At 51.2% G+C, this 51021-nt stretch overlaps 2 protein-coding genes across 2 annotated transcripts; one reads left to right on the top strand and one right to left on the bottom strand.

Moving 5' to 3' along the window:
- Window positions 1–672: 672 nt before the first annotated feature.
- Window positions 673–2029, top strand: LOC133251304 (histone H4-like). Its single transcript, XM_061423576.1, has one exon. The coding sequence runs from the start codon at window positions 684–686 to the stop codon at window positions 981–983; it is 300 nt and encodes a 99-aa protein (XP_061279560.1). The 5' UTR covers window positions 673–683; the 3' UTR covers window positions 984–2029.
- Window positions 2030–6018: 3989 nt separating this feature from the next.
- On the bottom strand, window positions 6019–39719 carry TGFBI (transforming growth factor beta induced). Its single transcript, XM_061423575.1, has 17 exons — window positions 39498–39719; window positions 34405–34503; window positions 24384–24448; window positions 23000–23160; window positions 22519–22683; window positions 22144–22290; window positions 19638–19779; window positions 16432–16644; window positions 15457–15594; window positions 14720–14865; window positions 13757–13893; window positions 12801–12931; window positions 10305–10429; window positions 8730–8832; window positions 8064–8143; window positions 7111–7135; window positions 6019–6656 (listed from the first exon to the last, which is right to left on the bottom strand). The coding sequence occupies exons 1-17, from the start codon at window positions 39629–39631 to the stop codon at window positions 6616–6618; spliced, it is 2052 nt and encodes a 683-aa protein (XP_061279559.1). The 5' UTR covers window positions 39632–39719; the 3' UTR covers window positions 6019–6615.
- Window positions 39720–51021: the final 11302 nt, after the last annotated feature.

Here is a 51021-nt window from a genome sequence, read left to right as displayed (position 1 = left end):
GGCAGAGGACTTGCTTGCTGCCTCAAGAAATGTGCAGTGCTGTGGAACTCAGACCCGTATCAAGGCATTTAGACTAGGACTCAAGAGGGAGTGGTCCTCAGGCCTGTGCAGGAGGTCCCTGTGCATTTCTCTGAGGAGAGGGTCCCCAGCTTCTGTCAGGGGTCCCTGCTTTATGGGAATTAGGAGTCCTGGATCTTGACTGGAAGCGACTAGGGTCTGAATGAAGGTGTTCCCCCGCCCCCCCCCGGGTTGGGCTGGGCTTGGAAGTTGCACCTTGGCACTTCTGGGGCTGTTCTTCCTTTGTTCTCAGGCACGTTTGGAGGAGCTGCCCGAGCACGATGACGGAGGGACTGAGCTCACAGGGTGTTTACACCTGGCCCCAAGTTCCCTCCCCTTCCCCACTGGGGTGGGGCTCACCTCCTCCTCCTCTAGAACTGCTTCCCTCAACTGCTTCCCGCACTCCTGGCACTTGCAGGGTGTCTCACCAGTGCACATTTGTGCATTTGCACATCTGCCGAGCTGGGCTGCACCATGAGATCTCTCTGAAGGCCTCTCCACCTCACACCAGTTATGGTTACGAGTTCTCTCTCCTCTCCTGCTGTCAGGTTGCCATTGCTCCATGGAGGGACAGCCATGGGGCCGTGTTGCAGCCTCAGAAACTGGGCTTCACTTCTCGTGAAGCCATGTCTGGACGTGGCAAAAGCAGCAAGGGTCTGGGGAAAGGCGGCACTAAGCGCCACCACAAGGTTCTACACGACAACATCCAGGGCATCACTAAACCTGCTATCCGCCGCCTGGCTCATCGTGGTGGTGTGAAGCACGTCTCTGGGCTCATCTACGAAGAGACCCGCGAGGTCCTGAAAGTGTTTCTGGAGAACGTGATCTGGGACATGGGCACCTACACCAAGCATGCCCAACTGAGAGCTGGCATCAGGGAAGTGCCCTGCATGCAGGTGGCTTCGTTGAACTTGAGTTCTGTATGAGCCGTCATCAAGAAGCCATGGGGACTCCCCGGCCCTCCTGACAGGGGCGAAAGTGGCTTTCCATCTGTTCACTCAAAAACTCATATCTGCTCAAATGAGGATATTTAATCAGAAGTCTTTCTCCTCTCTTTCTCTCTCTCTGCTGCTCCCAATTCTCAGACCGTCTTCCTTTTAACAGAACTGGAGGAGGAAGATCCTGGAAGGAGGAGTAGCTCTCCAAGCATAACACTTCCTTCCCAAAGTTGGGAGAGGGTCAGGTCACCTGCTCAAGATGAAGTGATGGGCTCTGCAGTGTGATTAAGCAGCCATTTGTCTGTCCTCTGGACTCAGACGTTCCCACTGACCTGGGACTGCTGACACATGGGTGTGCTCTCTTCCCAGCCAAAGTGGGCTGATGCTGCCCCAGGGATGGTGATGCTCACAAGGCCACCACCTGCTTTTCTGGAAGAGACCCAAGGAGCATGCTATGCGGGCTTCCTTCAACACACACGCAGGAGAAACACCCAGGATCCCCCAAGGGTCTAGGAAGCCTCCTCTTCCTCTTCAGAGAGCAACCAGGGCCTGAGCCCAGTGTGCTGAGTGAAAGGACCATCTGAGCTCTGGGTCCAGGCTTTGGGGTAGCACCTTTTGAATGCTGTGTGCCAGGCCCCGTGCTAGGTGCTGGGACCCTGGGTAGGACAGAGGCCCTCCCTCACAGCAGCTCAGTCCCTAGCAGGGGAAGCCTAAAAGCAAGTTGGGGGTTATTCCAAATAAGTCCTTAGGGCTGTGATGGTGGGTGCACAGGGATGGAGGGAGGGGCTTCTGATGCAAGCATAAAGGATGAGGCTGAACAAATGGATTACTTCCAGTTTCTCTCCTTTTCCTACAGGCTTCTCAGTCATTGAAATTCAAATTCAAAATTCAGCATTCACTCAAAGCACTCAAGTCAGAAAATGCATCCTCCTCACCCCTCTTTACGTCTCCAGATTTAGGTCCTCCTGCTCAGGTTATTGATGACATGCATGTGGCCAGATCCCATGGACACACCAATGATTCAACGTGGCTGATGCTCCCTCCTTCTTGAAAAGCTCTCTGCTGGTGACTTCCAGTCCTCCTCACACAACTTCTCAGGCCCTTTTGTTGGTTGCTCTCCCTTTGATGAGCCAACCCCGGGCTCTGTCCCAGGCACCGTCTTTTCTCTATATTCCCTCACTAGGTGATTTCACCCAGTCAGTGTTTCTGAATAACACCTATAGGATTTGATGACACCCGACACCCCATCTCAGGTCTGACCTCTTCCCTGAGCCTGAGGCTTGAATACCTAAAAGCCTCCTTGACATCCCACTTGGATGTTTAACAACTTCTCCAATGTAAAATATACAAAGCAGAAACCTTACTTTCCTTCCAGTGGCAGCTTTTCTTCTATTCATTTCTTGGTATATACCAAAAAGAATTGAAATCAAGGCCAGACATTTGTACACCCACATTCATAGCAGTATTACTCACAGTAGCCAGAAGCAACCCAATTGTCCGCTGATGAATATAATTAATAAACAAAATGTGGTATATACACAATGGAATATTATCCAGCCTTAAAAATGTTGGAAACTCTGACACATGCTACCGTGAGGATGAAACTTGAAGACATCATGCTAAGTGAAAGAAGTTGGTCACAAAAAGAAAAATGCTGTACGATTCTATTTATATGAAGTCCCTAGAGTAGTCAAATTCATAAGACAAAAAGTCAAGCATTCGTTACCAGGGGCTGAGGGAAAAGGAGAATGAGGAGTTATTGTTGAATGGATATAGTTTCAGTTATGAAAGATGGAAAGAATCCTGGAAATCAGTTGCACAACCATGTGAATGTGTCTAATGCCACTGGATTATTCACTTAAAAACAGTTAAAATGGTAAACTCCATGCTATATGTATTTTACCACAATAAAAAAAAAAAAAAAAAACAATCTGATCATGACACACCTCTCACCATCTCTCTCCCTCAACTAAAACCCTCCATGGCTCCTCATGGTCTGAAGGATAATGTCTAAAATCCTTACCACAGCCCACAGGGTCAGGCATGGTCTGACTCCCAGATATCTATCTCAGCAGATGACTCTTCTCTACTCCCCTCCGGCCACATGTGCCAGAGACTTTATGCACACTGTTTTTTCAGCTCAAATGCTCTTCCCTAGCCCTTCACTCTTCAGGTCTCAGTGTCAATTCGGCCACCCCTGTGATGAATGGAGCTCTGATGGCAGGGCCCTTGCAGCTGCCTGGGGGTGCAGGTGGCTCTATGGAGCCCGCCTCCAACAGGCCAGAGCTGGAAGTTTCCCATGGGGCAACCGTACCTCAGTTGCTCCCTTCCTCCTCACCCAGTCCTCTGACCACCCAGGAGTAGATGTGAAGAGCGAGTTATCTGTGCCTGAGGCTCCGTTTTGGGCCTGTTGGTCCACTGGGTGTGTGTGTGTGGGTGTGTGTGTGTGTGTGTGTGTGTGTGTGTGTGTGTGTGTGTGTGTGTGGGTGCGTGTGTGTGTGGGGGGGTGCGAGTGTAGGGGGTTAGTCCAGACTCCCCCAACCCCTACACTTATTCTCTGAACTGGCTCAGTCTGGGATGTGAACAGAGGACCCCGTCAAGCGGATGTGTTCCTTTCCTTGCCAGGCAGGGACGCCAGGGAGGCGGCCCCATTTGGCTTTTCGGGGCAAGGCATCAGGCCCAACTGTCATTCTGAGGCCTTCTTTTCTGGCTTTAGAAAGCTTTCTGAGCGCAAGATTCCAGGCAGCTCCGCTCAGACCATGACACTGAGTTATGGTTTCAGGCACAGAGGTGCTCTCCTCCACAGGGGAACTCCCCCTTGTCCCCCTTCTTTGCTGACATCCACGTGGCCAGGGCATCCAGAGCTGGTACTGACTCACTCCTGGCCCCCCAGCAGCAGGTGAACAAGTGGTGGTCTAGGCTGTGAAGGAGCTCCCAGGCCCCAGGGCTTCTCAGGAGGCCCCCTAGCACCTGTGTCCCGCTTGTCCACGGCTGCCAGGGCTCCTCCTGAGTGGACTCTAGGGTGGGTGGGGCACAAGGGGTGATTAATTGTGCAGGGTCTGGTTTATGTTTCAGCCCCTACCTACACTGTGATCTGGCAAACTACTTCACCTCTTTGAGCTTCCTTTTCCACAGCAGTAAAATAGAGATTCTATGCGTCCTTGGCATTTTCAGGTGGCGCTAGCGGTAAAGAACCTGCCTGCCAATGCAGGAGAAGCAAGAGATGTGGGTTCGATCTCCCTGGGCCCAGAAGATCCCCTGGAGGAGGAAACGGGAACCCACTCCAGTATCCTTGCTTGGAGAATCCCGTGTACACAGGAGTCTGGTGGGCTACAGTCCATAAAGTCACAAAAGAGTCGGACATGACTGAAGCAACTTAGCACACACACGAGTCCTTACCTATTTCACAGGGCTGATGTAAGAAACAGAAACGATAATGCATTTAGGAGCAGAGCCACGCAGCGGCCCCTCCTTTGCCCCATCACTGAGCTGGCCTCCTGTGGGAAAGGCCTGGAAAGCCCTGGGGCTTCAATGCTGACGGTCTTTGTGGGCCTCTCCAGCTCAGAGGCCTGGGAGCCTCAGAGTGACAGTGGGGAGTGAAGGGAGCCAAGCGGAGCCCCTTTCCCTTCTCCTCTGCCTCTTTGCCTGGTTGGGGCTCAGCAGGCAGGGCTCGAGTGGCCTGAGCCCCCTCCTGGCTGCTCTTACCTTCTGACACAGTAAGGACAGTGCACACCTCTCTCCGGGGTTCACCCTCCCTGGGAACATCCAGTGGCTGACCCCTTGGCCCTGGGTGTCCATCCTCAGATGGCAGCACCTAAGCTTAGCCTGAGTCTCTGGGAAATGCAGGGATGGGGATGTTTAGGACCCAAAAAGGAAGTCAATCCTCTTTGGCTGGGAGGGTGGCGGAGGGCCACGGCTGCGCATGGTTCTGTCACAAGGAGGACTATCCAGCTGGTAGAATGGACAGAGCCCCCCCTTCTGGAGGAGGCTGAGATGGGGACAGGGCTGGGGTCACAGGGACAGATGGTGGGGTTTGGACATTTCTAAGGAATTGTGTGGTGATTTTTGTTTTCCATCAAAAGGATCTTTAGAAGTTGCGCTAATAGCCTCTTTGGGTTCTGATGGCATCTTGTGACATGCAGGTGTGTGGATGTGGAGTCTCAGCACCACAGCTGCAGCACCCCAGCATGAGCAGGGCATCAGAGGCAGCGAGGCTGCAGGAACCCCTGGGGGAGGGTAGCCGGACCAAACGTGCAGAAGCCCAACCCTCATTTCTTGGGACATCTCCCCAGCCTCCCGCAGCCTGACCTCCTCCCCCAGGTCAGCTCCTTCAATTCCTCCTACTTCCTCCCACTTCCTGGAGCCCCCGCTTGCTCAGATTCCTTTCTGCCTGTCACGGAGTCCTTGAGTCCATGTGGATGGGCAGGCGACAGGGAGTGCCATTAGCAGATCAATGAGTCTCTGCCCCATGAGAACAGGGCCTTGTCTGCTGACCAAACCTAACACTCATATCTAAGGAATGAAGCCATGGATGACTGTATTGGATGACGTGTAACGGCTGTCTTCCCCCAGACGTGGAGCCACACTGGGGAGGGGCTGTGTCTGCTCCTCCACAGCCCTATCCCTGGCAGCACTATCTCTGGGTTGTTGGGTCCCTTAAGTCAACCTTGGCCGAGTGAAAAGGGGGAGGGCAGGACTGTCCCAGTCTCCAGGAAAAGCAGGATGCCTTTGGGAAAGACACTACTTGGCTCCCAGCTGCCCCAATCCTGAGCAGTTCCAGACAGCACGGTAAGAATAAGGATACGTAATGCTATGCTGAGTATTTTATAAGAACTATGTCCTTTCATTCTCATGGTGGACCTATGAAGTCGATGCCATGGTCACCCCCATAAACCATCCCTCAGGGCTTCTCGCCTAGCTGCTCCTGGTGGAATTTCAGTGGGAGGAAGGTCACAGCCCCAAGAGACAGAATCCCAACCCTGTGGATACCCAGGCCGGCACACTGTTCCCATCCACGTACGCGTATGTTTCTGTGGTTTTATTATTACAAACACACCATGGCTCTGCCACACCTGGGGACTCCTGAGCTCCGCGTGCTCACCAGCCCTCTCTTTTCTAATTGGACAGGGTCACACAGAAGGGTCCAAGCCACATGGAGGCGCGAAAAACATTTGGCAGAGCCATTCAACTCATAGCTTATAAGGATGCCATTTCTCCAACTGTGAAAGAGCTTTACAAACACCGTGCCACGTCGCCCCTGTTACGCCGGATGGCCTGATTCATGTTTTGTGAGCTTCAGAAACTTTGGCTTCCTTTTCCAGTGTACGTGGCACAGGCAGGAGATTCCAACAGGTCCTTGCTGGAAGTCAACGCCAGGCAGTGACATCCAGGACTCTGCACTGCAGTGGGCTAACCGCCATGTTTAGGGGGCAAAAATGAAAAGTCTATTTCTCTCCCTCCTCCCCCCGCCCCCACCCTCCCAAGGCTCAGATCTCATTACGGTGTGACCCATGGGCATCAAAGTGTGATCATTTGGTTTCAAAAACATTCAGTCTCTTTGGCAAAATGAGAGAAAGCGGCAGGGAGCTGCTGAAATGCATTCCTCCTGCGGTCCTTCACACTAGTGCTTCATCCTCTCTAATAACCGCTGATAGACAGGGGCTGAAAGAGAGACATTGCAGAGGTGAGAAAGGTGCAGACTCCCCACGTGTCTAGGACACTGTCATGAGGACCAACGGCCTTCCTCTGCCACCCTCTCCTGCACAGAGCAGATGTTTCTGGTCTGTAAAACTTCCGATCTTACTCAGTGATGATCAGGACTGAGGTATTCTCCGTTTCCCAGCTTGGGACCATATCCTCACCACAGGCTCCTGCCAAGTCTCCGTGCAATATTCCCAGGTTCCCAAAGCCAAAAACTCACATAAACCCTAAAAGGCTGGTATTCATCATCTCCATCTTATGGAGAAGGAAACCAGGGGTTCCGCGTCTGACCCCAAAGGCCGTGTTTTATGGCACCATGATATTCTTTCTACAGACAGCAGATGGCAGGTTTAGGCCTGTTTCAGGATAAGACTTACATAAGTCTACGAGAACGTCAAACCCAGACCAGACTTACCTAGTTTCACAGAGCTCTGCGTGGCCTGAAAAGAAAACGCAAGGCGTCACGTTCTCTAGCGGCAGTTAGACCTACGCTTGCTCATGGCAATGGCTTTGCCCATGGCCATCCTTACTCAGAAAAAATGGGGGGCTGAGGAAGAGGACGGGGAACTGTGGAACTGCTGGGTCCTGTGGAGCCCCAGAGCCAGGCTTCCCCCTAGACTATCATCTGGCCCTTGGGGAGCTAGGCCCACACAGGGGGTGGCAATCACGAACAGGAACTCTGGGCCAAGAACCCTCCTCAGGGAGCACTAAGGAGACCCCCCTCTGTCCAAACGTAAAGTGACATATTCCAGCTCCAGACCTTTGGGTTAAGGACCACCTTCTGCAGCCTTGTGTTAAAATGCAAACTTCCTGCAACATACCCCATATTCCCACCTGACCCAAAGCAGCAAGGGAGCCTGCATGGGATCCCTGGACAAGCCGGGGAGCAGGAGAAGCAGCACAGAAAGTCAGAGCGGCTCTGAGAGGGAGGTGGGGCTGAGGGAAAGAAGACAGGTTCTTCGAGCTGGCCCAGAATCCAGAACCCACACCACTGCCCAGCAGAGCATGCTGGGCTGTGTCACAGAAGATGGAAGAGTAACCTGGAGGCCCAGGCTCAGAGCAGGCCAGCCCACTATCAGGAAAGTTCAGGATGGGCTGTCCTTGGTCAGATGGATTCTCACCAGCTGCGGCTTCCCCACAGACAGAGGCTTGAAGGCCTGGGCTGTCACCCACCAAGGAAACAGGCTGCCTGGGTTTTTATTCCAAACTCCCCAAAGGCCAGAGCTAAGGATACTCCAATGGGATTGGGAAGAAATGAAAGGAGAACCCTGGGTGGACAGCCAAAGGAGACAGGAGAGTCCCCTCCATGGGCCCGAGCACAGGACCCACAGCTATTCAGGCCAGGGGCCCACATAGCTGGCATCATACCTTGGAGAATGCAGATGCCTGTTTGAAGATTTCAAGTGCAGAATCTGCAAGTTCGTCGCCTCGTTCCTGAGGTCTGTTGGCTGCAGATAAAAGAAAAGGCAGCTTGGATGAGAGAGATATGATTAGCAGGTCATTTACAACTGCCAGGACTGAGGGGCACTGTTGGGTTTTCTGGCTTACATCCTCAGATGAAGTCTGCCTTCATAATGTTCCTTAACTCTCAGAGGAATTTAGCCCGTGGGGAAAGAGCTCAAAGAAAGGTGAATGCACAAGTGAGGGGAGAGGCCGGGCTCCACTGTAACTTAGTTGGCGGTTAAGATGAGCACAGCCGGGGCGGGGTGCTGTAGGAGGTGTGTGCTCTGCACCATGTTCACAGCACAAAGCATGTGAAAAACAACCGGGCTCTGTTTGCGTGGGGCTGGGACAGCGAGCCAATTCAGCAGAGAGACGTCTCTCCTTCAGCTACTGGTGTAGCGCATCTGAGCCGAGAGTTTCTAAGTCACTTTTCAACCAGCCCCAGCCATGCTGTTCACAGATGCTCAGTCTGCATGTTCCACATTCATTCTCATCTTTGCCGACAGCAGTGTTTCTACTGAGTGCTAATAGCCATGTGCAGACATAGGCCAGTGGTAGGCTGAATGGGGATGTGGTCCTTTAGGGCCTTACCTGGAGGCTGCAGGACACTGGAGATGGCGTGGACCACGCCATTGGTGGCCATAATGTCCACCTCAGCAACAGGTTCCTTATTGACACTCACCACGTTGTTTTTCTGGGAGAAACAGAGACAATGATTGTTGAACGTGGAGCCTGTTTATCCCATCCACTCTTCAACCGAGCAAACCTTAACTGAGCATTTCTGGATGCCAGATCCTATGTGAATTGCTGAGAACACTCTGCTAACTGGAATAGACCCTGCCAGTGAGAGACCACTGGTCTAGTGGGTTCAATGTAGTTATTTATTTTAAACTTTTAATTGGTGCCTGAGTATAGCTGATTAACAATGCTGCCGTAGTTTCAAGCGAACAGCAAAGGGACGTACCCATACACATACGTATCTATTCTCCTCCAAACTCCCCGCCCACCCAGGCTGCCACATAACACTGAGCAGAGTTCCCTGTGCCATACAGTAGGTCCTTGTTGTGGTGGGTTCAGTTTAATCCCTTATGTGGACTCAGCACGTTGCAATTCACAAATGCTCTTTTGTATGGCTCATTTAGTCCTCACAGCAGTGCATAGTGAAGAGGGAGCTATTAAGGCCCCACCTGAAAGAATGGGAACTCGAGAGAGGCCAAGTGCCACCTTTAAGCTGAGGAGGAGGGCAGCTGGGGACAGAAGCCAGGTGTCCAGCTCTGGGGGCAGGGCTCTTTCCACTTTTCCTCCATGTCTGACTTCAGATTTTCTCACAGGGTAAATCTGTCTCAGGCTTTCCTGAAAGACCCACAGATCAGACCCAAGGGGGACAGGGGAAGTGAAGCCAGAGACCGACAGGACCCCGACGCCCCAAACCAGGTGCTGAGAGACTCTCAGACAGCCTGCAGAAGTCACAGGTCAGGCCATCCCTGCCCCCACCTGCCTTCCCATGCTCCCGAGAGAAGCTGATGAGCACACGCACGGCTGGGGCGAGGCGAGAGGCAGGAGGAGCAGAGGCTAAGCTGGCCACGTGCTGCAAGGCGCTCTGACCATAGGGCGGGGCGGGGCGGGGCGGGGCGGTCAGTAGCCTTGGCCAGTGTAGGCAGGGAGGCCCAGCAGTTTCACTGTAAGGTAGGGACCTTCTGAGGCGGCTCCAAAGGGGAATGGGTATCATCAACGTGCAGAGTGAGGGAAGGGGCACAGATCAAGTATCAGAAGAAAAGCCTCTTTTTTTTTTCTTCTGGGCTGGTTAGGTTCATGGTACAGCTCAGTGAGGCCCTGGACTTGGGGGTGATGGAGTGGGAATGGATCTTTCAAGACATGTAAGTATTGCTTATCAGTTCCTTAAGAGGGGGTTATATTTAATAGCTTCTCTCAGATGCCAATCAGATGCTTTTTTCCCCTGCAAATCTGGAAGTGCTTATTCATGCCTAAGCACAATCTCCCTTAATTTCTTCGGAAGACTCTTTTTTCTTTTCTGATAAAATGCACTCAGAGATTCAAGATGCACCTTAAACACAGCGTGTGTCTAATGCCATCCTAGGGATGAGCTGTGTCCCAGAGCCCCAGTGGCAGGGCACTGCCAGCCCTTTAAATGTTACACACACTCACTGAGCTGACTTCCAGCTTGTCGCCTTGGAGAGACTTCAGCCGCACCAGGGCCCCAATGCCTCCGCTGACCAGGATTTCATCGCCAACATGGTATTTCAGGATGTTGGCAAGCTCCTTGGCATTGCCTGCAGGTGTGTGGGAAAAGAAAGCAGAGTTAATCCTAAGGCTGGTAACTGGTGTGGTCAAGGAGGGCCCAAAGGAGAAGATGCAGGTGGTCACCCCTGTAACTGAGAACCCCCTGCCCAGGTAATAAGCACTTATTGAGCACCTACTGTTTGCTCAGCCCTCTACTCCATCATTTGCATAATGATCAGGGGAACAAGTCATATGACAGTGGCCATGAAGCTACTCGTGCATTTGACGGGCTGCTAGGTTAAGTACACGCTTCTGCGATGTTGAGAAGGAGTTAATCCATACTCCTCTATGAGTGTGACTCATGTTTCCATGACTAAATAGTTGCTTGGAAAGCCAGGGGTCTTTCCAGCACCGGCATCTGAGACATTTCATCATCAGCCTGGCTCCCAACAGTTATAACACAGCAGTGAAATGTTTACACATTCTGCCCTCAAATGAATATTCTGAGACGGCTGTTTCCTGAAGGGAGAACTTAAAAAGAGTCGACAGCTGCAGTCTGGAGGAGCTATGGAGCCGACGAGGTCAGGGCCGAGGGGGGTATCCCTCCACGGCGTCCCTCCTCATCACGTCTCAGCATTCTTTCCAGCCCACATCAGCTTCTCCACCAACTGGGGAAAGCAGCCAATTGCTCATAAAGGTGCACAGGCATTTCCCCAATTAAGTGTGGGAGGCAATTCTTAAAGCCGCCAGCTGCCCTTGCAGCTTCGTCATGGCCTCCCCAATACTCATATTACCAGCCAAGTGGCTGGATACCCCCAGGGCTCATGGATGGCTATTTTCAGCATCTTGAAACTGAGAACAGAGGAAGCTTGAAAGCACTGTGGGGAGTTCACTTGGTTATTGACAAATTCACATGAGTGCCATGGGATGGAGCCATCAGGTACCAAGTGATTTCCAAACACCCACAGCTTCGAGCTGACAAGTTACTCTTCCACAAAAATACAGCCTGGAGGTGCCGAGCTGAGTTGGCTCCTGGGGTGGGAGGGGTCTCCTTCTTTAGAGATCTTTAACATCTGGGTCAACCTCGGACACCTGGATGGGCACCATCACCCCTCGGCATGCTGGGGTCTAATCCTGCCTGCAAGCCTGGGGGAGGGCACGTTGGGGAGCCTTGCCCAAGCCCTCCCTCAGCTCCTGCACAACTGAAAATGAAAGGCAAGCCGAGCAGGCTGGGCCTCCTGGGGAATATTCCACTCTTGCTGAACAGAGAGAGAATGGAAAGTTTACGTTCAGAATGAACTCCTGTCTCCTCTGGAACACATGTCAGCACTGTAGACACAGGCATTCATTTAGCAGTAAAGAAAATTGAACGGGACACAGACTCAGTTCACAGCTGCCAGAGCTTTCTATTCTCCACTCAGGAGTGGGGGCGGGGGGTGGTATAGATGATATGGGCCCCAAAGTTTGGCCAAGGTCCTTCCTCCTCCTCCTCAGGCTCACCTTTCTATGCTGGGGGGGAAGTCTGGTTCCCAGGCACGCATCAGCATACACACCGCAAGCCCACCCCACCTCCCATCATCATGGCCGTGATGCCGTTACTGATGGGGGACGCGTGCTCAACACCACAGGCAATGTTTATTGAATCCTCACAACACTCTAAGCAAGGTATTCTTACCACTCTTACTTTTCTAATGGGAAAACTGAGGCCCAGAGACACTAAGCAACTTGTTAGAGGTCACTTAGCTGGTAAATGCCAGAGCCAGGGTTTGACCTGCTTTTGGGTAATCCAGGAGCCCAAGCTCCTAACCACTAGGCTGTCTCTCAAACATCCCAACTCAACTGACTAGCTTCTTGGTAAAGCTTTCATCTCCAGGAGGGGTACGTGGTGGTGTAGGGCAATGGCTTCATGAGCAGCTCCTCACAGATCCTCAGGGGAAGACATGCCTGCTGATTGGGCTGGTTGTCACCTACCCTCCGTTCCTTTCCACTCTTCTCCATCTTGTTTGCTGCCCAGACAGGCTGACCACTGTGAAATGCATCATTCAGGCTCCCTTGTCCTCATGCAACCAGCTGCCAGGAGGTTGCTGAGGGAGGCTGTAGCACCTAGACGCCCCCTTGCCATGCCTCTGACCCCAGCAGCATGTGATTGTCCTGTGCCCCTCGTCCTAGGGTCTCCCGGGTCATGCCCTCCCCTAGTCACCCTCTTCCTCAAGCACCCCCAGGTCTGCAGTGATAAACATCAAAAGGTCTTATCACCCCTTTGTATCATCACCCTTTCCTGGTCCCTTAACCCTGCCCACACCTCTGCAAATAATCTTAAATTCCTTTCCGTCAAACCCTTTGCCAATGGTCTCCTGCTGGAATCCTGACCGATATGATTAATTTAGAAAAGTTGACAAATGTACTTAGGTGGGTCTTTACCCATGAGTTTGTTCAGTTCTCCACGGGGCAAGGCTTGGAAGGCTTCATTGGTAGGAGCGAAGACTGTGTAGACTCCTTCCCGGTTGAGGGTCTCGGTCAACCCTGCAGACTGGATGGCGGCCACCAGCATGCTGTGGATACACACACGGAACATGTCACCTGCCAGTGGGCGCAGGGGGTCATCATGTGCCCAAATCCCGCACCACTATGGGCAGGTGGAGCCCACAGCATTGGCATTCATACCCTTGTTGGGTTTTGTACAAACAGGGAGCAATCCCAGTCTGCATCTCCTCTCCATGAATGCAAAGCTCAGTGAAAAGCCATAAGTCATCAGCCAGAGGGGGAAGGAGGAAGGGAGAGGTCAGAGCAGGACTGACCTACAGACTGATCGAGCCACAAGGGCCCTGGGGGATGTGATTCTTGGGGCTGGGGGGTGTGGCAAAGGGTGGGTGGTCTCCCAGGTTCTTATGCAGGTGGCTGAACTCGGTGGCAGGAACCACTTGATGTCACGGCACCCAGTGGTGAGTCAACAGGTCAGAAATGGAGGGAGCAAGGCAAGGAAACAGAGCGCTGCAGGGAGTCTGGGAAGGAGAGGCCAGGAAACTGCCAGGGCCTGGAAGCTGACGCTTCACAGGGCAACTCCTTACGGGCACAGGGCCAGGCACGCTCGGCTTCCCTGGCAGAAGTGGGAAGCTTTCCTTGAACTTGGGAATAAAAGGGCAGCCCCTCCCTGTCCTCATGGACTTGAAGAATACCCTCCAGAAGCAACCCTTCTCAACCTAAGCTTTCAAGGTGACCCTCATCCTTTCTGAATCCCTGGCCAGGGAGGTCACATCAGTGCATGGCCAGTGTTCATTAAACCTCTGAGGGTGGGAAGCTTGACAGACAACTGGCACCCAGCGTCCTGCCCTAGCATGACCATGCGGCAGAAATCCCCTGGGGACAGGGCCAGTTACCTGAAACGATTGTCCCCCTTCAGGACGTCCATGACAGTCCCCATTGGAGGGGTCAGCATCCGGTCCATGGTGAACAGGGTCCCGTATCTCCCCCTTTTGTCATGGGCTGCGATGCAGCTGTTCTCAATGCACAGGCTCTGTAAAAGGGGCAGAGAAAGGCCAGGTTACCCGCTACCCAAAGCAGGGGCCTCCCGATTTGTTCAGGGCATATGGTGGTGGCTTCATCCACAGAGATCAGTGAATATATATGGGGTGCAGCCTTAAGACTAGGATAAAAGGATGTGCTTTCTCCAAGAAAGAAAAAAATAAAAATGGTGTTCCTTAAGGTAAGAAGAGCCATCGAGGCCCCAAGAAATTTACAGACAGGGTTAATCATGAGATTATTATGTGACACGAGAGGGCCATTGACAGTGATCAAATGAAGTGACAGTCTACTGATCTGAACAAATGACAACCATCTTTAGCCAAATGGTGCAGGCTGGTCCTGAGCAAGGGCTGTTGTATTGTACTTCCTGTTTGCTATGCCAGGGTAATAGGTGGGTTTGAAGAGAGAGAAGAAACAGTTGAAGAGAGAAGAGAAGCTTTTGGATCAAGGAGGGCTGTATGGTTAGTTCAGGTGACTTCTCTTCACAAAAGCTAAGAAGGATCCAAACCCTCCACACCTCCTCCCTTTGTTCATCACTCTGGGGTCAGGTGGACAGCTGCTTACCCAGCCAGGCCAGTCAGATGTGCAATTCATTCCCAAAGGCCTCCACAAAAGGGGGTAGACACATTTGGCAAAACCCCATTTTGATACTTTGATATCAGATAGTCTTTCTAAAATTCATTCCTTCCTTATTAGAAACTAGTTCTCAGGCAAGCTCCTACTTATTAAGCACTTTTTTGTTTTTTTAAACACTAATATAACTTCCATTGCTTGGAGCTGAGATAAAGAAACAGCGTGATTTAGGACCCAGAATTTACATTACGATAAACGAAAACTCTCAGTTTCCTGCCGCCCAGAGTGTCCAGGGTCTGTCCGTGGTACAGATACTTGGAGGCCAGCTGATCTTTAATCATGTGGTTCAGAAGCAAATTCTTTGTCCGGGCATTAATCGGAGGGGTTCCATCTGCAAGAGAAGGCGTGGTCAGGTCCAGAAACTAACTCTGGAAATGAAGAGAATCAGAGACCATGCAGCAGAAAGCCTGATCCCCCTTTTGGAAGTGGAGACTGAGAAATCCGGCAAGGCTGCCAATATTCCTTAACATCTGGCATCTTCTGAGAATTAAAAAAAAAAAAAGTTCGAGCTCATCAAGTGTGTTTGGAATTTTGCCCTAAGAGGGAAGGGAAGGTCTGGACACAACTTGGCCCTTCTCTGCCTTCCCCATGGCCATGGTTCAGCTGTATCCTCACTATGACCTCCCGACTGTCACAGTGGCAATCGACCTCGCAAAGAGAATGACAAGGGAGCACTCTGCTTTCCCGACAGACGCACACTTCAATTCCGAGGACCAGATCCCCACATGCATCCTCTGCTCTGCCAAATGAAACAGCAGCGCCTCTTCACTTTCTGGTGAAGTCACATCTGCTTTCGGCTGAGCTGATTGGAAGCACGAACGGTCCATGGGGAGCTATAACTCGGGCAGGGTGCCGCGGAGGTGACAGCAGAGGGGCAGCTGCCCCCAGGGACACATGTGCCAGGCTGCCTTCCCCATGATACCTTTGAAGACAGAATTCATGGGGGCCAGGAGGGTCAACCGCTCATTTCCGGAGAGATGAGAGCTGAGGCCAGCTTGTCGGAAAAGGTCAATGGCTGTGGAAACATCGGAGTCTGCAGCCAACTCAAATAGCGTCTTGGCTACAAGGAAGGAGAAAGTGGGTTCAAAAGTTAAAAGTACTGTTTTCATTTACCATTCATCCACCCCAGAGTATGACATACATCAGCAGGAATGTCATCTCTTGAGTCAACAACCCCTCTAAAACACTGCTGGGGCACAGAAGGTTTGTGACATCAGGGGAATGGTCCCCCAGAAAACCTTGCTTGATGGGGAAGTGCAATGAGGCTCGGGTGGGCAGGGGGCCTCTGTCCCAGCTCTTGGTCAGGGTCTTGTCTGCTGCTGGGGAGGAAGAAAGCACATGGTCTGTGCCATGGCTTCTGAAGAGCTGACAATGCCAGTGACCACACCCATGGAAAGCTTTCTTCTGGGTTGGTTTTTCCTCTGTGAAATCCTTTCATTTCTTAGGAGTAGAACTCCCTGGAAATCCAAGATGGCACAAAGATGCTGAATGGAACCCAAGCCAAAGTCCACTCATCCTTTTCTTCCTGGGCCAGTGACCCTAGGATGCTTGGGCACAACTGAGAAAGCAAACGCTCTGAGGTCAGCAAATGGCCTTCTGTGCCCAACCAGAACAGGCAGAGCTTCTGAAAGGCTCCTGTGGTTGAGCCTCCCTAGACACTTTCCATGGCTCTCCCCGGCTCACAAGATAAAGCCTGGACTCCCAAGCCTGCAGCTCTAGATTCTTCACAATCTGGCAAAACCTGCCAGGTACCCAGGCCATCTCTCCTGGGATGCTGTGAGCCAGGTGCAGACAGGGAAACAGCTCCCAAGATCCCTGAATTCCCCTAGGCACACCACCATGGGTGGCACAGGAGACAGAGGACCGGACAGGCCAAGGCCCCCGAGGCATGGCTCACCTGAGTCAGGGATGAGCAGCTCGTCGATGAAGTGGATCACCCCGTTGGTGGCCAGGACGTCTTTATTGGAGATGATGGGTTTCCCGTTGATTGTGAGCATGTCCCCGCTGCAGCCCACCTCCAGTGTGGTGCCCTCCAGGGTCTCCAAGGACAACCCTGCCACAATGGCTTCGGCACACATGGCCGATTTCAGGATGTGGTTGTTGAGCAGATCTGGGGGCCGAACAGGACACAGGTCAAGTCAGTACCAGCCAGGCTGACCTCAGATGTCACCTCGCTGCCTGCCCACAACTGGGAGGATTCCATCATCTCTGAGGCTAACAATCAGATGAGCCTGGGGCACCACACAGACTGGATCCTTCTCCTCCTCACTTCCTAGCCTAGCCTCTAAAACTAGCCAGGGCTCTGTGGTCAGACTGCCTGAGTTCGAATCTCACCTCAGCCACTTAGCAGCTGTGGGACCCGGGGCGAGTCACTGAGTCTCTCTGAGTCTCAACTTCCTCACTGGTCAACAGGAAGCATGCACAGCATTCATCTCTTTGGGCTGGTGTAAGGATGACATGAAGCTAAATCTAAGCACCCAGCACAGTGCCTGACGACAGAGTATATGCCCAACAAATGCTAGTGATTAGGTGGCGCTAGTGGTAAAGAACTCATCTCCAAAGGCAGGAGAGGTAAGAGACGTGGATTTGATCCCTGGGTCAGGAAGATCTGCTGAATGAGGGCATGGCAACCCACTCCAGTATTCTTGCCTGGAGAATTCTGTGGACAGAGGAGCCTGATGGGCTGCAGTCCACAGGGTCACAAGGGTCGGATGTGATGGAAGCAACTTAGCCCACAGCACGCACCTGAACTTCAGGGTGAATTCTCTTATGTGTATCTGAACCACCCGGATGGAAAACCTCAAATGTGTTTACCGTGGGATTTTTTTTATCTACTGATCTTTCATAAAAATGAAGTGTGGTAGGAAAAGATGAAAAACTGTAGCATGTGAAAGTTCTGAATCATCTGAAGATCTTGTTTGTGTTTATTTGAACCCAATTCCCTGGTGGCTCAGACAGTAAAGAGTCTGCCTGCAATGTGGAAGCCCCGGGTTTGATCCCTGGGTCACAAAGATCCCCAGGAAACGGGCATGGCAACCCACCACAGTATTTCTGCTTGGAAAATCCCATGGACAGAGGAGCCTAGCAGGCTACAGTCCATGGAGTTGCAAAGAGTCAGACACGACTGAATGACAATCACAAAAACAAGGGTCTGCTTAGTTGCTGTGGTCTGCGAGAGGTTGGGGGTGGTGATCAGCAAGCCATGGTCTCTGCTGCCCCACTCACCCCACCAGTAAATCAAAAATAGAATCGTGCTTGTTCAAGTGCCGCTTTGGCATTAGGGCAGGGGCTGGGGGTGCTGAGGCTACAAGGAACGGTGGAGGGAGATGTGGCCAGCCCCTGCCAGGCAGAGCTCGTTCCGGGACTGGGGGTCATGGGGGCCCTCTGTCTTGTGTTCTCAACACAGAGGCAAGTTTCAATGTGTCCTGAGGGTGGGAACCAAAACCACAGTGTCACACACAGGAGGAAGCTCTGAGACCCAGCACAAGTGCTGAAGGCCAAGAAGACCAGCACGGACCCGTTTCAGCCAGTGAGGAAGACAAAGGACTGCAAGACTGCCATGGGAACTAGGCCTTGGGGATTGAGTTTCTCCGGAAAGGAAGGGAAGGCTAGGGTGGGGTGGGGGCACATGACGAGAGGGTGAGCCAGGCCAAGGCTGGAAGCCAGTCTGCCAATGGGCACACCAGCCCAGGGCCACTCCTCACCTGTCTGCTAGCCCGCTAATAACCAGCCTTCTGTAAGGTGGACCAGGACTGCCTGCCTTGGCACTTGCCACCACAGCCCCTCACACGGGCCCTGGCTTTGAGCAGTTTCCTGAGCAGGAAAAGGCAGGAGTGCAAAGGGGATAAACCTGGGGAGTTTTCTCACTTTATAAGAAGGTGTTCTGATACAAAAATAAAAAGGTACTTGGTACAAAACATGTTTTAGGGGGAAAACAGTTCTAAATAAAAAGCTAAAATGCTGCACTGCACCCAAGTCCCATCTCCTAGGAAGCCTTCAGGACCCTCAGGTTGCGGAAGCCACCCCACCCCCACCCCCACCCCCCGCCATCCTCATCCCTGTGACCTTGGGAGCATCTCCATCAATGCACTCAGCACATCAGATTCCAATGACCTGCTTTTAAGCCGTCACACCAACTAGGCTTAACCTTCCCTGACCTGGACCGCATTCACTTTGGCAGCCTGGATTCCTGGCCCCACAATGTCTGGACACAACAGCTCCCCATCTGTGCTTTCAGAAATGTGCCCTTTCCCATCCCTATAGAGCTGCAAGGAGAACGTTTTACATTTATGGGGTGTCTGAAATGCATTAGGCATTTTATACAGCACATTTCAAAGGTGGGTTTAAATAGATTCAAAAGAAGTGAAGTCATCCCTGGATTATATTTGGGAGGAGCAAGTGTGGTTGGAGGGTTGGGGTACACAGGGCACTGGGGGCCTACTTCCCTTTGCAGGGAACTCGGGGACCCACAGGCAGCGTCTTAGGAGTCCTGGAGTTGGGGAAGGGTGGCAGAGCCTGGCCTCCCCTTCTAACCTCCCACACAAGCTTGGTCCTTCACCCTCCTCTAGGAGTAACCAATGCTCCACCTAACTTACCAGCCTGAGAAGGTGAGGAAGGATGAAGAATGAAGACGAAGCAAAGAAGAATCAAGAGCTGACTGTTACTGGTTTTTAATTATAATTTTGGACTATCCCTGAGGCCCTTGGCCAGACACAGGAATAATTCAAGGGTCAGCATGATGATTCCATTTCAAAGATGCCAGGACAGACCACCCCCTCCCCACATCTCCAAGCTGCTGCCCACACTGGCAGCCTTGCCCTGGCTTTGATCATCTGGGCCTTTAACTCTGCCTGACTCTGGCCAGACCTTACTTTGGACCTCCAGCAATGCATCCTTCCTCAGCCCAGCTGTCCCCCTAGACAAGGCTGCTGGACTCCTTATTGGCCCCTCTGACCAGGGTTCTGCTCTGACCTCTGCGGAGACAGGGCCAGCCGGGAGCAATGGGACAGGATGACAGGTGGCACGTCTACTTGGACAAGAACCAGCCTGGGGCTCAGTCTGCCTACTCTAATGAGGCAGCAGCAGCAGCTCCGGGGTGCTCACCTCTCAGGGCCTCTGGGTCCCCCAGGATCCGGTTCAGGGTCTCAGCAGGGATCTTCTCAAAGGCCTCATTGGTCGGGGCCAAGAGTGTGTACTGGCCGTCACCTTCGAGCAGGGTGTTGAGCCCTGATGCAGCCACGGCAGCCTGTGGGCAGAGAGCAGATGGTGCGTTCCCTGAGGGCTCTGGGAATCTCTGCACACTAGAGGCACACGAGGTCTCACCAGTGCCCCTCTGGAGGGCTCCCGGCTTTTGCAGAAGCCCCAGATGTAAAGACCGAACCAAGGCTCATTTCTCCCCATCCCTCCGGTGAGCTCTGCCCACTCTGGTCATCCTTGGCTGCTGCCCTCTTTTCCTCCTTTCCAACCCTGGGCCTTGGACCTGCAGCATTCCTTCTGCCCTTCCCTTGCTTTTCTGACCCCTATTCCTTCTTTGGGCTTTGACTGAAATGTCATTTCTCTAGATGGTCAGCTTGGCATTGCCCTCCATCCCTACCCCAGCCTGCCCCGCCTACTACCCCCTGATGAAAACAAGTACCTTTCTATTAGACACACTTGCACAGCTTGCTGTCCTCATGTTGCAATTCAGTCGTTGGGTGATGATTATTTGTGTGAGCTCTGTTAGCGTAAGGATGACATAACTCCTCTACAGAGCAAGCAGATGGCTCTTCTAAAAGCATCCTACTGCTATCAGGATAAGCCACAGTCCTCGCTCAGTCTCCAAGGCCCCACAGGGTTTGGCCCCTCCAGCCTGGCCGCTCCTACCTTACCTGTTGGCTCCCTAGTGCTCTTCACTCAGTCCTGCAGGCCTCCTTGCTCGCCCTGCTTCTGAGCCTTACTTCCCCTCTCCCTTCTACCAACTTAGCTTTTGTCCCCATGTCTCATATAACTGGCCATTTCCAATGTTCAGGCCTCAGCTCAAAAGTCACCTCTTCCAGACAGACCTTCCTGGACCAACTAGACCCTATGGGTCTCCCCTGCTCACCACTCACCGCCTGACTTCACAGCACTTAGCACCATCTGTGACGGCCTTGTCTGTTTCTTGTCTGTGTCCCCCAAGAATGTAAATGCCAGTGAAGACAGAACTTTGACTTATTCTCCTCTATTCCTCTGAACACACTAGGGAAGTAGCAGGGGCTTAATGAGTACATGTCAGCAGAAGGAAAGACGGGTATTAAGGAGAGCCAAAGGGAAGAAGAAAGCAAGGAATATTTGCAAAACCTGAACAGTAAGAGGAGGTTACTCAGTGGGGACCAGCCGCCGCTAATCAAAAGCTGTGCCATCAAGTCTGTGGGAACAGCAGCCCCCTGCAGACCCCCAACCTTTGAGTGACCCAGAAGGAAGGCAGGGGAAGAGGGTGGACAGTGAGGTCCCCAGGAACCCCCAGAGCCTCCTCCTGAGTTTACTCAAGTGCCAGCCCAGCCTGGGGGTGTTTGTCTCTCTGTGTTGGAGATCTCCAGGGGAGGAACCACCCCACTCCCACTTGGCATCCTTTGTGGTCAGGAAGTTGTCCTTGAATCAGGGCAAAAACCCTGACGGGGCAGCCTGTGCTAACTTCCTCTGGGCAGCTGTGGCTAAGAGGAACGCCCGCCTGCCACCACAGCTGTTAGATAAATGCCTGCTGGCAGCAGGGCCGGAGCAGCGTTCTGGGACCCAGAGCAGGCAGAAGCCAAGCCAGATGTCAGTTCCCAGGCTCCCATGTCTATACTCGTGGCCTCTCTGCTGGTCTGGGCTCCAAGGAAACAGGGGGTATGAATGGAACAAGGATCCCGTGGTGGGGACATGTGATCCAGAAGACCATGCAGCCTGAAAGGCCATTTCTCTAGTCCCACAGGTAAACACCAGCATCTGGCAGGAGGAGCTTCCCACTCCGGAACACATAATGCATTCCCAGGCTGCAGAACTGCTGCAGCCACGATCTTGGAACTTTCCAGGGGAGTCAAGGAAAAGAAACTTTACAAGGGAGAAGTCCGGCAGGGGAATGTTCCCAGCACAAGATTATGATGTCTTCCTATGGTCAACCTGACTGCCTGATTAGTGAATTCACCATGTTTATAGGCAACCAGTCCATTCTGAAGGAGATCAGCCATGGGATTTCTTTGGAAGGAATGATGCTAAAGCTGAAACTCCAGTACTTTGGCCACCTCATTCAAAGAGTTGACTCACTGGAAAAGACTCTGATGCTGGAAGGGATTGGGGGCAAGAGGAGAAGGGGACGACAGAAGATGAGATGGCTGGATGGCATCACTGACTCGATGGACGTGAGTCTGAGTGAACTCTGGGAGTTGGTGATGGACAGGGAGGCCTGGCGTGCTGCAATTCATGGGGTCACAAAGAGTCGGACACGACTGAGCGACTGATCTGATCTGATCTGATCTGATGGGCATCAGAGGAACTTGCTCCATGGTCACCTAAATGCCCATGAGCATAGAGAGCCCTCTCCCACAGAAGAAGGCCCTCATGGGAGGCGGTGTATCCCCAAGCCTTCCCCCGCCCAGAGGTAGTCCCTTACCCGCAGGGTCTCGAAGGTGTCCTCGATTTCAATGATCTGCTGGATGTTGTTGGTGACGGTGGAGATGACCTTATCAATGAGATGCACCACACCATTGGTTGCGTGGTGGTCCGCTTTCAGCAGGCGGGCACAGTTGACGGTCACGATCTGCCCAGAAAACGAGTGAGCGTGAGCGGTTAACACCCTGGAGGCACAGCCTGTGAGCCCCAGGAAGGGAAACCACGGGACAGAATGTGGAGAAGCAGGTGTAGGAGGCAGAAGACTGTCCATAGGTGACCCCGCCTGGAGGACACGACCCCAGAAACCCGCCCACACATGCACCAGATGCGGCTCAGGGTGGGCACGGGGCAGAGCCGTGGAAGCAGGACTCCCTACCCCGTTGGGATAGTGGTGGATCTGGATGTTGGAATTCTGGTACATGGAGGTGAGGGCCATGCCATGTTTCAGCTCGTCCGTGAGCACCCGTCTGTCCACCATGTGATAGCGGAGGGCGTTGAGCAGCTCGATGTTGACGTTGCTCACCAGGGAGTCCAGCACTTCCTAGGAGGAGGGTCAGCGTGGCCATGAAGGGGCTGCAGGCCCCACACTCAACAGATGGGTCCCTGCCACCCTGGGAAAGGTGCCCCGGGGACTCCCATTTCTCCAGAGCCCTCTCCTCTGTGAATACTGAGACCTGTCTGGCCACTTAAGTGGATGGAGCGTTGGGAGCCGCCTGGGGAGGCATATTTTAGCTCAAGTGTCATGGCTTTATCTGAGGGCTTAAGGAAGATGTGTCCTGAGATGGTAGAAACCACCACAGAGTCTCAGTAAGACGGTCCCCAGGATGAAAGCCCTGGGCATAAGAAGGTCATCTCACAGCTGGCAAGGAGGACCAGGCCTCGTTGCTGGGGGCGAAGATGGTGAAGCTGCCGGGTCCTTCCATCTCGGGCCTCAGCTTCTCTGTGCGGTCCGTGTACAGCTGAGTGGTGGTCGCACCGACAACTCCCAGGGTCTCGTACAGGTTAGAGAGTGGCAGGGCTGCAGAGGCAGACGGTAGAGCAGGGATGGCCTGCGGGACTTCCCCGGCCAGATCACACCCTTCCTCATCTGAGCACACCCACTGGAGGAGGCCAGACACAGCCTGCTATGGGGAACCGGAGAGGCCAGTCACCTGCTTCTTAGAGCAACTCCACAGCCAAGGGCTTCCCTATGTGAGCTCAAGGGATCAGTCATGTTTAACTACAGCAGAGCAGAGCTTTTGTTCATAGACAATCAGATAACACAGGTAGGAACACACACCAGAAACAGATAGCCCAATTACAAGCTAGTCTTAGGGACTTATCTAGTTGTTTTTGAAACTGGTTCCCTAATGGCTTCCACTGGAATGAAAGAGATCTCAGAAGTGCTGTGGGTATTTGCAAGTAATAAAATGTTGTTTCCTGAAATAGCCTGAAGCTCTGGAGGACCTTCCTCTCACACCCAGAGTTTCTCCTGTTCCTTTTAAAGGAGCTGAAACTAAGGCCCTGAGGCACTCCCCCACCCAGTTCCTTCTCTTCCCCATCCCACCTTCCCGCCTGTCCTGCTACTCAGTAAGAAGGCCATGGCCCCTGTCCATGCCACCCTCTTTGTGACCTTGGTACCAACGAAATCACCCCCTATCTCCTAAACCTCAATCTCACACTCGCAACTAATGAACTAGCAAAGATTTCCAAGTTAAAAAAAAAATCTTCCTAGCACAGTCCCCAGAGGTGTGCAGGACTAAAGGAAAGGATCTGATTTCACACAGGTGAATTCACAGGTACCACACTGTTTGTGGGCCCCGATGGCCACTCATGGTACCCTTGGCTGACTCTGGGAAAGCCAGCCTGCTACTCCCATCCCTACAAGCTCCAATGGGCCAGGTTCCGACAGTTAGGTGGGGTGGCCTGATGTGCCCAGCCCAGCCGTAGGCCTGGCCTGCCCTGTCTGCTCTCCAGCAGGGCTGCTCAGCAATGCTAGATGTATTTAGAATCTCTTGCAGCCAGAAACAACAAAGGCAGGAGCCTGTGCCTGGTGTGGAGGGCACAGGCAGGTCAGGACCAGAGTATGTTCCCCCAGCGTGTTAAGGAGGTCAGCTTGCATAGGAAGGACAGCGTGGGAAACTTGCTGTTTCCAGCCTTCATCCTCTGGACCCCCATTCAGACTCTGCTGCCCCTCACGTGGGTGCTCCTCTTTCCCTCCCTCCTCCCCTCCATCTGCGCCAACAGGCAAGGCTTATTCACCTGCAGGACAGCCCTTCTCTCCCGGGACCTTCTCATATCCAGGACAGCACTCGTAGCTGATGACTCTGCAATGAAGACACGCACGTGTATTAGGCAGGGCTTCCCTCCCCTCTCGTGTCATTGGTCCTCGCTCTGGGAAGGGACATGATGCGGTGAGCACACAGCCTGCTCCTGGAGGAGATCACACGCTCGGTCATCTCTCACCTCTCGTCAGCAAGGAGCTTGTCACACCTCCTCGGCTTTGCACATGGTGCCAGCGATGCGGTCACTCACAGTCATGCAGCTGGGATACAGCCAGAGGACTGCGGCAGCATATTCACAGTGGCAGTACACGTCCTCACCTGAAACTTATCTCCAGCATAATCCACAAGGAACCCAGTGGGAAGAACTGCTGAGAGGCAGCAGGAAGGAGCAGGAGGAGCTCCGGAGCTTTCTGGTTCTGAGTCCGCCACTAACTAACCAACCCAGGCCTCGCCAGCCAGTCCTGTCTCCTCTCTGGGCCTCAGTTTCCTCATCTGTAAGATGTAGACATGTACCGTGTGATGGTCATTGAACTAAATAGCCCATGAACTTCTAGCTCTCTGACTTAGTAACCAAGAAGGGTAGCATATTTATGATCAAGTCTTATTCCATCTTCAACCAAACTTTACAATAAAAACAAAGCTCTTTAAGATACTTACTGTTTCCTTAAATTAAAAACAAAATTTTAATCAACGAAAATCTTTATACGGTTTCAAAATCTACAAAGGGTTCAATAGTAAAGTGTTCCCCATCCCCCCTCATCCCTCAATCTTCCTTCCAGGAGGCAACTGATATTGCCAGTTTGTGAGATTCTTTGTATTTGGATGAACAAGACTGGCAGTTTATAGTTTTAAACTTTGATGTCACCTGACATTAAAACTTAGACCAGCCCATCATGGCTTACTGACCACCTTCTGGAGGTCTGAAACGCAAAGCTTCAGTCAACCCAACATCCCAGGGAAACCCAAAAGACTGAGGATTTCAAAGAGCAACACAAGGAAGTGTTCCAAGAAAGACTAGCTTCGCATCAAAACCCCCTGTCCCATCGAAGGCCATTCCTGCACCAACGCTGTGAGCACAGACTCTTCCTTGGCAACCCTGGGACCTGAAGCCAACAGCCATGTCCAGCCACTTCCTTTCTTGCCATTTGTCCTTCAGGACAGGAGAGAACACAGCCTTGAGTCACAGCGGGCTTACTACAGAACTGCTCACCACAGCCTCTCACAGGCTGTTTAATGACATAGATAGAAGAGAAGCAGGCAGATGGGGCAGAAGTTTGGGCTTTGGGGGTAGGAGGGAGCAGGTGCTACTCTCAATGAGCCGAGAAATTCTCCTCTCACTAATTCCACTGGAGTTGTCTCGAGGAAGCCCTGGGAGTCATGTGAACATGAAGCCTGGTTCATCTGTCATCCAGGGGGCTGTCTCAGAGACAGATGAGGATACTCAGGCTGCCAGGGAGCTACAGGTGTCACTGTGCCAGAAACAAGCCCCTAGGACATTCCTGAGGAGCGACATCACACGCTCTCTTCTCTGCCCTTCTTTCTCCATCCTTCTGACTCCTTCTTCTCCACTTTTCTCTCAGCCCTCCTCCCATCCCATTCCTCTTGAACCTTTCAGCCCTGCTTAAAAGGGTGAAACAGGCTAGTGGTCTCAGGACTGATCTCGACTGACTCACAGTTTTATTTTTGGAAACCAGTCATCGTCTGCAACAAAAGTGAGATCTGATTGCCTTTCAAAGGCAACGCAATAGGATTAGGAGACGAGGCTTGTCATCTATCAGTAACTCGCAGGGTGGCCTTGAAAGTTCATTTCTCTCTCTGGGTCTCAGTTTCCTGATTTACAGAAGAAGGTGAAGCTAAACTAGATGATCTCCAAGGTTCCTTAAATCTCACACTCACAGTTCCAACCAATGGGATAATTTCTAGGGAGCAGAAAAGCACTCTTTCAAAGGAGGAGAGTGTCTGCCAGCATCTCATAGTTAAACGTAGGGAGAGCCACAAGCCTCAAGCCCACAGGACTGGGGACATGCATGCGTGGACTCTCAGGCTTTGTCTGATAAATACCGGGGCTCTGTGGTGGGGGTTGAGGAAGTGGGATGGGGTCAAGTCTCACAAAGCTTAGGAGAGCTCACCACAGGAGAGCTCAACGGCTCACCGGGATTCCACTGAGAACAACAGAAAACCAGCTCCCCAAGAGTAAACTCACGGGTGGCCACATATATGTGGAGGGGAAGGAGGGGTGACGATGACAGGAGAAATGGAGGCTGCCAGACAGGTGGGGGAGCAGGGACATCTCAGCATGAAGGAGGAAGTGAGGGATGGAGTCAGAAAGCTGTAAATGTTTTGGGGGTGAAGGCACTTCCAAGGCTTCCGGCTGGGGCGGGTCAGATCCAGGACTCTCCTCGCAGTTCACCAAGTCAAGACCCTTCTCCATTGCTGCTGACAGTGTACATATACAGGGGGAAGTGGACTAACTGGAAAAGTCTAACATTAAAAGGACACTGGGGGTCTCTCCGATGTGATGAAAGCTAACCCCTGGCAGCACTCGCTGCCTCTCCTCTCCAGGTGGGCTCTCTGGACATGGGGGACACACCAACCCTTGTGGGGGCACAGGCCCCCAACCCCCCGCCCCCACAGCCAAAGGCTGTCTGCTGGTTAGCCCAGTGTGGGTGGTTCCTGCCAGGACACCTTCTGACCGTCTCCTAATCCTCTCATGCTGCTGGCCTCTCCCTCCTCTTCCTGAGTGCTACCCACAGCCTGGCATCCCCAGCACTTTCTGGGTGCGCGAGGTGAGCAAGCCTCTCACCTCAGCCTAGTGGCCTTCTGGGTTGAAACACCTCCACATCTAGCCGGTTCCCTGCTTGACCATCCCAACAACACAAGCTCTTAGAACCAGTCCACCTGGCCCCGGAGAGGAAGAGGGCAGCTGGAAACTGCAGCCCAAGAAGACAGCCCATTGAGACGATCCTGACCAAATCTTTCAGGACTGGCACACCCTCTTCTCAGCCTGTGTGTCACCTTCCTGGGGCTCTGGCCCTGGGGACACACACGCAGAGCTGTGGGAGACGGGGCTGGAGTAGTCACACAGTTGTGGGTCTGAGGGTGAGTGCAGAAAAGCATGAGAACCGCAGGGAGCCCCCAACCATGTCTCCCCAGTTCCCTGGCTTTCCAGCATAGAGGGGACCAATCTGCTGGTCTCTGACTTGAATCTTATCAGCAAAAGCTGCTCTGACTAAAGACTCCTGGCTTCTCCTTGGCCTGAAACAGTCCAATAAGCAGAAACCTCAGAAAAACAACATCCTCTAGGGCAATGAGACACAAATTTTCTTGTTCTAGCTTCTCAGGTCAGAAGAGCAATTTGAGGAATAAAATCAGAGAAGGTTCATGACTTAGAAGGGAATTTGAGGGAGGTAGGGGGTGGGGAGACAAAAAGTAGTGCCCATCCGAGGTCTAAGAGTTGAAAGAGAGTTTGAGAGCTCTCCTCCATTCCCCTCCAAAGTTCTACTCACAACTGGACAAAGAGAGAAGCATTATTTTTTTTTTTTCTGTCCTCAGAATAACTGTCTAAGGAGTTAACATAATAAGTTAAAGCAATCACTCTCTCCCAAGCATGCTGCACAGTTTTGGCGGCTGGGACAGCTGTAAATGCCCAGGGACTGACGAAACTCTGAAACAGTGGAATAAGGAATGGGGCCTGAGAGCCAGCTTCCTGTGACCGAAGGTAAACCATCCAGCACATCATGATTTCCAAGGGAATTGCAGAGCAAATGCAAACTGAGGTCGTCTAGACATGCACCTGCCTGGACGGGGGTTCATTTTCTGCACTTGACTGAGCTCTCTTAAGCCTCCCAGGAGAAAATCAAACTCTTGAACTCCTGGTAAGAAAGGGTTTGTTTTAACCTGCTGTCCAGCAACAAAAATTCCACTCTCACCCCATTTACCAGGGTCCAGATGGTGAGTGATGAGATAGAGCCGCTGAAAAATACACTGACATATTTGGTGACAGTCTGTCTGTATGTGGCATGTGAGGGTCTTTGGGGGGATCCTGGATGCTGGCTGTGTCTCTTCAGCTCCCATGCTCTCCATCTGATTAGAGAGGGAGCACTCTTGCAACAGGGGTTCAGAATGACTGCCAGGCTGGGGGTGAACAACCAAGAAAAGGTTGGTGGCTCTGGGCCAGAGGGCCTCTGCGAACTCCAAGGAGGCCTCCTCTGCTCCCTGCGACCCAGAATCATAGGCTTCAGGGCTGAAGAGAGAGACCTGGGGCAGATGACCCAGGTCCTCCAGGGCTGCTCACTTGACTTTTCCCCATGTCACCAACGCTAGCTGCTGTGCTCAGTTCTCCTTGGGGGCAGCACATATCAATAGAATAACTGGGCTGCCTCCACCTGCCAGCAAATGACTTAGGCTTTCTGAGCCTCAGTCTTCCCCTCTGTAAATGGGCTAATGATCATACTGATCTTAAAGGGTGACTGTGAGAACCAAACAAGCTAACCTGTGAAAAACACTTACCAGATGCTTGCTATTTACTAGGCGCTCAGTCATTGAGCTGTTTCTTAAAAAATCCCAGGTATAAACTTTATAAAGTTAGGTTAATAATTCCATTGAAAGCCGTGCCCGGCATGAAACCACTGATCAAATCACATGTAATAAATAAATTCCCCATAACACAGCTGTCTAAGTTAATAGATAGGGCCCATCTGGAGAATCCCATGGACAGAGGAGCCTGGTGGGCTACATACAGTCCATGGGGTTGCAAAGAATCAGACACAACTGAGCGACTAAGCACATTGCGGTTGTAACATATTATCACAAGTTTAGTGATAGTGACTTCAAAACCACAAAAATGGTTCGATGCATGATACTGGATGCTTGGGGCTAGTGCACTGGGACAACCCAGAGGGATGGTATGGGGAGGGAGGAAGGAGGAGGGTTCAGGATGGGGAACACATGTATACCTGTGGCGGATTCATTTTGATATTTGGCAAAACTAATACAATTATGTAAAGTTTAAAAATAAAATAAAATTTAAAAAAATGTATTATCTTATAATTCTGGATAATAGTGTCAAAAGCTGGCCTTATGAGGCTAAAATCAAAGGCTGTATTCCTTCCCGAGATTTAGGGGAGAATCTATTTTTGTCTTCTCCACATCTGAGAGGATGCCCACAGTTCTTGGCTTGTAGTTACACCACTCCAACTTCAGTTTTCATTGTCATATTGCCTTCTCTGACTCTCACTCACCTGCTTTCATCACATAAGGACCCTTATGATTATATTCGTCTCGTCAGATAATTCAGGATAACCTGCCTTCCGCCACACCCCCACCCAGTGCCTTCACTTAATCAGATCTGGAAAGTCTCTTTTCCCTTGTAAGGCAACATCTTCACACATTCAGGATGAGGATGTAAACAGTATTAGTGTGACATCATTCCACCTACCACTTACCCAAATGGTACATGGACTCATGTACATACTCAGGAGAACAAGGTTTCCTGTCAGCTAACCTGCCTCCGAAGAATTGATGCCTTCCAGCTGTGGTGCTGGAGAAGACTCTTAGAAGTCCCTTGGACAGCAAGGAGATACAACCAGTCAACCCCTAAAGGAAATCAGTCTGGAATATTCATTGGAAGGACAGATGCTGAAGCTCCAATACTTTGGCCACCTGATACGAACAGCTGACTCATTAGAAAAGCCCCTGATGCTGGGAAAGATTGAAGGCAGGAGGAGAAGGGGATGACAGAGGATGAGATGGCTGGATGGCATCACTGACTCAGTGAACATGAGTCTGAGCAAACTCTGGGAGGTGGTGAAGGACAGAAAAGCCTGGCATGCTGCAGTCCATGGAGTCACAAAGAGTCAGACACGACTAAGTGACTGAACAAGAACAACAAAGCTGCCTGCTAGGAGAGTACAGAATGGGACAGAACCATCAGGAAACCCTGCACAGTAGAGGCATTTGGTAAAACCCTGGAGTTTGGTGTATGTAAAATCTCAGTTATTTCAGAGCAGGTTGGCCATGGGGATCCAGCGGGCTGCACAGGGAATAGGAAGCAGGGGAGGAGGTGCTGCTGTGGGTCTAGGGGACAGCTTGCCATCCCTAGACGGCTTCTCACCATCCTCTTGTTTTTCCTTTTGGGACCAAGGTTGTAGGATACAGGAGGGCAAGGAAAGGAAGGGTCTTGCTCAGCTTCATCACAGATGTCCCTGGGTGCCCTGCACAAATGAGATCTATAGGAAATAGCTCTGCTGTTTTCTATAGAACTGATGGAAAAGTTAGACCATACGCTGGCTGGCTTCAGTAGAAGTCAAATGCCTAAGCCTGAACACAGTATTGAAGAAGTGTTAATATTTCAGCCTTTGGGCAAAGCCACGCTTGCTACTGGGGAAACAGGAATGTCTTGCCAGCTCATCTTGGCTCTAGAGAATGGCTACAGTTGCCTGTGAATGATGTTGCTTGTGACACAGCGGCAAGCTTCTGGAGTGCAGAATGGCCACCCCCACCTGCTGGCTCCTGTGCTGGCCCTCCCTGTGCCACGTGGAGGATGCCTGGACTCCTGCTGTGATTATTACATCTCCATGATGTCAGCTCTGACTTGGCTGTTAAACGGGCCTCCCTTTCATGGGGGTTCATACAAAGGAGGCCTGTTGGGCTTCCTGAGCACCATTTCCTGCACCATTGCTTCAGCTGCTGGACATAAAAATGTTACGGTTACTGATCAGATGGAGACCCGAAATCACCCTCTTTGCTTGATGAGCTGCTGTATCACACTGGTGCTCTTTAGGATCTGAAATAAAATGAGTTTCTAAGTAATAAAATTCACTTGCATCACTGAAGAGGGGCCCACTGGTAACTACTTCCTGTAATAAAACCCATGTATCAGGCTTGACAAGTAGCACCAGGACTCTTTTGGGACAATGCAGACAAGCTATTGTCTGCAGAAGATGGATGCAGTGGCCTGACAGGCGTGCTGAGCGCACACTGTGACTCTGCCCCTCCCTCCTCTATTGGAGGTGAAGTCAGGGCCTCCCAGCAGCGGACACTTGGCTCCAGGCTCCTGGGTCCCTGTGTGACCTGAAATGGCAGTCTTCATGCCTTGATCCCGTACTTAGTGCTACTTATCTGCTTCCAAGTTTGCATTCTCCTGTGGGTCTGGGGTCCCCTGGGGACCTGTGCAACCCGTTTCCCGTGACACTTGGCTCCCTTTCACGCCAACAAACACCCCTGGCTCAAGCCTTGCCCCTGAGAAAATTCCTACTGCCCAGGCTGGCCCCATGCTGAGATGGCGCTCTCTGCTCCGACCACCACTGTGCTTCCCATTTCACAGTTTGGTCCTCACCCAGGTAAGTGTACCACAGGGCCCATTCTCACCAGGATGACATCATCTGCAGCCCGCACAGGCCTCTCTCCTCCCCTGCTGACCACCTATGGGCACTGAATTCCCAGGACCCAGATGGCAGTTCCTTCATGGGTTTCAGCCCTGGGGCACAAGCAAACGGCGAGGTTGCTTCTTCTCAGCTCTCTCGGGGACAACAGAGATGAGTCCATCCACTTCCCCTTTCCCTCCCCAAGTTCTCTGGCCTTCCCCCCAGTCAGCTTCACCTTCCTGCTGCTGCACGTGATGTTCCAGGGAGGGACCTTCTTATCCTGGATCATAAGGTTTTTTTAATCAACTCATGATTTTCTATCCCCATTTCCTCTTTTATAAGCTGCCCAAAGCAACAGCAGATTGCTTGGTAGAGTTGTAGGTTCAGATTATCCCCTGTGGGTTTGTAAGATCCGCCCTACGGCTGGGACTGGGCCCTGGGCCCCACTCTGCACTCTGATTTCCCCACCCACACCTACGTCTACCCCTCCCCCTGCAGCACCTGGGCTCCCCCTATGCTCTATGGTGCTGCACCATCACGTCTTCAAGAACATGATGACTCATCATCAAGAACATTTGGCCAACACGTGGATGCTGCCCGCGCCCATCCTGACACATCAGTGGAGAAGGAGGTAGGTACCCAGAGCCAATCAGCCAAGGCGACTCAGAGCAGCGTCAGCCGGGGAATGCTGAAAATGTCCCCAAGCTACTGTTAACTGGTCAGGCAAATGCTTCAACACGGGGCCACGCTGAAATACCATGGCCAATACCACCCACTGTCAGCTGACATTACAAGTGGCTCCCATTTTTAGGGAAGCCAGAACAAACAAAATGGTAGCGTCTTAAAACCCAGGGCTCGGTCATCTTCCAAGATGCAATTATGTGGGGCCTGGCTCTGTGTTTAATTAAGTGTTTATTTTAGTTGATAATATACCTACATGGGAAAAGTCAAAAAGTACTGAAAAAAAATTTTTTTTTTTTAACTTGGGTACCAGAGAAGGACACGTGGCATATAATTTGCATAATCTCTTCTTGTCCACAACATCAAGAATTCTGGCTGGGGGTTTGTTGCCTCCTTAAATCTGGGAGGTGGATCCTCTTAGCTCACTTAACTCTTGGCTTTGGGGCTGGGCTTGGTCAAGCAGGGAACCAACTGTCATTGCCCTGCCCTTGACAGGCTCATGGGATGCTACTGGTCTTGCCCCACCTCTGCTCAATCCACAATTTCCCTGATCCATACTAGGATTGACAATTGTGTTAGGACACAATCAGTGTCACAAGCTGGGATATTTATTTCTATGTGCATTTCACGGAGAGAGTGTTTACCCTTCCTTCAGTTAGAGGAGACATCTGCTCCAAAGCAAGTCACAAGCAATATGTTTAAAAACCTCTAATATGGGAAAGGGTTCAAGATAGTGGCTCAGCATCTCTTAATCCTCTTATTACACAGACAAGAGGAAGCCCAGGTCCTCACGAGTGTCTCAGGGAGCTCTGCACAGCACATTTTTCCATCTTTTGGAGAGAGCCAGCTTTGCGATCTTTTGATGGTTGGTGCCAAAACAGATTAGGCTTCCCCAGAACTCTGTCAGAACACGCAGGCTGCAGGGCAGTCATGGTGAACGCCACCTCCCTCCATGCTGTTCATGATGCTAGAGGCACCAGAAAGCTCTACTGTAACCACAGGGGGCCACAACCCCTGGCGTCTCACTTCTGTTTATGCAGCTAAGATTTGCAAACAACAGCAACTAGCATTTACTGAGTACTTACTATGTGCCAGGCTCCAAATTTAGCCTCTTCTGTGTATTACTTCATTCACATGAACAATCCCGTAAGGTAGTCCTATTGTTATATTATGGATGAGGCAATTGAGGCTTCCAAAGGTGAAGCCAACTGCCCAGGTAGGTGGCACAGCCAACCTTCGAATCAGAGAGTCTGAGCCTGTGTTCTTAATATGCTGTGCTGCCTCATTCTGTGCATATCTCTAGGCACTCTCAGTCTTTTGGAGGGTATTTACCTTGAAATGCTAGAGATAAATAACCCACCTGCCAATGCAGGAGACATAAGAGATATGGGTTTGATCCCTGGGTCAGTTAGACCCCTTGGAGGAGGGCATGGTAACCCACTCCAGTATTCTTGCCTGGAGAATCGCTAGGACAGAGAAGCCTGGTGGGCTTGTCCACAGGGTTGCATAGAGTCGGACATGACTGAAGCAACTTAGCATGCACGCACTTTGAAACACAGAGCAAGAACCCTGTATAAGTTCACCAATGGCTTTTCTTTCCCAGAGTCAGAGGCTGGTGGCTTCTACACTGAATCATTCTATTTGTATCATTTAGTGAGGATTAAGAAGTGCCCGCACACAGTTTCATGTTTCTTGCGATCCCAAGTCGGCCCTAAAAAACATATCCAAGTCTTGTTAGGCGCCTTAAAAGTGTAAAACAAAATCGGCCAGCTTACTGAAAATGCCACTCCCAAGCACACAGTTCTCTGACATGTGTACACATGCATCTTTGTGGCTCTGCACACGGTGCCACCTTCCAAAAGGCTGGCCCACGCCCGGGGGCACCTGCAACCCACGCACATCAAGGGTGGCCTCCTGGGTGGCTGGTGGGCATCGATGGTTACAGATACTCACGTTGATTTGCCACAGATCTTCCTCTGGTACCACTGCTTGCAGTTGGTGAAGTACTTCTTGTTGGTCCCAATGAGCTTCTGCACAGCGCACACGTTGGGGCTGAAAACAAAAGCTGCAGTGTTAGCAAACGGTCGGCATGTCACCTGCCTCCTCGTCCTTCCCACCACGTGGGCCCTCCTGGGTCACCAGAACGTTCTAGATACGGAGAAGATACAGTCATTTCGGTCAGCTTGGGGGTACATTCTGGTCCTCGTGATCCAGACTTCCATCATCCCTCCCAAAAATATCCCAAATTCAAAAACTGTCAAAGTATATATCATACAGTGACATCATTTCATTTAAACATTCTTCTTTGACACTGACATTTAGTAAGTATAAATAAAAACATCTTAAAATTTTTAGGCTACATGTTTTATAGATGGAAAACACCACCTTAAAAAGAAAGTGGTGTTTGCTAAGAACAGCAGCAGCTTTGAGAGAGGCCCCCAGACTTTCTTTGTACCCCCACTCCGCACATCCACAGGATTGAACCTGGCCTCCCAGCAGGCATCGCTGGTCCTGTGGTCCAGGCCCCAGCACTCCCCAGGCAGCTCCACACACAGACATCCTCTGCATCCCTAGGCAGCTGCCTGGCTCCCAGACACAGCCTATCTGGTGTGCCCAGCCTGGAAACTAGCGGGCATGGCCAAGCTAGCTGCTGTCAGGACCTCGGAAGGAGACAGTCACTCACTGAACTAAGTCGTTTATTACTGGGGCCCCAGTTTGCATCCCACTCCCCCCAGAAAGCCCTCCTTCGGTGCCCCAGGTGATACTCTTCTGCCCACCACTGACCTGTGTGTGATACAGCCATTGTTTGATGCTGGGTATAGAACACAACCCAAAACTAATCAGGGTGTGTGTGACCTTTCAGCTATCCTGCAAAGAACCCTGGGGGCAGGTGTTCTGATTTCTTTCTTTTATATTCTAGGTGGGGCTAAGCACCAGATTGGATGCAGAGGAACTTGGAACAGCCTTGTCAAAAATACTGCTCCCAGGACTTCCCTAGTGGCTCAGTGGGTAAGAATCTACCTGCCAATGCAAGGGACATGGGTTCAATCCCTGGTACAGGAAGATTCCAACATGACATGGAGGAGCAGCTGGGTCCATGCACCCCAACTACTAAGCCCGGCTTTAGAGTCCTCGAGCCACAGCTGAGCCCGCATGCTGCAACTACTGAAGCAAGCCAGCTCTAGGGCCTGTGAATAGCAACGAATGAGTCCCTGCGTCGCAACTACTGAAACCCACGTGCCCTAGAGCCAGGAACTTGCAACTAAGTCTGCCTGCTGCAGCTACTGTGTGCCTAGAGCCTGAGCTCCGCAACAAGAGAAAGCACCACAGTGAGAAGCCCACGCCCCGCAACTAGGCATCGTCCCCCACTGTTCGCAGCTACCGAAAGCCTGCATGCAGCAACAAAGACCAGAGAACTTCAGGTATATCAATTCTAAATATCAATTCCTCTGATACTTTACAAATATAATCAAGAGCCATCATTTGAGATGCATGGTCTTTTCCAGGAACTTGGTCAACTCTCAAATACTCAGAGTCAGCTTATTGGATGGGAGGGAGGGCACACGGACCCTTTAATTCTCTGCCCTGTCTCTTCCACCATGTGGATGTCACCTCTTGTCCAGTCTGTGGTTCACCCCAGGCAAAGCTGAGTGGGCCAAGGAGGCATAGCAAATATTTGTGAGTTACTGTAGGGACCTGAGGGCAAGAGAAGCGGAGGCTGGAGAGGAAACCTCAAGCCAAGGGGGAGGACAGCTCCTACCCCCTTACTCCCTGTTGGATCTGACCAAACGCCCACAGCCTCCAGAGGGTTTTTACAGAAGCCACCTTGTTTCTCAGTTTGCTGCCTGGTATTCATAGGTTACAGCAGTCCCCAAATAACCCTGAGAGAGTCCCTGCTGGCCACACTCCAGCTGGAGGTTCTATTTATTTCTGTACAATTTCAGAAGTTCTACCTGACCAAGCAGGAAATAATTACTGTCGATGAATTCTCCACAACTCTCCGTAGGCGTTTGGCGAACCTTCAGAGTCTCTGGTGGATGTGGTTCCAACATTCCTCTGCAGACTGAGTTTCCACTGCTGCTGCCCTCTTAGACAGGAGCAGAGGCTGGGGGTCTCTGTGACCTACTCCCTCTCACATCAGGGTGGGATGGGTGGGCTGTGTACATAGGAAATTTATACTGAAGTTTAATTGACATGAGCACCCTGTTTCTGGGCCTTCTGCCTCAAGCACAACAGCTCTGCTATTCAACTTGGATTTGAAAACCAAGCGCTTCAGAAAATGCAGTCCAGTTCTGGTTGCTGACATTTGGAAGTGTGACTGCATTTTTACTTCTCTTTCAGTATTGTTGTTTTCCTTCTCTATAGCAACACAGATAACAACCGGGAGTCGAAAGACAGCATCACAGTCTCTACTTTCCCAACAGCTTTCTGTCTCTGGACTAAGTCACTCCACGTCACAAAGCCACAGTTTCTCCATCTGTAAAATGGGAACAGCTACCACAGAGCTCACTGGGTTGTGGTGAAGATGAAAGTAAAAGTGTGATGGATAAAGGGTGAGCATGCTTGCTAAGTCATTTCAGTCATGTCTGACTCTTTATGACCCCATGGACTAAAGCCCGCCAGGCTCCTCTCTCCATGGGATTCTCCAGGCAAGAATAGGAGTGGGTTGCCATGCCCTTCTCCAGGGGATCTTCCCAACCCAGGAATCAAACCCATATTTCTTATGTCTCCTGCATTGGCAGGCAAGTTCTTTACCACTAGTGCCAACTGGGAAGCCAAATGGTGAGCAGGACCCACTTGTTATTTCTTCCTTGACGTCTTGTGAAGCACACACACTACATTTCTTTAACAAAAGAGCTTCCCTTTCCCTTCCCACCAGTTCTCACTTTGAAAGAGGGCTGGAGTTTGAACAAGGTTGTCCATTTTGCACAGGGTGCCACCCCCATGGGCTAAGCCAGGCAGCCTGTGAGTTTTCAGGGACCGTTAGATCAGAGTAAACGCAGCTGCATCTGCAACCGTTCGTTACAGTCCACCTGCCCATGTGTCCAGACTTTACTGGGGGAGGAGGGGAGCACACCTGGGAATGCTTAGCCCATCCTGCCCATCACAGATCACTCTAGGCTTTTCCAGTTGCCCTGCAAGATGATTAGCCTGCAGGGTGGGGGAAGGGAGGGGAGGGAGAAAGTTGACCTAATAGCTGAAACTTATAATAAAGATTTGCATTAAAAAAAAAAAACACACACAACTATTTTCCAGCTGGTCTGTGACTTTTCTGGGCTTCAAAGGGAAGGAGGTTTGTTACAGGGGTGGTTCCTGCTGGAGACCCATCGGCACCTTTGGGAAGCATCACTGTGGAGCGCCGGGAGCCACCATTCCAGGTGACAGAGAATGCTGTGGGTGCCTTTTCCTGACTTAGTGCCTAAGAAGACACAGAGGGACAGACCCCTCCCAGGAGGGACTGTCGCACCCAAACAGGACATACTCCATTGGCAGGAAAGGCAGAAGGCCAACAGTGCGCTGGGCAGAGACCATGGACATGCCAGTGGCTCATATTGTGACTTGATGCTTCGTTCCCTCCTTGTCTTTCTGTCCTGCCCCCCTCACCTTTCTGTACCCAGCAGAAGTCAAAAGTGAGTCTCTCACTTCCTGAAAGACCCCTGGACATCCCCCGTGCTCTCCTCTCTCCTGCAGGGTATGAAGCTGCAGCATGGCCTGGATGGCTTTCACTCTGCAGAGGGGCCAGACGCACTGCCAACATAGTCCCCTCCCCATAGCCCTGGGCATCTGAAAGGCCAAGTACGACCACAGGCACACACAGGCAGAGGAACAAGGACACTACTCCCAACAAGGGGCCATTTCTAAGGGCAGGGAGTCAAGGCTTTCTAGAACCCTATGAAGTCAACTCCAATCACTTCCAACACTGAGTTCTGATCTAAGTACAGATCTGCCCAGTCAAAGGGTGGTCTGGGCACCAACTGGGAGCAAATGCCAGACCCAAGGGCATTTGGGCTGCGACACAACTCTATCCACATATGCGCTAAGTCACTTCAGTTGTGTGACCCCATGGACTATAGCCCACCAGGTTCCTCTGTCCATGGGATTTTCCAGGCAAGGATACTGGAGTGGGTTGCCATTTCCTTCCTATCCACATATAGTTCTAACTGTCACAGAGGAGTTGGTGCACCCAGGTAGGCAGCAAACCCTGGCTATATGTCAAGCAGGATGGTTGAGTTTGGGATATGGAAACAAACCCACCTCTGCCTGGGTCTGGGCCAGGGTCTTTACCAGGTTGGACCTGCTGCCTGGGTTTGCCCCCGGAAAACCAACACATCTTCAGTGTCTCAAAGGAATACATGCAATGATAATGTCCCAAATTTACAAACTCAGCCAGTGTTTTAAGAGCGGTTCCAATCCCAGCTCCCATACATACTGCAGGACCGTGAGGAAGTGATGTGGCCACTCCAGACTCAGTTTCCCCATCTGTACAGTGTGTGTGTGACTCCCAGCACACTCTCCTGTCTTCATCCAGCAGGGGAGCAGACGCTGCCCTTGGTGTGCCTGGCGCCAGGTGGTGGGTTTAGGGCCTGGCCGGGTGACAGGGGCCTGGGGGCCTTGGATGCTGCCAGCTTGTGTGGTCCCAGTGTCACATATGAAGGTGCTGGACAAGGACCTGGCTGGACTGGAACCTGCGCCCTGCTGGGTGGGCTCCCTGCCTGCCCTGGCCACCTTCCCACGGTGACTCTGCACAGACAGCCGCCAACTCCTATCTGTCTGGAGAAGCTCAAAGCCCGGGATCCCGCTCACGCTCTCGGCCTGAGTGGAGGTCCCAGGTCAACTCTTCCATCCGTTTCCTCCACACAGTGCCTCCTGCTGACTTTTCTCCACCTTCCCCACTCCCCTCCCTCCATCTCCTGCAGGGCTGGTCCCTCCAAGCGTCCCACACAGAGGCCTGCTTTTGATTCGGGCTTTGTCCCCTACGCCCCCAGCCCGCTCCGACGGTCCCCACGACGCCCGGTCCCTCCGATCCCGACTGGGCGCCCGCTTACCCATGCTGCCGGCCCCGGAGGCGGCTGTGCTGCAGCACTAGCTGGTAGGGCGACCTGGCGGGGCCCGCTAGGGAGGCAGCGGGGCCCAGGGCCAGCGCCAGAGCGAGGGGCAACAGCCGCCCGAGGAGCGCCATGGAGAGAGAGGACGCGCGGAACCTATGGGCAAGCGAGTGGTGGGGGAGTGCGAGTGCAGCTGCGGCCGCGGGCAGGTTAAGTAAGCGGAGCGCAGGGAGCCGCCCGAGGGGAGGGGCGGGGAGCCGGAGGAGGGCGGGCTTCGGGCTCCCCACGCCCCCGCCTCCCTGCCGCCCCTCCCCTCCCCCGGGCGCGGACCGTTCGCAACCAGCCCCTTTCCCTTGTTCCCCAGCGTTCCCCAACGGGTTCCCCGGCACCCAGGACTCTACAGGGCCTCACTACTTCACTCCCTCCTCGAGGTCTGTAAGGTCCTGAGCTCAAAGATGCCTCACCGGTCTCAGGCCACGCTGATTTCCACAATAGTCTATCCATCACGTCTGCTTCTGCATTCCAGGCCTGCTAACTTTAAGACAGATAAGGAGTAAGTCTTATGACTGACAGAAGCCAAAGCAAAACAAAACAAAGACAGGTTTTGTTAGACTTCAACTGGAAACTGCGGGGTAGGGGGCGGGAATGCCACCTTAGTACACACTCATTGTCTGTTTTATTAAACATCTGTATAGCACTGTATGCGAGAAAGATGCTGCAAAGATAGCAAAGATTTTTGTCCTGGAGGAGCTCAGAGCAAGTAAACAAATAGTCACCTGGGAGGGAGGTAATTCACTCAAGCGCCTATTAATCATCCACCAATTATCTGGCACTGCTAGCCCCAGGAGACAAAGATGGATGAGTGAATGAGATCCAGCTTCTTTTCTTAAAAAGTTCACAGTTGGGAGACCTGCGGGCCAGTCAACAAAGTACTCCGGAGAGGGGCATCTGCGGCCTTGGGTGGAGGGGCAGGAAGTGACTCCTGTTCCCTCTCTCAGCTGGAGTGGTGAGAAGGAACCAGGCAAAATGGGGACATTCTGGGTTCTCAAGGTGTCCTATTGGCTGAAGCATGGGGAGACAGAGATAGAGAGAAGGGAAGGCATGTCACAGGATGCAGACCTGAGCTCAGAGTCCTGCAGGGGTGATAGAGGAGCAGGTCAGTGTCAGGAGCCGGCTAGGAGAAGATGACATAAAATAAGGCAGGAAGTGGAGATGGGCGTGAAGAGGGGTAGCACACTGAGGTGTGTCTAGGAGGTACCAGCCTTGGCAGAACTTGGAGGCTGTACCCAGGGAGTGTGGGAGGAGGAGGACTCACGGATGACTAAGGTGCTGTTGGCAGGGCCATCTTGGTGGCTGGTGGTATCCTTCTTAAAATGAGAGATATGGAGGGGGGCTTAGATTCACCAGGAGAAGGTAAGTGGTTCTGGACACGCTGAGTTTAAGTGCTTGTGGTTCATCCAGGTGTCCTGTGGGTGGCCGGATATAAAGATCTGGGACTAGAGTGAGGGTTCTGGGGTAGAGATCCAGACATGGGAGTCCTCCTCAGCTACAGGCAGCTGAAGCCGTGGGAGTGGGTGGATCCTCTGGGTAGGCATGTGGGAGCAAGAGGTGGGTGATGACAGATGATGGAGGGAAGGCAAGCCAGAGAGCAGCCAGCAAGGAGGGGAAGGAGTGCTGACAGAGAGCCCCAGAAAGAGGGGGCTGTGAGCAGTGAGTACCGCTGAATACCAGAGAGATCTGAAGGCGGATGCTGTGAGGCAGACAGGCACTGGGGACTTGGCTGTGGGGAGCAGGAGGAACAAAGCCAGATGATCGTGGTTTGATGGAGTGATGGGGTTGTTCAGAGTGTGGACGACTCTTCCAAGAAGACTATGTGAGAAAGGAAGGGGAGAGTCAAGGTGGAAGACAGGGGACACCGTCCACAGAGGCTTGGACATGTTTAGGACATTGATGGAAAGGAGGGATAAAGGAGGGGGTCAACGCAACTGGAAAAATAAAGAGAGATAATCAGAGTGGGAAGAGGGGAAGCAAGGAGGGGGCTGGAACACAGCAGCTTGGGGCTGGAGGAGGGGCAGAGTACAGAGGGAGTAAAAGCTCCGGAGGACCTGACTTGGGGGGATGGTAGAGGATGGGTCAGGTTTCAGGGCAGTTACAGTGGGTAGCAGGACTGGGAAACCCGAGGGCAAGGAGGGGAAACGGGGAGTCAGGGACAACACAAGGTCTCTAGCTGGGATGATCAGATGCAGGACGGGCACCCAAGGGAAAGTGCGCACTAGACTAGCTGCCTGGGGGAGCGAGCTGGGTCTCCAGGTGTGTTCACATGGCCTTGACAGGCCATCCCAGGGGAGATGTGCAGGCACGAGCTGTCTTCAAAGGTCTTGAGTTCAGAAGAGGGGTGAGCACTGGGGATGCAGGTTGGAGTCACCACCCTAGCAGGTGGTGGCTGAAGTCCTGGACTTGCAGGTTCCCTTGAGCACGTGTGTGGGAGAAGAGAAGAAGGAGACGGCAGGCCCTGGGAAGCACCCATCTGGAGAGACTGAGCAGAAACAGAGTGGAAATCCTGATGGAGGCCCTGGGAGACCCCGAGAGGCCACCGGAGAGGAGGCTTTCAGAGAGCCACCAGCACCACCAGGTGGGGCAGAGTCCAAGCTGGACCCTGTCACTGAGCAGTTCCTAGGCTACGGTTGGTGCTCAGGAAACTAAAGTCCATGAGACCATGGAATGTTTTCTGGAACATTCTAACTCCAGCTTGTATCTTCCTCCTTGAGGACTAGGAGATGTTCTGGGGTGGTTTTGACCTTGGAGAGAAGCAGGTCCTTTCCTGACATTCGCCCTCTTTTCTCCCCTCCCCTCTCTCCCCTGGAGGGAGGGCTGGGATAGTCCCTCCCCTGGCCACCTATGGAGGCTGCTCCCTGGCTGGGACTTCCACCACTTTGGGGGAGACGTTCCCTTTGCTTGTCTCTGTTCAGACAGGCTCTGTCTGAACAGTCCTCTGATGAGGACTGTCAAACACATCCTTCAGTCTGCAATGAGGGGACTTCCCTGGAAACAACTTTCTGAGGGAGCACGATGTCTCTCTCGTGGCTTTCAGTGCAGCATCCAGGCGCCCAGGATTTAGCTTCACTTTATCTATGAGTCCTTTTCTTCATTGTGGGGTTTATCATCATTTTCTGGTTTTCTGGAGCCTCACAAAGCAAAGCCAGGGATAGGAAAAGCTGTTTTGATGATTTCCACATCAAAAATCCTATCTGCTGACTTTGTTCTTAGACAGTGATCTGATCGTGCAAAGAAAGAGGTGCCTTTACAATGACTCCTCAGTGAGTCAAGGTGGGTAGCTGTTAAGATCATAAGCTGGGAAGTTGGGCTGAGGTCTAAGAACGCAGCAGCCCCCACGAATAGTCTAGTCAAAGCTGCTGTGAAAGAACTACTTTATAAAATCGAGGTGATTGTGACCAGGGTAAGGGAAGAAAGGAAGCTCTGGGGAAGGTTACATGCTGAGAATTGAGGAAGCAGCCTGTGGCAACTTTGCTTGATGGTTTTGATTCAGCTTGGGTCCCCCTGTCAGGGTCCATCAAGTAGACTGCCAGCCTTGCCTGAGTGATGGCATTGGTAAAACCAAGTTGCCAAGTATAGGCTCTGGAGGCAAAGGACCAAATCCTAGTGCTCCTACTTACAAGCTGTGTGGCCTCAGGCAAGTTGTTCAACCCCTCTGAGCCTCAACTGCTAGTTTTCTCATAGAATTGATATTAAAACCTACCTCACAGGACTCTAGGGTAGATTACATGATATAATTCAAGTAAAGTGGCCAACAGATACGAGTCGCTTACCTCTTCCAGGACCTGCATTATTTAATAAAGATCACTGAGATGATGTGACAGGTTAGCAGCTACAGAAGTGTAATTGTCTGAAAATAATCATTTAAATGAAAGCAAAACATTTCTCCGTTTCAACACGACTGTTTGGCATAGGACATTGGGAAGGGCTCAAAGAGGTTCAAGCTCAGGCTTGATGTCTCCCCCGAGGAGGGAGCACTGGCAGCAGCACTGTTTTAGGAAAGATGCCCCTGTGTGTAAAAGCCTGGGAGCCCAGCCTTCCCCAGCCCAGCTCTCCCTCTAGCAAGATTTACAGGCTTCAGGGCAAGTCAGGTAGTCTTGTTGTAAAACCTCCCTCATCTGTAAAACTAACATTCGATGACTTGAGTTTTTCCACGAGCTCAGGAAAGAGATTACAGTCATACTTCATTTACTGTTTAGATCTAAAAAAAAAAAAATTCCACCTCTACATCCCACCACTCACCCCCCTCCAAAACCAGAAAATGCAGAGCCCTGTGAACATAAACACGTTCTTCCACAAGAAAAGACTGCTTCTGGGGGTTGTTTTTCTATAGGAAAAATGGCTGCCGGGGGAAGGAACAGGGGTCCCCCATCTCAGATGGCTTGCCACCAACAAGGGCTAGCCCTGCTCACTTTCATTTAGGAAAGGTTTCCCTTCTCTTTCCATGTTAGACCAACTAAAGAGAAAGAGAGTCTTGTCTGGAACAATAATTACTAGACTTTTTCAGACACTTTATAAATATGACTCCTTTCTCGTCTTGTGGCTCATACGAGATCACCACGAACAGTTTAGTTTTTGAAAATAACCCTGTTGTGCTTGACAACAGGGCCTCAACCTCAAGATGAGTGAGCAGTTCCAGCAAGTTCTCCACAAAGGAAATGCAGAAAGAAATTGCTTCTGGGTCTGAGGGCAGGACAGCTGGCATTTGCAGCCTGACCGACTTCAGGCCGCCCTTGTGCCATCCTCCCCAAAGTTGTGGGTGATGTTGGGCATCAGTGAAGATATATGACATGGTTGAAATACTTTCCAGAGGACACTCAGCCTTTCTAACCTGCCACCACGTACTAAATCAGAGAGCTCTTACAATTCAGTTCCCTACTACTTGCCAGGGAGAAAGAAGGGTGAGTTTTGGCCCAAGATATCCAATTTTTAAGAGTACTTAGATTAAAATTGGGGGGAAATTTTCCATTCCTTGCACAACATTCAGCACGTAGAATGTTACTTTACACACTGCAATTATTCTATCCAGCTAACAAACAAATACAAGAAATATCCCTGCTTACTAAAATTAAGGAATGATTATAGGGATTCAGATTTGGCTTTTCAAGGATTTTCCATAACCTTGCCACTCAGTGTGATTTGCAAACAGGAGCATCAGTGGCAAGCTGGAACTTATTAGTGATGTGGAATCTTAGACACTGCCTCCTGTCGCCCCCACTAAATCAGACCCTGCATTTTAAATGGGCTTCCCTGGTGGATCAGACAGTAAAGAATTCATCTGCAATGCAGAAAATCTGGGTTCGATCCCTGGGTTGGGAAGATCCCCTGGAGAAGGGAACGGCTACCCACTCCAGTATTTTTACATGGAGAATCCCCATGGATGGAGGAGTCTGATGGGCTACATAGTCCATGGGGTCCAAAGAGTTGCTAAGTCATCTGTGTGCACTTCAAAGTTTGAGAAGCACAGGCCTACAGGTTTCGGTTAAATAGCCAAAGCTCAGATGAGTTTAAAATAGGATTCAATTTATGTAAAACTTTTTAAGAAATATAGCCATTGACCAAATAAAAAAAAAAGTCTGAAAATCTGTACCAGCGACCACACTGGAAATCTCTGTTCTCACAGAAGCCTGGCTCACCCTGTGAATGGCAGTCAAGGTGCCTGGGTGGCTCGCAAGCGGCTGTTTCTCTAGGTCCAGCTGCTGGGTGCTTTGTGGCTTCTACACAGTGACCTGGGAAAGGAAACTGTGTTCAGTCCAGGTCACCTTCAATTCATCTCCCCTTTCAAAGTCCTCAAAAAGGGCATGTGTGATCTACAGGTTTATAACAGTAAGAACTTAAACCTGCAGTTTCAGGCTCTACAATCGATGGAGACAGAACCACTGTCATAGCCTGAAAATGGCATTAGGGGCCCTAGTGTTTACTTTCCTCAATGACTTGCCATTTTCACAACTTCTCTAAACACTGGCTTACTTAATCAGGGCTTGCCAAGTACTATTTGCTGGCCAGAACCCAACTTTATTTTCTAGGGAAATTGATTTTTCACAAGAGAGTTGCATTGATTTGGCTCATATAAAATATCTTAAGAGAGAAGACTTCAGAGGCACTTTTGAGGTTGCTTCAATTGCGTGACCACAGATACTTTCATGGAGTGATGCCCACTGTAGGGAACTGACCAGATGCTTGTTGACTTGAGAAGCAAAGCTTACCCATGCCTTTCCTCTGCTCCCCTCAAGTTTTCCAGCATGGAGGGCAAAGGCCTCAGAGAAGCAACACCTCCCCAAGTTCAGTAATCCTCATACCTCCTCTGTCCAGCTCCTTTCATTTCTTTCTTCTTGCTAGTGGCAGCGCCAAAGGTTGGAAATCTTGCCTCCAGTTTTGCCTCTCCCCTACCCCCTGCCCCTTAACCCCCACGTGCAACTGGTCAGCAAAACCCTTTCCAAATTGCTCCTAGATGTTTCTGTCCCCTCATCGAGCACTCAAATCCCCAGCTCCCCAAGGCCTCGCCTCTCACCACCAGCAGCCCCCAGCCAGTCTCCGTGACATCAGCCCCCACCCCTCCTCTGACCCCCAGCCATCCATCTATCCCAACACTGCTGTCTCATCTTCCCCAAACACCACTTCCACAAAAACACTGCTTTCCATGGACACTCCCAAAGTTTTCTGTTGTTTATGAGAGAAAATCCAGACATCTCTATTTTCCTTTTTTTTTTAATGAACATCTTTCTTCCCCTGATTTAAACAGAAATACACACATATTAAACAAAGCTTAGAATATGCTGAAAAGGCTACATGAGAGCATAAACTTGATCTACCCTTAATCCCTACACCAAAACATTTCCCATGTGTTGCCTCCCCGTGTTGTGCGTGGCCTCTAAGTCCTCGGCAGAATTCCTCTTTGTCATCCATCTCGCCTGCTCTCTCCTGCATCCCAGGGTCAGCTCTGGCTCCTGCAGAGCACAGGATTCTCCAGCCTCCCCACACACAGCTGACACAGCCCCTTTCTACATGCTCTGTGCAAAGCCCTGGACTCCTCTTTTACTCTCCTTACCCATATAATTCTCCCCCTTCTAGACCAGCTTTGCTACTGTGGAGCTGTGTGTCCTTAGGCAAACTCCTTAACCTTTCTGGGCTACTGTTCTTTCAGCTGGTTGCCTTTCCATGACCTTCCCACTTCACAGAGACTCTCCTTTGCCATGTCCAATACCTCTAGCTTTTAGCCTTTGGGTCTGCCATCAAAAGTTGGCCCATGCATTTACATCTGTGCTTCTTTTATAACCTCATTATAAGTCAGCAAGGAGCCCAGTTAACATTTACAGATTCATTAAATTTGTGTTTTGAAAGGTCTAGCCTAAATCCCTGCTGGTACAGTTCACACCTTTTCTAGTGGATTCTAGACAGAAACCAGCATTGCCTTAGGTGCCTTCTCCACCCCACACCCTGGGCTAGACTGACTTGTGTGGCCCTCTGGGTCAGGCAGAGACTCTGATGGGCCTTAAAGAATGTTGGTCCCAGGTCATCTCCCCACCTTCGCTAGCCAGGTGTTCAGTTCCCTAGCAGTAAGGCATCAGCGTCTCTGGGGCTGGTGCACCCCAGTTTACGGAACATTCCCCCATGTCAGTTGGCAAGAAAGCCTCCGCTTCCTTAGCTGCAGAGTTGCGCCAGCATCAGAGAACAGAAAGAGGAAGCTGCTGGCTCTGTAGCAGCCATTCTAAGAGTCACACTGAAAGTGCTTAAGAAACTTCTCTTAACCTGACACCACCCAGCCCCCAACAAAAAGCCCAGACATTTGAATCCACGGTACAGAAAGCAATCTGTGCAGGCTGGGCAGCTTGTGAGGTGACAGCTACACAATTGAGACTGCTGGTTTTAACATTTTGGAACAAACTCACTCTCATTTACCCTGGAATGAAAGGACAAAATTACACCCCATACGTATGTCCCATGATACAGACCTCAACTCCTTTGCGCCCTCTGTACACCCTCACCCAGCAGGCAGGGTCTAGGCCCTCTAACAGGACAGGCCCAAGGGCATGCCTTTCCGCATCAGCAAGTGCCAACACTTCTTCCCCAGCCTCTTTCAGCATTTTCCTCCTTATTCTTTCATTCAGAGGGCTCCTGATATTTCACCGATATGAATGGGGTGTGTGCTAAAAGGAGGCACATTAAGGGGCTTGGATGGCTGTTTGTAAGGACAGCAAAAGCAGAGAGATCTCTGGCTCTGAGCTCCCCCCAGGTAAGGCTGTGTCTAGGAATGGCTGTGAGCTTGACAGTGATGCAGAGAAGCAATCAGAGAGGAGAGTGGACACATGCCTACAGGTGCACAAAGAATCTGAGCCTAGAGCTTACCAGTGGTAGGTATTCTTCTAAGTACTTTTCATACATTAAATCATTCCATCCTGAAAATAATCCTGTGGGTTGAGTATCATTATTTTTCCTGTTACAGATGAGGAAGGCAAGGCCAGGAGAGGTGAAGCAACTTGCCAGAGCAGTGAGGAAGACAGTAAGCAGAAGACAGGGTTTGAGTGGGAACAGCCCAGCTCCCAGTACTGCCCCATCACTGCATCACGCCCCTCTCCAGGTAGTGTAGTTGCACATTTTTGGAAAACCCTGGAACCTTCTCTCCCTTGCACAGATGTTCATTGAGCAAACCCCTCCAAGTCCCCAGAAGCCATTCTGGAGGAGGAGGCAGCCTTGGTGAGAGAAGCAGTGGGCACAGAGACTGCCCACTCTCCTAGACAGGCAGGGGAACTGAGCTGCTGGAACCGCGACTTATTTTCACCAAGAAGTCAATATTCCTTGGAACAGATCAACTAGAGTTATTTAGTAATCCTTAACAATCTTGCCACAGCCACTCCCAGCCTGCAAAAACAGTACTCTGTATCTACCGCTCAGTGAATCTGAGGGGCCAATGCTTCTCAGGCACAGAGGAGGGAGGGGATGGGGAGCCCAGCTACTGATGTTCTGGCAGCCTTGACTTTCAGCTCCTACAAATCATCCAGTTGCAGGGTCTCCCTGTGATGAAGTCTCTAGGATTCGAGTTAAACAGATAACAAATGTTCCTCAGCTAGCCTCAGCAACAGGGGAAATTTTTCCTTGACTATATGGGAAGTGCAGCCCTGTCTTATCCCAGAGATACCCAAGGGAGCCTGCAGCTCTGTCCCAGGTCCCCCCAGCCACACCCCATTCAGGTCTTCTCTGGGCTCCAAGGGCTCATTTATGCTCTCAGCTCACACGGGAGTCTTAAACCTACTGCAGCAGGAGCTGGCAAGTCCCCACCCTTCTGCCTTAACCATCTAGACCTCTCTTACAGCCTTCTATGCTTCCACAGAGACCCCTGTCTGACTCTGGTGGGCAAGATGAGTCATTTTCTTTATTTTTTAATTTTTTGACTGTGAGATCTTTTTGTTGCAGCATGCAGACTCCAGAGCACATGGGCTCAGTAGCTGTGTCTCTGGCTTAGTTGCCCTGAGTCACATGGGATCTTAGTTCTCTGACCAGGGATTGAACCCAAGTCCCTTGCACTGGAAGGCAGATTCTTTTTTTGTTTTTCTTTTTTATAGAGTATAGCCAATTAACAATGTTGTGATAGTTTCAAGTGAACAGTGAAGTGACTCAACGATACGTATGGAAGGTGGATTATTAAGCAATGGACCACCAGGGAAGCACCCATGGGTCAATTTCTTTCCTAATGTATTTCACTTTGGTGATGGACAAAATGTGAACTAAGGCATTACTGTCTCTCTTAAAGCACCCTGAAAATGTGTAAAATAAGAAGTGAAAGGTAATTTTCTTCTGGTAATTTGGCACAACTCCATGTGACAACACTTTGGCAAGGCACATTAAAAAAATAAAACTTTCCTTTTATTCCCTTTTAAATTACCGATAAAATATTAATTATCTGTACCCAAGAATTCTTTAAACAAGTGGTATGATCGCTTTAATTATTATAACATTTAATACAACAATATTCCAGGATGACAAAAGAATTAAAATGACCCCCAGGCTCTGTAGAAAAGATTTGCCTACATTAATTAGCACATTTCTAAAGTCACAGTTGAACTATAGTGTGAGTTAGTCCTACTGGTTTACATCATATAGAAAAATACCTCTGACAATGTACGGACAACCAAATCGCTCTAAGACAGTAGTTCTGGGCACAGTCTACAAACACTCCCTAAACGCACGCTATGAGCTCGGCATGGATGAGTCAGGCATTCATTCTCTAAACACGAGGCACTCAGTCTGGTCGGGGAGCCAGGCACACATACAATGAAATAAGTGCTTAATACATGGCTCTATATGGAAGGAACTTCAAAGGGAAGTACCCAACCACACGGCGGGGGAGGGGTACAGAAGGCAGAAGGGGAGCGGGGAGCGGAGGGCGGGAGGGGTGGCAGGGGATCAGAGATTCTTCCCAGAAGAGGTGATTCATCATCTGGTTGAAACAGAGGCCAAGTCATCAAGGTGGACTGCAACTCATCAAACCAGAAACTGGAGACAGCGTTAGTACCAGAGACATACTTGCTGGTCTGAGTTTCTGGTTCTCGTTAGGGCTTTCCAGGGCCCGAGACAGAAGAGCCTGAAAGAACTGCTTTTCTGTGGGCCCATTCTTAGTGGCCAAGAAAAATGCCATCTTGATTATTCTATTTAAGCTCATCCTGGGGTTTTTTCCTCTGTTATTGAGAAATCGACTAAATATCCTAAGGCTTAATGTTTGGTCCATCTTAAAAACAGACCAGGTCTTCTTTGTGAGCCTTTTTCACATTTCAAAACCGATAAGCACAGGAATGGGCCCTAGCTTCTGGGCTCCATTTCACCTCCAGGGCACCATCAGCAGCGAATGGCACTGGTGACGTGCAAATGTGTTCAGGCTCCTTCCAAATCCTCTACTTGCTTACATTTTAAAGGAAGCGGGGTGGGACAGGGGGCAGGGCAAGAAGTGTGAATCTCTGAGTGTGTTTTTGTGATGTGCAAACAGTGGGCTGTGTGTGTTCAGACCCACGAGGTACGGATCCTGTGGAGTCCTTGAGACAGATGTGGCCGAGTTGTGCCGAGTTGGGGAGAGGGACACCAGGCTTAAGACAGTTTATAAAGGCTTGGCTTGATGACTGAAGTCCAACACAGCACGCAACTTCTACAACATTTTTATTTAGATACAAAGTTCATCCAAGACCCCATAAAAAGACCTTGGCCTGTTTTCATAGAGTATGGAGACAGTCGTGGCCTCTTTTTAACTTTGGTTCCTATAATTTATACTGGGGACCCAAGCTAATCATTCCAAACCAGTAAATTAATAAATAGAGCAGCAGAAAGGAAGACTGCAGGGTCATGAGGCCTGGGCTTTCATGTTTCTTCTTTCCTGGTAACTGTTTCCAGATGTGGGGGCTGGCATAGTGTCAGCTTGGTGACAGTAACTAATCAAAATCCTTCCTCCCTAGCTCTCAGCATGCAGCTACTGGTCCCGGCAAAA

This window comes from Bos javanicus, chromosome 7, assembly GCF_032452875.1.
Source record: "Bos javanicus breed banteng chromosome 7, ARS-OSU_banteng_1.0, whole genome shotgun sequence".
In the NCBI taxonomy this organism is placed as follows: domain Eukaryota; kingdom Metazoa; phylum Chordata; class Mammalia; order Artiodactyla; family Bovidae; genus Bos; species Bos javanicus.
The sequence above is the reverse complement of the archived record's forward strand: the minus strand, read 5'-3'. Positions and strand labels throughout refer to the sequence as shown.

What these genes read in the sequence shown, in the direction of transcription:
- LOC133251304 (XM_061423576.1), top strand. Translation starts at nt 684, where the DNA reads ATGTCTGGACGTGGCAAAAGCAGCAAGGGTCTGGGGAAAGGCGGCACT.
- TGFBI (XM_061423575.1), bottom strand. Translation starts at nt 39,631, where the DNA reads ATGGCGCTCCTCGGGCGGCTGTTGCCCCTCGCTCTGGCGCTGGCCCTG. An exon ending in CATGAATTCTGTCTTCAAAG is followed by an intron (nt 14,866 to 15,456) that starts GTATCATGGGGA and finishes CTTCTCTTGCAG; the next exon opens with ATGGAACCCCTCCGATTAAT. An exon ending in GAGTTTTCGTTTATCGTAAT is followed by an intron (nt 13,894 to 14,719) that starts GTAAATTCTGGG and finishes CCCCTTTTACAG; the next exon opens with AGCCTGTGCATTGAGAACAG.